Here is a 72,089-nt window from a genome sequence, read left to right as displayed (position 1 = left end):
TTAAGTCCTGAAATTGACATCCACAGGCTGAACATTCCAACTGTGCTCTATCTGGAAGCTCCAACTGTAGCTCAGCCATCTACTGTTAATTCTCCAATCTTCAGGCTGAGTTACCATCTACACCAATTCTTGATCTGGAACCTGAAGATCAGAATTTAGATAAAGCTGCTACAGCATCTCCTTCAGTTATACAAACTCTGGTGTTATCAGAAGATGAGGAGATGTTAGCAAGTTCTGGAGACAGTGCTCCAGTAAATGCTCCCATTCTTGGAAAGGAGGCATTGATTCAAAAGTTTGTTGAAAAAGAAGCTCATGTTCCTTGGGAAGAAACTCACAGAGGGGTTGAGTGGACCAAGAAGTGGAATGAATCTGATTTCATTCCAAGCTCAAAAGTTCTGACAGAGCATATTGCTAAAGCTGATGAGTTGATGATAAATTATGATTTCAAGCACCAACTTAAAGTCACTGCTTTAAGTACCAAATCTCTTCAAGGTCTACACTCTCAAACTCATGAAAAAGTTGACAAACTTCTGGAAAGAGCTGATAAGCTGGATATGGAGATCAAGATAGATAAAAAGAGGTTTATCAGACCTATTCATGAGAAAGTTGAAGCTATTGAGAAGGTTTAAGAAAAGCAACAGGCCCAAATTACTGAGGTCCTGCAGAATCAAGCCTCTCAACAAGCTCAACTGAATGAAATTCAATCTTCAGTAGAACTTCTTCTCTCTCTCTCCTACTACCAGATGATGCCAAAAAGGGGGAGAAGGTAGTTAAGTCCAAATGCTCAACGAGTCAAATTCTGAAGAAAAAGGATGACAATGAGGATGACCAGGAAAACCCTAGCAAGGGCAAGGGTCAAGGTCAAGGGAAAAGCAACAAAGTTTCTTCAAGGAAACTAATTTCTGATGCTAGCATATCTTCTGTACAGAAGAAGACAAGTTCTGAAGTTGTAGATGCTCAAAATCTGATATCAAGTTCTGATGTTCTAATTCAAGGAGGAATTAAAGACTCTCAGAAGTTTTTGCAAGGGAATGGAGACTACTGTCTACTATAAAGATCCTAAAATTTAGACACTTGATGAAGAAATTGCTAGAAGATTATTTCTCAAACATACTCCTGGAATGGATTTAGAGACTTTAAAGGAGGAAGAAGCTAGATTAGCAGCTGAGGAGACAAATCTTAAGTCTAAAGCTTCTAATGCAAAGAAATCTCCAAGGCCTAAGGCAAAAGGCATTGTGATCAAGGAAAAGTCAAATTCTGAAGCTTCAAAGCCCAAGACAAGATCACAAGTTGAAACTAATCCCAAAGATAAGGGAAAAGGAAAAATTGATGAACCAACAAAGCCACAGGAGATGAAGATTCCTCAAATCCTGATGAAACCTGTATACAAACTGGTTCAAGTTTTTGATGATGTTGCTGCAGTAGATGAAACTGTTCAAACTCTGAAGAGAAGGAAGATAAATGAAGAATCTAAAACAACCTCTGACACAGCTCAAGTTGTTCAGAATGAAGAACAGCAAGCTACAGAAGAAACAGCAAATCCTGATCAAGTCATCAAGACATCAACCTCTGACAGTGCTCAAGTTGATTTGAATAAATTGACATTTACTGATAAGAGAAAACTCATATGGAAGAATGTTAAACCATCAGATCTTAAGAAAAGCCCGCTGCTATCTGATTTCATGACTGTTGGATTGAAAGCCAGAGAAGCAAGAGACAGAGCTGGATTAGGTTCTAAAGAAGCCAAAATCAAGACAGGAGTTGAAGTGCTTACAAGAGATCCATTTTTATTGACTAACAAACCTCTTGAAGATGTTACACAGAAACACCTTGACAAGGTTATATCTGTTCAAGTGGTACTGGATGCTCATGATAAACATAATGTTAAAGAAAATCTGATTCTATTTCTTGAAGATGGAAGAACATATCAAATGTCAGAATCAGATGTGCTGAACAAATCTCTGAAAGAACTTCAATTCTTTCATTATCTTTTAAAGATAAAGTCTGAGATTACCAGGAGATTGTCAAATTTTATAATGAAGACCATAAGGGATAAAGCAAGAATTTCTGGTTCAAGGATTACAGAATTTATTCCTAATATAGTTGAAGATGATGAAAGTGAAATTCCAATGAAGAAGGATTCTGCTAAACTTGAAGTGATTCTGAAAGAGAAATGTCTGTGCTACAATGAAGACTCTTATCATCCAAGGGTGATCAGACTTGGTGATGGTTTGGAAAGAAATCACATCTCAGCACTTAGGACTACAATCTACCGGATTGGAAGTCAGGGTGAAGAATTGAAGCAAGTCAAAGCTACACTTTCTCAAGTCCTGAGGAATGTAGAAGAAAAGCTGATATCAAACTTTGTCAAGAATCACTTTGGATTCAGATTGACTTAGTAAATTTGGTAAAAGCTACAAGGACTGTAAGTTATAGTTAGTTGTCTAATTAAACTCTCATTGCATTTGTACTTAAATGTTTTTGACATCATCAAATCTATTAACTTGTATATTTTTCATAATTTACAAGTTGGGGGAGATTGTTAGATATATTTGAGATGTCATATCTAATCTGATTTGTGTTTAGTTTTCAGAACTTAACAACAGGACTTATCAGGACTTACTGAAATCAGAACTTACTGAAGTCAGAACTTAAGGCGTCAGAAGATATATATCAGGACTTAAGTGCGGGAAGACTTCATATAAGAAATGTGGCTAATTTACAGGAGAAGTTCTGGACTAAAACAAAAGAAGATATGCATGAAGAGTTAGAAGACTAGAAGACTTATAGAAGATAATATCTGATTGATATATTTTAGGAGACAGAATTATATTCCATATCAATTAGAAGATATCTTATAACTGTGTACTATATAAACACAGCTTAGGGTTTACACTATATGTGTTATCATTATCGAGAACATTATACATTGTAACCTAGCAGCTCTTAGTGATATTGTTCATCACTGAGAGAGAACAACACTTCTATTGTAACAGAGTTTATTTGAATATACTTGATCTTTGTTACATACTTGTGTTGAAATCAATTTGATTGTATAAATACTATATTCAACCCCCTTCTATAGTGTTGTGTGACCTAACAGTTCATGCACGAAGCAGGGGACGTGGCATACTCATTTGTGCCCTTCTTGAACTTCCAATGAGTCTCAGGCACACAGAGGGTAGTAACAATCAAATCCAAGTTAAATCCCTCCGGAGTCTTCTCATTCCAGTTATCCTGATTAGGCCTCCTCTCGGGCTGCTCAATTGCCCTACGAATAGCCTCAACACTATACTCCATCGTCATCCCCCTAACCATCGTAAAACCGTTCTTCTCCGCCTTAGCATTAGCATAAACTCATGGATCATACTCATGGGCACAACAGTGGGTGTCTCGCAAAAGGCAACCCAGCCCATCTCCAAGATCATCTCCAACAACTTACCATATTTCCCTGATGACAGAAAATCACGCTCCTTGGCTATAAGCTTCGAAAACATCCTCACATACTCCGCCTCAGCCTCGAGAGTTGAAATTTTATGCCTCACACCACCTGCACTCGAAGAATCAGTGGTGTTGCTGCTTACTTGAGTTCGCTGTCTTTTTGGTGCCATTGAGATTGAATAAGTTTGAGAGAATAGAAGTTGTAAGAGAGATTTGTGTGTTTGAGAGTTTGAGAAGTGATTGAGAAGTTTGTGTATAAGTGTATGTATATATAGTAGATTGGGAGAGAATTAATTAAGGAAAAAGTGTGGGAATTGATTATGGGAATAATGGGTTTGATTTGGAGAGGGAAATTTGGGATGTGGAAGAGTAAAATTCTGGTGAAAATTGATTTTGTATCAAAATACCCGAATTTGCACTCATCCTGGCTTATATTTTTTTCGAACACAGGGACCCAGCACGGCCGCGCGCAACCTTGGCGCGGGCGCGCTGTGCTTTTGACATTTCAGTGCGGCCGCCCCGCTAGGCAGCGGGGGCGCGCGCAGTTTCTGGAATTTCAGCGCGGCCACCCTGCTCCACAGCGTGGGTGCGCCGTGCTACTGTAGTTGGCCCCGTTTTTTCTGTTTTTCTGATTATTTTGTGTTTTTCTCTTTTTTTTCTGCTTCCTCTATCTACTAATATACAACAAACTTGGGTTGCCTCCCAAGAAGTGCTTGGTTTATGTCGTTAGCTTGACGTAGAATTTCGAGATCAAGTAGACAATAAAAAGGCACTAACCACCTCACAGTTTGTCGTATCCCCATAGTAGTGCTTCAACCTCTGATCATTTACTTTGAATGCTTGGCCTGAATCATTCTCAAAAATCTCCACAGCTCCATGCGAAAACACAGTTTTGATTATGAAAGGCCCAGACTATCTCGACTTCAATTTTCCAGGAAAAAGACGGAGACGGGAGTTGAATAACAAAACTAGTTGTACCGGCACAAATGACTTGAGCACTAGACCCCTATCGTGCCACCTCTTGACTTTCTTCTTGTACATTTTGTTGTTTTCATATACTTGAAGCCGAAATTTGCCGAGTTCATTTAATTGAAGCATTCTTTTCTTACCAGCTGCATCCAAATCAAGGTTCAACTTCTTCAAAGCCCAATACGCTGTATGTTCGAGCTCAATAGGAAAATGAAACCCCTTACCATAAACCAAGTGAAACGGCAACATTTCCAATGGAGTCTTGTACATTGTTCTATATGCCCAAACAGCTTCAACAAGCTTGAAAGAACAGTCTTTCCTTGATGGACACATAACTTTCTCTAGATTATGCTTGATCTCCCTGTTAGATACTTCAGCTTGACCATTAGTCTGAGGGTGGTAGGTTGTAGCAATGCGATAATTTACATTATACCTTTGCATCATGGCAGTGAACTTGCGATTGCAAAAATGCGATCTTTCGTCACTGATTATGACTCTTGGAGTCCCAAATCGTGTGAATATCTGCTTATGAAGAAAATTAAACACTACTTTCATATCATTTGTCGGCAAAGCCTTGACTTCAACCCATTTCAACACATAATCGACCGCCAACAAGATATACTGATTATTGCAAGATGAGACAAACGGCCCCATGAATTCGATTCCCCAAACATCGAAGACTTCAACCTCGAGAAGCACATTAAGAGGCGTCTCATCCCTCTTGGACATATTACCCATACGCTGGCAACGATCACACTTCAAAACAAAGTGATGTACATCCTTAAACAATGTTGGCCAGAAGAATCCCGCTTGAAGGACACGAGCTATTGTCTTCTCTCCATCATAGTGGCCTCCATAAATAATCAAATAACAGTCTCACAAGATCCCCCCTCGTTTCATTGTACGGAATACATCTCCTAATGATTTGATCAGCTCCTTGCCTAAATAGATATGGTTCATCCCACATGTACCACTTCACCTCATGAAGAAACTTCTTCCTTTGAGCGTACGCCAAGTCTGGAGGCATGATATTACTCACAAGGTAGTTCACAATGTCTGCAAATCACGGTTCTTCCTCTTGCACTCCAAACAGCTGCTCATCGAGAAAAGACTCATTTATCAATGTCTTATCCTGTGAAGTCGCACTTGGATCTTCCAAACGAGAGAGATGATCAGCGACTTGATTCTTAGTACCTTTTCTGTCCTTGATCTCTAATTCAAACTCCTAAAGTAAAAGAACCCATATAATCAATCTAGGATTCGAGTCCTTCTTCGAGACGAGATATCTAATTGCAGCGTGATCAGTGAAAACCGTCACCTTCGTCCCAAGCAAATAAGATCGAAACTTCTCAAAACCGTAGACAATGGCCAAAAGTTCTTTCTCAGTAGTAGTATAATTCAGTTAAGCACCATTTAGGGTCTTACTAGCATAGTAGACCACATGAAATATGTTATTATTTCTCTGCCCAAGAACTGCTCCAACTGCATAATCACTTGCATTGCACATCATCTCAAAAGGTTCATTCCAATCAGGTGCAGTTATAACATGTGTCGTGATTAAACTCTTCTTCAAGAACTCAAAAGTAGCTAGGCACTCGTCATCAAACTTGAACGGGACATCCTTCTCCAGAAGATTGCACAAAGGTTTAGAGATTTTTGAGAAGTCCTTGATGAACCGCCTATAGAAACCCGCATGACCAAGAAAGCTGCGAACTCCCTTAACAGAAATTGGTGAAGGCATATTTTCAATGACCCCCACCTTGGTTTTATCCACCTCAAGACCTTTACTAGAGACCTTGTGATCAAGAATAATGCCCTGTCGCACCATAAAGTGACATTTTTCCCAGTTGAGAACCAGATTGGTCTCAACACACCTTTTAAGAACGTCGCCAAGATTCTGCAAGCACTCATCAAATGAGTCGCCAAACATATAGAAGTCATCCATAAACACCTCCACATTCTGACCATTCATATAAGAGAAGATGTCCATCATGCATCTTTGAAATGTGGCAGGTGCACTACACAGACCAAAAGAAACTCTTCTAAAGGCGAAAGTACCAAATGGACAAGTGAAAGTAGTCTTTTCTTGATCTTCCGGAGCAATGAAAATCTGATTATAACCCGAATAGCCATCCAGAAGACAGTAGTACTCATGCCCAGCCAACCTGTCAAGCATTTGATCAATAAAAGGCAGAGGGAAGTGATCTTTTCTCATGGCCTTGTTCAGCTTCCTATAGTCCATGTAAACTCTCCACCACGTGACTGTTCGAGTAGGAATGAGCTCATTCTTCTCATTAGCAACAACGATGATACCTCATTTCTTCGGTACACACTGAACTGGACTCACCAAAAAAATGTCAGAAATGGGAAAGATGATCCCTGCATCTAGCCATTTGAGAATTTCCTTCTTCACAACTTCTTTCATGATTGGATTAAGCCTTCTTTGTTGCTTGTAATAACCCCAATTTTTGGAATTTTTGAAACACGGATGAATAGTAACTTTTGCTGATGATGTTGATTAAGGAAAATTATCAGATCACGCTATATAGGAGTACTGTTATGGAAATTCTAAGATCGTATTAGTATTCCATAAAGTAAATAAGTGTATGTAAAGATCGTCAGAATCCAAATTCGAACACTTTGATTTTTTCCGAAAATCCACCAGATACCGAAAGAATTGAGTATAAGGTAACATGATTAAAAGGATTTAATTCAAGGATTATAAGAGATGATCATAAAAGGAATATAAAATATTGAGAAAGGTTTAAGGGAACCCAAGTAATAAGATCCCGGGTATGATCCCTCAAACAATAAACGAGAACGAAAGTTAAGCGAACCGTATAACAGATCAGCGGTCATTAGCCAAGTAATTAGGGGTTAATCAAAGAGGTTAATGGACGATGATGTCATCACACCAACAAGAGGAAGACAAGTGTAACAAGATGACATAAGCAGATGACATAAGCATGACCAAAAAGGGAAGGAAGTGTTAGTTGATTATAAACCACACAAAATTTACCATGGTTAAAAGGTTAATTAATCAAAACAAAAACAAAACAACCAATCCAAGGCAAAACAAATCATAAAACACAAATTAGAAGTTGACTTTTGCTTTCCAAGAACAAAAGCTCTCGGCCAAAACCAGAGCAGCAACTTCAAACTACCATATCTCCTTTAATTCTCACTCAAATACTATGTTCTATAGCTCTTGGAAAAGATATTGAGATGGCCTACAACTCGTGCTTACAAGTCTCTTCCAAATAAGCATGGTAAGACCCTCGTTTTGACAGTTCTTTCAATCTGACTTTTAGAAACTTCAAAACCTAACTTTGTGTTCTTGATTTCTTTGGAAAGATCAAGCTTGTAGGAGGTTAGATTAAGGCTCCCTAAGGCTTCCTAGCAACTTAACACCTACCAAGGAAGGTATCAACTTCAAACCCAAGCTTTGATTTTATGATTCCATTAAGTTTTATTGAAGCATTGTTAGTATTAAGGCTTGATCTTTGATTATATGTAGTTTGGTGGATTTGTATTGATTTTGAATATTGGGTCTTTGATTGGTTGGATAAATTGATAAAATTTGGAGTTGGGGACTGAGTTTGTAGTATGATGGTTGAATATTGTTGTATTGGTGGTTGTGAGTGAATTGATGATAATTTAGAGTGTTAATTAAATTGGAAATCGCGTAAACATAAACGTCATAATGCCCGATTTTCCTTAACTGTTCTGTTCTTAACATCAGGACCCATGAACTCACTGTTAGGTTTTGACCATTGCCATTATTAGATATTTCATGTTACGAGCTTCCTTTTGATATGTGGTTCGCTTGAATCCGATGTACGGTTTAGGAGAAACGACTGTTTTAAGTAACGGCGTTTCGCGACCGAACCATTACCCCTCGCCTTACTTTGAAACCTTGGTTAAGGTCCTTAAATGACTAATTGGAGTATGAATAAATTATGTAAATTATATTAGGCAGTTGGTAGGGTACTCGCAAAAGAATTGCCTTAAAATTCTTAATGGTTATTTTATTAAAAATGGTGGAGCCAAGGGTACTCGAACGACTTATGTGATTCGTTAAGCGTAGAAGTGACCATAAGCGAACGTTAAGGTTCAATTGGTTAAAGTCTAGTTTCTTAAGCGACCGGGGTTTAATTCCGACTTATGTTGTTGTTCATAGGTTATCGGATCCACTCTAAGCTTAAGTCTATCCGGGAACACTCAGGCAAGTTTTCTACCCGTTATACTGTTGTTGTGATGTAAATATATGTATATGCATTATCTTGTGATAAGTGCATGATTGTTATTAGCAAATTTTGTGATATATTGGAGCATGCTGATATGGTATATATGCATGTCTGTTTCGTAATCTTGATATCTAATTGTTGATTCAAATGCTTATAAGTTGCATAATACTTATGCTAGAGATAAGCAGTAGTTGCGTATACCCTTAGTATAGGGGACCCAAAGGTGAACATTTTTCTAAACTGGGAGTCGATGTTCCCGAGTATAATATATATATATATATATTTATTTATATATATATATAGATATAGTTTTAAAAACTATTAATCGAATAAGGTTTATTCGATAACTTTATTTTATTCAATGAATATTATTTTGAATATTCATTCGAGGACTTATGACTCGGCTTATTTATTTAATGAATATTATTTTGAATATTCATTCGAGGACTTATGACTCGGCTTATTTATTTAATGAATATTATTTTGAATATTCATTCGAGGACTTATGACTCCTCTTATTTATTTAATGAATATTATCTTGAATATTCATTCGAGGACTTATGACTCCGCTTATTTATTTAATGAATATTATCTTAAATATTCATTCGAGGACTTATGACTCCACTTATTTTATTTAATGAATATTATTTTGAATATTCATTCGAGGACTTATGACTCCGTTTCTTTTATTAAATAATATTCTTTATTTTATTAAAGAATAATGTTTCGATAATGAAACTTATTTTCGATTATTCAAATAAAGATCGTACTTTCGTATAAGTATATCTTTGGTTATTTATTATTCATTTCAAGTATGAGTTTTAAAACTTTTACTTCAATTATTTTTATAAGGATTATCCTTATGGGAATATTATTTAAATAATAATATTCAGATATTTTCTAATATATCAGGACTGATTTATTTCATTAAATCAGCATTACTCCAAACTTTCTTAAAAATGTTTTCAAGTCTTCAAAATGATTTTAAAAGTTAGAGCGGATCCCAAAAACTCGTTTCCAGATTTAAGATCTTCCTTTCGAAGGAGACTTGAATATTCGCTCAAAAATCTTAGGAATCCGGCTCTGTGGTGTATTTTATATTCGCAACGAGGTTGCTGTTTTGAGAAAACAATTTGATTACTTGCCTAATATTCAGGAAGTAAGTCCATCTAATTGAGTCGGCATAAGCGACATGCCGGGGTACGGTCTATGAAGGTGTAAGAGGCTGGGTGACAGTCCATCCACGCGTGAGTGGCCGGGTAACGGTCTAGCGCGAGGTCCTAATGCGGCCTGGGTGATGACCGGCGAGGAATTCATCCATCTACAGTAGAAAAGGTTACTTATTGGTATCTTTGCCTGATCAGCAAAATATCGGGTTTATGCCAAAATTCTTTTCCTTTCCAAAATTCATTGGATGTTACAAACTCTGTTCATACTTTACATGACAGAGGTTTTCAGGAAATGTATGAGAGATATATATGGATATATATATCGTGACTTAATGAAGTATCTCGTAACTTCATTTCTTTTGAATGATATTATAAAGATTGAATCTATTCAAATCTTGTCTTGTAGTCTCATCTATGTGATGAACTTTTGAAACTAATTATAACTTGAACGGTGGTAGTTCAAGTAGTATTCGGAAAAGATATAAGTATATTGGGGTATCTTTTAACTTCATCTTTTAAAGTTATATCTAGTAAATGATTATCTTATGCATGTCAAAGATTTTCAGAAAAACGTTGAGACAAAGTTAGATATATGAGATCACCTTGCAACGATATTTTTATACAGTTATAAACTGGAACTCTGTGTTTATTATGCATGGAAGAGGACTTCCAAGATTTTGAAAAGTATATGTACATATATACTGAATATTTTGTGACTTGGTCGCGTTAAGAGATCAAACTTGGTTCATTTCTTCTTGACCAAGACTTTCATGAGTACTATGAGAATGCTCATATATTGTTAATTATTATACATATTATTTCGGTGGGCTTGTTGCTCACCCTTGCTTTCTTCTTTCATCACACAACAACAGATAGACAAGATGAACATGATCAATCTCCCAATTCGCGAGCGGATAGGAAACGTTCCGCAGTTTTCTGTAGGCGTTGATGTCGTTGTAGCTGAGGTAGGATCTACCAATAGGCTAGGCTTTCAACTTTTGATGTACCAGACTTATGTATATTTATGAATTGTAATAATGGCAAGGAAAATGTAAATTTATTCAGAAACCCTTTTAAGGTGTAATGGCAAATAATTATGGAATAAAATGACTCGTGTTATTTTTGGATATTCATCTCTGAGAGTATAACTTGTGGTGTGTGTGTTTATTATGGGGTCACAGTACAGAGTAGTTGATTGTTTATTAAGATTGAGTGTTATTAAGGGAAATGAAACTCGTGACAACCGGATCCCCGACCCCGGATTTGGGGGTGTTACAGAAATGGTATCAGAGCTAAGCGTTATAAACCTCAGAGATGATGTGACGTTAAAATAATAAGTTCACTAAGATAATAAGGACTCTTGCCAAGTTCATAGTCGGACTACCTAACGTAATACTGACAGTTAAAACCCTTATGGGAACCCTTATAAATATCGTGATAAAAGCGTAGTTCATTATCGTATATGGTAGCGGGACTCCGAACCCTGAGGTTGAGGAGCAACAGTGCGATGATATTTTATTACTAGTTGGAGATCAGATTGTGGATCCGATAGAGCTTCCTAACGCAGGACTGGATGATGTTCATATTGAGGATGTAGCGGTTGAGGATGTTATCCTAGAAGGGATTGTTGCTGAGGAGGATCCCGTGGAGGATCCTGACAAGAATGAATAAAGGACCACTGAGGAATTGATGACCATGGTTAGGGAAACTACCAGAGGTAGGATTGGCCGGTCAATATCGGAGGTTCGTTCAAGTTTGTAAAGATAGTAGCCCCTTTAACGCGGCTTACTCGTAAGACTGAGAAGTTTGAATGGACAGAGAAATGCGAGAACAACTTTCAAGAACTGAAGCAAAGATTGGTGACGACCCCTATGTTGGCATTGCCGGATGGAAAAAGGAGATTTTGTGAATTGTATTGACGCTTCGCATAAGGAATTAGGGTGCTCTTATACAGCACAACAAGGTAATCGCGTACGCGTCAAGACAATTAAGGGAATATAAAATTCGATATCCTCACCCATGAGCTTGGGCTCGTGGCAATAGTTTTGCCCTAAAGATTGGAGGCACTACTTGTATGGAGAGAAGTGCGAGATTTACACAAGCCATAAGTGCTCTAGTGCATTTTCACGCAGAAAGAGCTCAACATGCGCCAGAGGAGGTGGTTAGACCTAATCAAGAATTATGATTGGGAGATTTTTTATCATTCGTGGAAAGCCAATGTGGTGGCTGATGCCCTTAGTAAAAAGGAGAGACTCAAGATGATAATGTCTTTGGGAGAGTTTATAAGAGATTTTGAGAAAATGGAAATAAAAGTGAAGGTAACCGGAGCCGGTACCAAAAAGTTGTGTGAGATTGCAATACAACCCGAATTATTGGAAAAGAACATATTGTGCCAGAAAAAGTGATGAATGAAGGCAGAGAGCCAACAAATAGATAAGAGATTAATACCGAGAAAGATGATAAGGGAATAATGAGGTATTCCTACAGAATTTGGGTTCCAAATCTTCAAGAGCTTAAAGATGAGATCTTAGATGAAAGCTAGTTTGAGGAATAAGATTTATAGCAAACCCTGAACGTGATAGTCAGGGAGGTCGCCATCAAGATAGAAGGAACCCATAACATAATGAAGTGGAAAATGAGGATTTAAAACATGTAGGATGACCCCAATTATGGGAAGGAGGAGGAAACGTTCAGACTAAGGAAATAGAAGTCGAGTAAGGAAAGGAGACCCGAGACGGTACTCTTATATGACAATTTATGGACCTTTCTAGACAGAACTTAGACTATTATCCCCAACCACCACCCTGAGGAAACAGTGTGGTGGGAAATTCTTTCAGGACCTTTAAGTCGCTAAGCTCTCAGAGTTCCAAGGAACAGGTTGACCCAGTCAAGGCAAGATCCTGGCTAAAGGAAATATAGGAATCATTTGAGATTCTAAATGATGGACGAATCACAAAAGAATGTTTTTGTCACTTACCTTCCTAAGAGAGAGGCCATCCGCTGGTGAAAGACCAAGAAAGGCACAGAGCTAGAGGTTATGATAAACTGATTAAAGTTCAGTCAATTGTTTTCGAGAAAGTAATTCCCAAGATTATGGAGATACTGTAAAAGCTTTAGATCCAGAACAAAGGCGGACGAGTATGATGAATTATGAAGCTAAGTTGTAAAAGTTGTCAAGATTCATTCGGATGACAATAATCCCAGAACGACGTGATGTTTGAAGTCAATGAGTAGTGGGTTTATGAAATGATTGTAATAGAAAAGAAAATAAAAAGAAACTGAAGTGGAAAGGAATATAAAGGCAATAGAGTTGGAGGAATGATAAGGGATTTAGATATGAGGAAACCCTAAAGACTCGTAGCAATAGAAATAGAAAAGTATGTAATCGTCAGGATGAGAGTGATTCACCATGAGTTAAAGCTGATGGATAAAGGCATGAAAGATACATATATTTTATCCCCTTTAAGTTGGGAGGATTCGAGGAAACCTTGAGATAGTCCGAAGGATAAACAAGGAGACGCGGATAGACTGAGGAGGCAAGAAAGTAAGAAATTAGGAAAATTGGATGAAGGAAGTGACCTTCAAGAAAGTGAAGTGTAAGACCGGGGGAATGATACCCAAAAAGGGAGACGCCATGTATGAAAGATATCCCAACATTGAGATGACTGTTGAGATAAACAACAAAAGTAAATAAGGATTTATTAAGAAGAAGTTCACGTTGAACACGACCAATATCTTCTAGAACATCCCTGTTATCATTACCAAATCAGGCAAGAAAAGTGGATAACCGTTGTTATCTTTTGGAGGCCATATGGATTGAACTTATTTTGAAAAAGATGCTATCGTGAAATTGGTATAGACTATCGAGGTGGGAATGATTGAATAAGATAATCTATCAAGGATATATGACTTGATTTATCCATAAAAGGATGCAAGTACCTTTTTAAAGGTGGAATTAAGGATCTAACTTTGATAACTTGAGATGAACCCTAGGGGAATGCATAAAGGTTGGCATTTCACCCTTAATAGGGACATTATGAGTTTGGGTAGTATGGAATGAAGGACTAAAGTAACAACAACCTTTAAAGATCAGTAGAGAAATTTTTCAGAAGTAAATAGACAATGGTTCTAGTATTAGTAAATGTTATTTTGATATGCCATGTATCTAGGGAAAACAGGAGGAACGATTCAAGGATAACCTTAGAGGTTTTATAAGGAGAAAGGTATTATTCGAAGTTCTCAAGAATAGAAATTTGATAAAGGAAAAATGGCGTAATTATAATAATGCCAGGTGGGCACGTGTTAAACCATAAGAAGTATAGATCGACCCAATGAAGGTCGAGATTGATGAAAACGAGAAGGACCCAAGATAAGAGACGTCCTAAGTATGATCGAGAGTCAGTCGTGACAATGTTCACATCTAAAGACTAAGGCAATGACTTATGGAAAAATGGTGATTTTTTTTTCTTTTCTCACCAGGACTTAAGAAAAGCATTTTTACATAAGCAGTGATTGAAATGAGGTAGAAAATTTAGTTGGAGGTGGTTAAAATGCCATTGATTGTAAGGAAATTTTACTATCAGGAAAGGCCAAAGAGGTGGCCGACACTTTAAATGTAAGAGGATAATTATAGGCGCTCGTGCCAGAGGAATACAGTGATGATGGTTGAAGCCGTGAAGGTTGTATTATGGTTTGGAAGATTGACATTCCTTCTGATGACTTTGCAATACCCAACTGTAATAGTAGTTTGGTAAAGGTTTAATTCGTGTAATCGCCATGAGCGGGCTATCTATCTTAGAAGGTACTATCTTGAGATAAGCCAGGACCATGTTACGAAATGACTAAATGAACCTTTGAGATGCATGTCTCCCAATAAAGACATATGGTTAATAATGGTATTAACCTGCTATCATTGCTTTGATTGAAACTCTTCTGTAATTTTATCTGCTTCATATCATGAAAGTACATCAGGAGCTGGAGTGTTCTTCATGAATTATGAATGGTGATTATGTTAACTCCTTAGAAGAATTCGATATGACAGGTATGGAATCCGTATGGTTAGCTATTAAGATTCCAAGGAAAATGAATGACTACCGTAGGTCCGTGGTGGACTATAGTAATGCATCAACGATTCTTTGAATAATGAGCTGATTACAACCGCGAGAGTTGTATGGTAATGAATGTTGAGATTAAGTAACACTAATCGAGTCGTGGTGGTGTATAAGTTATCATTGATAGGCTAATTAAGTCGATTATCTACCTATTGAATACTTATTCCTTCTTATCAATAGAGAGTCGTATTACTATACGAGGAAGGTTGCGGTGCAAGCATAGAATTCTAATAATGATGACGTCTAGAATGATATCCCAGATTCGATTTCGATGTCGAGGGAGTTTCAAAGGTGATTGTGTATAAGCTCGTACAAGAGCATGGGTTCATAGAATGATGGACGGGATAGCAAAAATATTTAGGCATGTGAAATGCGATGCTATAATACTTGATGTTGATATATATACGTATATATTTTGTTCTCCTATGACAAACCTCTATAGTTCAGAGGTAGATTCCAAGCCAGATATTTTGTGGCAGTATTTTTATATATATACGATTCTCTTCAATTCGTTCTTTTCTCTCCTTTTCATTTCACGTAAGCTGAGAAGAGCAACCCTTCCAGAAGGGGAGGTATTGCTGAATGACTATCTATATATGTGATAGAAGCCTAGTAGGATACCACATGTTGTTTAATTACTTGTCAAGTACTAAAGGTTGGCCACCTTCTGTACTAACTATGCGATATAACAAGTGTTCATGATCATAGTGATCTCTCAATAAATTCTTTTACTTCTATACGATGGATCAAGCTTTCAAAGATAGAAGCAGCTAGGAAGGAGTAGTATCAGTGTGGTGGTATTCTGAATCTAACGCGTTCGTGATACTATGGTTGACGCGATTATTAAAAGGTTATAGAATGCTAACGAGCAAAAGTGTAACTAGTATAGTATTATGTACGGAAGATAGTAATGACTACGAACTGGAAAAGAATGGGTATTGAGAAGCAAAAGCTATAATGCTAGAAGCTATGATGAGAGTCTGTGCAATAGACTTGAGAGAAATTGGAATGATCACTTAACACGGATTGAGTTTTCTTACGATAATAGATCATATGTCAGTATTGAGATATCACCTTATGAGATCCTTGAGGGAAGACAATGTCGATCTCCCTTATGTTAAGATGAAGTTGTAGAGCGCAAGATGCTCGGACCCGCAGTAGTCCAAAGGACCAAGGATATAATAGATCTAATCAGAGGACGGCTGGTAATAGCCCAAGATGGATATAAGAAGTATATTGATTTGACACGAAATGAAAAAGAGTAGGAAGTAGGGGACCTAGTGCTGTTATAGGTATTCCCTTGGAAAGGAGGGATGTGGTCCGGAAAGAAAGGAAAGCTAGGCCCACGAATTGTTGGACCCTTAGACATATTAAGTCATATTGGGAAGTTAACATATGAGCGCATAGGCATGCAACCAAACGTAACCTATATGGAGCAACCGGGAAAGGTTATAGATTGAAAAGGAACAAGTGCTTAGAAGAAGGGTTATCAAACTAGTCAGAGTTTGATGGTAGAACCACAATGTGGGAAAATTGACTTGAGAGTTAGAAAGTGCAATGCTAAGAAAGTATCCCTATTCATTTTTATCTGATTCTGGGACGGAATCCTTTTAAGGAGGGGAGACTGTAATAACCCCAATTTTTGGAATTTTTGAAACACGGATGAATAGTAACTTTTGTTGATGATGCTGATTAAGGAAAATTATCAGACCACGCTATATAGGAGTACTGTTATGGAAATTCTAAGATCGTATTAGTATTCCATAAAGTAAATAAGTGTATGTAAAGATCGTCAGAATCCAAATTCGAACACTTTGAATCCACCAGATACCGAAAGAATTGAGTATAAGGTAACATGATTAAAAGGATTTAATTCAAGGATTATAAGAGAGGATCATAAAAGAAATATAAAATATTGAGAAAGGTTTAGGGGAACCCAAGTAATAAGATCCCGGGTATGATCCCTCAAACAATAAACGAGAACGAAAGTTAAGCAAACCGTATAACAGATCAGCGGTCATTAGCCAAGTAATTAGGGGTTAATCAAAGAGGTTAATGGACGATGATGTCATCACACCAACAAGAGGAAGACAAGTGTAACAAGATGACATAAGCAGATGACATAAGCATGACCAAAAAGGGAAGGAAGTGTTGGTTGATTATAAACAACACAAAATTTACCATGGTTAAAAGGTTAATTAATCAAAACATAAACAAAACAACCAATCTAAGGCAAAACAAATCACAAAACACAAATTAGAAGTTGACTTTTGCTTTCCAAGAATAAAAGCTCTCGGCCAAAACCAGAGCAGCAACTTCAGACTACCATATCTCCTTCAATACTCACTCAAATAGTATGTTCTATAGCTCTTGGGAAAGGTATTGAGATGGCCTACAACTCTTGTTCACAAGTCTCTTCCAAATAAGCATGGTAAGACCCTCTTTTTGACAGTTCTTTCAATCTGACTTTTAGAAACTTCAAAACCTAACTTTGTGTTCTTGATTTCTTTGGAAAGATCAAGCTTGTAGGAGGTTAGATTAAGGCTCCCTAAGGCTTCCTAGCAACTTAAAACCTACCAAGGAAGGTATCAACTTCAAACCCTAGCTTTGATTTTATGATTCCATTAAGTTTTATTGAAGCGTTGTTAGTATTAAGGCTTGATCTTTGATTATAAGTAGTTTGGTGGATTTGTATTGGTTTTGAATATTGTGTCTTTGATTGGTTGGATAAATTGATAAAATTTGGAGTTGGGGACTGAGTTTGTAGTATGATGGTTGAATATTGTTGTATTGGTGGTTGTGAGTGAATTGATGATAATTTAGAATGTTAATTAAATTGGAAATCGCGTAAACATAAACGTCATAATGCCCGATTTTCCTTAACTGTTCTGTTCTTAACATCAGGGCCCGTGAACTCACTGTTAGGTTTTTATCATTGCCATGATTAGATATTTCATGTTACGAGCTTCCTTTTGATATGTGGTTCGCTTGAATCCGATGTACGGTTTAGGAGAAACGACCGTTTTAAGTAACGGCGTTTCGCGACCGAACCATTACCCCTCGCCTTACTTTGAAACCTTGGTTAAGGTCCTTAAATGACTAATTGGAGTATGAATCAATTATGTAAAGTGGATTAGGCAGTTTGTAGGGTACTCGCAAAAGAATCGCCTTAAAATTCTTAATGGTTAATTTATTAAAAATGGTGGAGCCAAGGGTACTCGAACGACTTATGTGATTCGTTAAGCGTAGAAGTGACCATAAGCGAACGTTAAGGTTCAATTGGTTAAAGTCTAGTTTCTTAAGCGACCGGGGTTTAATTCCGACTTATGTTATTGTTCATAGGTTATCGGACCCACTCTAATCTTAAGTCTATCCGGGAACACTCAGGAAAGTTTTCTACCCGTTATACTGTTGTTGTGATGTAAATATATGTATATGCATTATCTTGTAATAAGGGCATGATTGTTATTAGCAAATTTTGCGATATATTGGAGCATGCTGATATGGTATATATGCATGTCTGTTTCGTAATCTTGATATCTAATTGTTGATTCAAATGCTTATAAGTTGCATAATACCTATGCTAGAGATAAGCAGTAGTTGCGTATACCCTTAGTATAGGGGACCCAAAGGTGAACATTTTTCTAAACTGGGAGTCGATGTTCCCGAGTATAATATATATATATATATATATTTATTTATATAAATATATAGATATAGTTTTAAAAACTATTAATCGAATAAGGTTTATTCGATAACTTTATTTTATTCAATGAATATTATTTTGAATATTCATTCGAGGACTTATGACTCGGCTTATTTATTTAATGAATATTATTTTGAATATTCATTTGAGGACTTATGACTCGGCTTATTTATTTAATGAATATTATTTTGAATATTCATTCGAGGACTTATGACTCCGCTTATTTATTTAATGAATATTATTTTGAATATTCATTCGAGGACTTATGACTCCGCTTATTTATTTAATGAATATTATCTTAAATATTCATTCGAGGACTTATGACTCCGCTTATTTTATTTAATGAATATTATTTTGAATATTCATTCGAGGACTTATGACTCCGCTTCTTTTATTAAATAATATTCTTTATTTTATTAAAGAATAATGTTTCGATAATCAAACTTATTTTCGATTATTCAAATAAAGATCATACTTTCGTATAAGTATATCTTTGGTTATTTATTATTCATTTCAAGTATGAGTTTTAAAACTTTTACTTCAATTATTTTTATAAGGATTATCCTTATGGGAATATTATTTAAATAATAATATTCAGATATTTTCTAATATATCGGGACTGATTTATTTCAATAAATCAGCATTACTCCAAATATTCTTAAAAATATTTTCGAGTCTTCAAAATAATTTTAAAAGTTAGAGCGGATCCCAAAAACTCGTTTCCAGATTTAAGATCTTCCTTTCGAAGGAGACTTGAATATTCGCTCAAAAATCTTAGGGATCCGGCTCTGTGGTGTATTTTATATTCGCAACGAGGTTGCTGTTTTGATAAAACAATTTGATTACTTGCCCAATGTTCGGGAAGTAAGTCCATCTAATTGAGTCGGCATAAGCGACATGACGGGGTATGGTCTATGAAGGTGTAAGAGGCTGGGTGACAGTCCATCCACGCGTGAGTGGTCGGGTAACGGTCTAGCGCGAGGTCCTAATGCGGCCTGGGTGATGACCGGTGAGGAATTCATCCATCTACAGTAGAAAAGGTTACTTATTGGTATCTTTGCCTGATCAGCAAGATATCGGGTTTATGCCAAAATTCTTTTCCTTTCCAAAATTCATTGGATGTTACAAACTCTGTTCATACTTTACATGATAAAGGTTTTCAGGAAATGTATGAGAGATATATATGGATATATATATCATGACTTAATGAAGTATCTCGTAACTTCATTTCTTTTGAATGATATTATAAAGATTGAATCTATTCAAATCTTGTCTTGTAGTCTCATCTATGTGATGAACTTTTGAAACTAATTATAACTTGAAAGGTGGTAGTTCAAGTAGTATTCGGAAAAGATATAAGTATATTGGAGTATCTTTTAACTTCATCTTTTAAAGTTATATCTAGTAAATGATTATCTTATACATGTCAAAGATTTTCAGAAAAACGTTGAGACAAGGTTAGATATATGAGATCACCTTGCAACGATATTTTTATACAGTTATAAACTGGAACATTGTGTTTATTATGCATGGAAGAGGACTTCCAAGATTTTTAAAAGTATATGTACATATATACTGAATATTTTGTGACTTGGTCGCGTTAAGAGATCAAACTTGGTTCATTTCTTCTTGACCAAGACTTTCATGAGTACTATGAGAATGCTCATATATTGTTAATTATTATACATATTATTTCGGTGGGCTTGTTGCTCACCCTTGCTTTGTTCTTTCATCACACAACAACAGATAGACAAGATGAACAGGATCAAGCTCCCAATTCGCGAGCGGATAGGAAATGTTCCGCAGTTTCCTGTAGGCGTTGATATCGTTGTAGCTGAGGTAGGATCTACCAATAGGCTAGGCTTTTAACTTTTGATGTACCAGACTTATGTATATTTATGAATTGTAATAATGGCAAGGAAAATCTAAATTTATTCAGAAACCCTTTTAAGGTGTAATGGTAAATAATTGTGGAATAAAATGACTCGTGTTATTTTTGGATATTCATCTCTGAGACTATAACTTGTGGTGTGTGTGTTTATTGTGGGGTCACAGTACAGAGTAGTTGATTGTTTATTAAGATTAGGTGTTATTAAGGGAAATGGAACTCGTGACAACCCGGATCCCCGACCCCGGATTTGGGGGTGTTACATTGCTCAACAGTAGGCTTGCTACCTTTCTCTAGCAGAATTTTATGCATGCAATAAGAAGGGTTGATTCCTTTAATATCTGCTATCGTCCATCCAATTGTCGATTTGAACTCTCTCAGAATTCTTAAGAGTTTTTCCCCATCACTACCTAAAAGGTCAGATGCAATAATCACAGGCAAAGTAGATGCATCACCTAAAAAAGCATACCTTAAATGTTCAGGCAATGGTTTAAGCTCAAGTGTAGGAGCTTCCTCAATAGATGGCTTGAGGCACTTTGGAGATTTGTTCAGCTCCTCCATTCTAAGAGATTCAAAAGGCATATCCATATTCCTCTTCCAGGGAGAAGCATTCAGATATTGCAACTGCTCATCATCTTCATCATCTTCACTTTCAGAATTCCCCAACAAGGCTTTTTCTAAGGCATCAAACCTTAGCAATTGATCAAGTTCTGAAGTAACCACAGATTCGACCAACTCCACCTTTAAGCACTCCTCATTTTCCGTAGGGAATTTCATGGCATTGAACACATTAAAAGTTACATCCAGATCCAGCACTCGCATGGTGTGCTCACCCTTCTGCACATCTATCAAGGTTCGGCCAGTAGCCAAGAACGGTCTTCCCAAGATGATGGGAATCTTCTTATCCTCCTCGAAATCAAGAATTACAAAATCAGCCGGAAAGATGAGTTTATCCACCTTGACCAAACCATCATCAATAATGCCTCGTGGATATGTAATAGAACGATTGGCCAACTACAAGGTCATATAAGTCGGCTTTGGATCAGGTAAGTCCAACTTTTTGAAGATTGACAAAGGCTCTCAAGTCAGATAAATATTTGTCAAATGACACTTTTCCAATGGTGCAAGGAATAGTGAAGTTTCCAGGATCTTTAAACTTCGGAGGCAACTTATGTTGCAGCACAACACTGCATTCCTCTGTGAGAGCAATTATCTCTAAGTCATCAAGCTTCACTTTTCGAGAAAGTATACCTTTCATAAACTTTGCATAACTAGGCATTTGTTCAAGAGCTTCAGCGAAAGGTATGTTGATATGAAGTTTCTTGAATACCTCCAAAAACTTTTCAAACTGCTTATCCAGCTTTTTCTTCTGCAGCCTCTTAGGAAAGGGAGGTGGAGGATAGATCTGTTTCTCCCCTGTATTACCCTCAGGAGGAGTGTGTTCAATAGTAGTCTTCCTTGGTTCCACTTCAGCTTCCTTCTGCATTTTTTCTTCTTCAGCCACAGCTTCTTCATTCGAAACTTGAGAGTGTTCGGGATTTGCAACCTTCCCAGACCTCAATGTAATTGCCTTTACCTGCTCCTTAGCTTCCCTCCTTCCTGGCACTTCAGTGTCACTAGGGAGTGTACCAGGTTGACGATTTAGCAAGGCATTTCCAATATGCCCAATTTGATTTTCCAAGGTCTTGATAGAAACCGCTTGGCTCTTGCACATGAGCCTCAACTCCTCCAATTCAGATTTTTCATTAGACTGTTGCAGCTGGTATTGTTGTCTTGGTGCATATTGCGGTTACTGAAAACCAGGAGGGTTGTACTGCTTTGCTGGATACTGCTGATAAGGCTGTTGAACCGCATTCTGAGTATTACTTCAGCTAAAGTTAGGATGATTGCGGTTGTTAGGATGATAGGTGGCTGGCACAAGTTACTGCGACCTCTGAAAGTTGCTCACGAACTGAGCTGATTCACTAGAAATAGCACACTGCTCCGTCTCATGGGCACCAGCATAAAGCTCACAAACACTAATGATCTGATTAACTCCATAATTAGCCAAAGAATCCACCTTCATTGTCAAAGCCTTAATCTGAGCAGCTATAGCAGTAGCGGTATCTAATTCCAGAATTCCTACTACCTTATCTTGAGATAGTCTATAAGTAGGATTCTGGTATTCATTAGCAGCCATCAGTTCAATCAATTCATAAGCTTTATCGTAGCTTTTAGCCCACAGGGCTCCTCCTGATTCTGCATCAAGCATGGGTCTAGAAGTAGCACCCAATCCATTATAGAAACAGTTAATGATCATCCAGTCAGGCATCCCATGATGAGGACACTTCCTAAACATCTCCTTATAGCGATCCCAAGCCTCACGTAAAGATTCTCCAGATTGCTGAGCAGATTGAGTAAGTGCATTTCTGATTACAACAGTCTTCGCCATAGGAAAGAATTTAGTTAAGAATTTTTTAGCAAGATCCTCTCATTTGGTAATAGACCCTGGTGGCAGAGAATGTAAACAACACTTAGCTTTATCCCGCAGAGAGAATGGGAAAAGCCTCAACTTAATAGCATCTTCAGAAACTCCATTGAACTTGAAAGTGTCGCAGATCTCGATGAAATCTCTGATGTGCATGTTGGGGTCTTCTATCGGAGAACTCCCAAACTGAACTGAGTTATGTATCATCTGAATCATGCTCGACTTGATCTCAAAGCTATTAGCCAAGATGGTTGGTCGAACAATGCTAGACTGAATATCATTGATCTTCGGTTGAGAGTAGTCCATTAAAGCTTTTGGATTTGCCTATGGTTCTCCCATTGCAATAAGAACCTCTTCTTCTCTCTCAACTAAGATCTCTTCTTCAACTTTCTCCTCGACTACAACTTCTTCCTTAGCTTGATCAAGTGTTCTCTTACGAGACCGAGAATGTGTATGCATACTCGCTCGCTAGAGTACCTGAAACACGACAAAGAATTTAGTAAGTAATAATGTCCAAGTCACTGAACTTTAACGGCCAATGATGACAAACATATAAACTAAAAATTAACACCGATATCCCCAGCAGCGGCACCAAAAACTTGTTAGAGCTGAAACACGCGCTAATATTCACGCAAGTATACGCGATCGCAAGTAATATAGAATAAATTCTAGTTCGTTCCCACAGGTATTAGTTTAGGTTAATTCCAATCAATGTATCTATGTAACACTGGTATGGTTATTATCCAATGCTAAGACAAATAACAAATTGAGGTTGTTTATAACTAAAATTACCTAAGGGATTATAGTAAAGAACATTAACTAAGAGAGTAAAAAGAGTTGAATACTATATGACACAAATATGGGATTCTAACTTCATTAAAGACTTCATTCAATAGCCTTTTCATTCTTAACCTTAGCATGTAATGGTGATGACACTAATCAGATAACACAAAACTGATAAACGCCAACTTTCGTTGTACGAAGACCATACTACCGGACATCCACAAAAGAGATAGAAGCTGAATAAACATCAATTATATTGAGACCCTATATGTCTATAAAATTTGACAACATAATGGTTTAATGCACAAGTTATCTATCGTGATTATATAGGGCATGTAAGATGGTTAAAATTACCTACGAATCATGCATAACAATTACATGAACATATGCTAGCATGCCAAAATCTAAATCCTTAAACTCACTTTCGCTTCATTAAAGATTAACACACCATCTTATAAGTTTGTGACACTCATAAGACGAATAAGCACAACCAATACTAGGTTATCATACAATCACCACACAGTAAGGCATCGTAACAAATTAACTAAAGAAATCCATAAATAAATCCGTTAGAACCCTACGATAATGATTAGCCCATAATCGGACTCATCATCAACGTGGGTTTCGATGAAAGCATGGTATAATAAACGTAGTTTTTATACTGAATAAATAATAAACCAAGTACGAAACAAGAGTATAGGTTCACGAATAAGAAAACTAGCATCCAAAGTTACAACTTAAAATAAAGACTCACAAGTATAAATTAGATCCTCTTCGCCTTGGTTGAATTCTGGTCTACGGTCTTCTTACGCCTTCTCCTTAAGCTCTAGACGTCTCGTTATGAAAAACGACCTTTAATTATGTATATAAAGCAGCCCATGCAGATTAGAAGTCCAACGGATCAAAATTCCAGAAGAAACAGGATTTAATTTTCCCGAACCTAGCGCGGTCGCGCGCTTCACCAGCGCGGGTGCGCTGACATTCTGCTCTTTGGGCGCGAGCGCGCGCTACTACAGCGCGGGCGTGCCGTCTCTCTGGAAAAATTTCTGACTTCTTCTTTTCTTGTTGGTTTGAGCTTGACTTTTAACGAGCAATCTCCCCGACACATTCCTAGCATCATATTAGCATCAAAATAATGCCAATTCACATGTATTCCTGATAAATACTTGAAATGCAAAACACTACAAAAACACGTTAAAACGCTAACAACTTGAGTACAAATCATCAATTCAAAGCTTTACGGAGTGTTATAAAGTGTCATAAATGCCACTCAACAAAAGGTTCTTTCAATAGGGAGATTTGGTTCTGAGGAAGATTGAGCAGGATTAGGGGAGAGAGGAAAGCTAGCCCCTAACTGGGAAGGACCTTATAAGGTCAGGAAGATATTAGGACGAGGATCCTACAAGTTAGAGACCATGAATGGTGATGAAGTGCCTCGCACTTGACATGCTTCAAACCTGAAGGTTTATTATGTTTAGGACATTCACTACATGTTCCTAGTACTTAGTATTAAGTTTATAAATAAGGTCGATGAAACCATCTTATATAAGGGTTGAACCCATTTCTTAGAGATATTATCTATTAGTGTAAGCTTATTTCTATCATCTTGTCTATCAGTTTATTTAAGTACGAGCATCTAAAGAATGCAAGTCCCGAAGGACCAAATGCCGAAAATAAAAGACAAGTATGAAATGGAACTAAATAAGTTGCATAGATAAGGATCCCGAAGGATCATAAGGATCCCGAAGGATCATAAGTATGAAAGGCCGGGTCCCTAAGGAATGATTCCTATAATGTTTTTCAAATTCCAAGGAAAAATGCACTTAAATGAAATTCATACACGAAGAAGTATACCTGGTACAAGGCATGAGCCCCCAACATCTCAGCCTCGAGGAGCTTCTCACCAGAAGAGACAAATAGGAGGTCAGGAGGAGTAATGCAATTCTTCAACCACTCAAGGGCGAAGCCCGGACTGCTGATCACGGAGTCATTGGTGGATATACCCCATCTTGGTTCAAAGGGGGTCCTCACATTCCCATCAAAGTCTTGAGTCCTCTTCTGACCAGATCTCGATGCCTCAAGGAATGCAGGAACCTTAGGAATATGGTTGGCCTTCTTAGCTGCATCTCTGGCCATCTTGCCCATAACAACATCGCTCATTTTGGCTTTAGCATCGAGAGCTTCAGTAGCTGAAACAAGAAGGAAAGAAAACAGATCCAAGAATAAACTTGCACAAAGGGGAAATAAGATAAATACCCTCTATAGAGAGGCAGCTAAGGCCAGCTTCAACAAACTTGACTTCTATTACGAACTCCCAATAAGGGGTCTCCCGTCGTCATCAATGAGGAGATCTCGGGCTAGAAGCTCGGCATCCGAAAGGTTAAGAATGAAATGAGAACTATCAATTGGGCTGCTAGAGTCACGTCTGAAGTATGCCCCCAATCTCCATCCTTCCACTCAACAACCACAAACTTCTTGTTCCACTTGTGGTGTGAGTCATTAAGAGAACTGGTGTTCATCATATGAGGATCATGAGCTCTGTGTTGTATCACGACCCAACTAGGTCGATTGAAAGGAGAAGCCTTTATCATGAAAATACTATGGAACATTGTCACACTCAAGGGGATGCCTAAGCCATGACATCTCACTATGAACTGAATAATGAAAGACCACCCGTTAGGGTAAAGCTGGCATGGATTAATCTTGAGTTCAGCTATGAGTCTACGAATGAAAGGGTGCAGGGGAAACCGTAGCCCGAATTTAAGGGTCGCCTTGAGCACAAATAGCCTTTGGTGGCAGAGGTTACAAGCCCACTCACTTGGCTTAGTTTTATAAATCTTTAAGCAGTTGAGCCAGGAGTAACTCGACTTAATCTCCTCGACATCCTTCTCACGGAGCATACTTCTGTGATGAAACGCATCGAAATGGACGGTATTAGGGTACTCGTCCACCCTCTCGTCTAACATACTCTTAAGGCTGTTTGAACAACGGTTAATTGAGAAGGGGGAGACAAGAGTTATACCTTGGAGGGAGCGAAGAGTGGCCCTCTTGTGCAGAGCTTCTTTATGGGGAAAAGAGGACTTGCTAGGACCTTATCTGCTAGACATTCTTGAAGAAATTGAAGAAAGATAAAAGCTTGAGGGAGTTTGAAAATTTGAGAAGTTGAGAAATGAAAGTATGAATGAAAATGAGTACTTCTCATCTTTTTTTATAGGAAAAAGGTCACATGCTACATCAGTTCGTAAGTCTTCCTGGTTCGCGCTAGCAGGTACCTTACTAAAAGAACACCGGAAATGGTGGAGGAGAACAATCAAAAGATAAAAAGGATGACATGATAAACGAATAAAGCGGTGCAGGACATCGCTTATCGTATTAGTCCTCCGAGAAAAGCCTGGCCAAAACTAAATACAAGTCATTAGTCTTAACTAAAGGACGATTATGTTAATCGCCATGATTAGCAAAACTAGTAAAGATTAAGACAAAATTAGCTTTTCAGTTGCACTCACGAATACGAGAACAACACGTTCTCCTCCTGACGGATCAGACTACCCTGCAGGAGACTCCCAAGGTCCATTAAGACCACTCCTGGCTGACCAGCCCACAAATAAAGGATATATGGCCGACCAGGAGCCCTTGTAGTAGAGCCTTGACGGCCACAACTTGTTTCCGTAGTAGCCCTGACCGACCAGCTCACAAATGGAGGGCATATGGCCAACCAGGAGCCCCTGTAGTAGAGCCTTAACAGCCACAACTTGCTTCCATAGTAGTCCTGGCCGACCAGCTCACAAATGGGGGGTATATGGCCGACCAGGAGCATCTGTAGTAGAGCCATGACGGCCACAACTTGCATCTAGAGTAGCCCTGGCCGACCAACCCATAAATGGGGGGCATATGACCGACCAGGAGCCTCCTTAGTAGAGCCATGACGGCCACAACTTGCATCCGAAGTAGCCCCGATCGACCAGCCCACAAATAGGGGCATATGGCCGACCAGGAGCCTCCGTAGTAGAGCCATGACTACCACAACTTGCATCTGGAGTAGCCCTGGCCGACCAGCCCACAAATGGGGGGCATATGGCCGACCAGGAGCCTCCGTAGTAGAGCCATGACGACCACAACTTGCATCCAGAGGAGCCCCGGCTGACCAGCCCACAAGTTGGGGCCTTTTGGCCAACCAGAAGCCTCCATAGCAGAGCCAAGACGACCACAATTTGCCTCCGTAGTGGCCTTGGCCTACCAGACAACAAATTGAGGCCTTTCGGCTTACCAGAAGCTCCTATAGGGGAGCCCTGAGACCTTCAAAAGTTGCTCCGGAGGCCCTCTTGAGAGGCCCTTTGGAAATTTCTCGAAAAGGATAAATCTCACCATAACCAAGTTTTGTGAAGACTAGAACGTCCACGGGAACGGGTTTGTTGAAGGGCATGACATCCTACAAAGGAGGTTTAGACAAATTCAGTGAAGCATAAAACTTCCTATAAGAACAAGTTCAATAGAACACAGAACGTTTAGCAAGAACGAGTACCGAACGTCCACTAGGATGAGTACAGAACGTTCACTGAAGCAGCCGTAGCAGAGTCATGAGAAACTCAAAGGCAACCATGAGATTAATTCCATGGACAACCAAAAGCAATAAGGGCATGACAAGGTATGTAGAAGACTTGAACTCTGAGTGAGAGATTCAAAAAAAAATTGGGGGCAGGCACCCCTGGACAGCACGGAGCAGGAGGACCTGCTCTAGGCCGACCAGGAGGCTCTCCTACAAGTGGCCGAGTAGCCCACAATTAAAGGCATGAGGCCGAGCAGAGCCTCCTACAGCACAAGGTTCTGCTCGACCCCGGTGACCCCCCTACGAAAATTTTGAAAAATTTCGAAAAAATGGAAAAAAATCAGAAAATTTTGATTTTTTTTTAAATTTTCAGGATTTTAATATTAAGCCCAGATTAGGACCGATTAGTGAAATTAAGCCCATATTAGGGTCGATTAGTGTATATTAAGCGTAATTAACCCAAATTAGGGGGAATTAGTGATTCGTATAATGAAATTAGCCCAGATTAGGGCCGTTTAACCCATTCACTCTTATAATTAGTATGAATTAGGGATGATTAGTGTCTCATGCATACTGATTAGTCTTGATTAGCCTCGATTAAGGCCAGTTAGTGATTTCTAGCTTAAATTAGGCTCTTTTAAGCCAAATTAGCAGCTTGTACATGGAAATTAGCCCCGATTAGGGCTGATTAGCCTCGATTAGGGTCAGTTAGCAGCTTTCACCCTATAATTAACCTTGAAGAAGGTTAAGGGGTGATAAACGCTCGCTTTAGCCCCGGATAGGGCCATTTAGTGTTTAACACTATCCAAATAGCCTGTGCAAAGGCCTTAAGTGTGTATACTCGCACTAGCAAGTCGTTGTAAATGTGTAGGTCGCTCCACACTTTATGATAAAAATGACGATACCCATGAAGGGCCGATATCCATGAAAGGCCGACACCTATGAAGGGCCGACACCTATGAAGGGCCGACACCCATGAGGGGCCGATACCCGAGAAGGGCCGAAAGTACCCCGAGTCGCGATTAGACCATTATAACTTCCACGAAAACTCGAGCAGTATTCAATAAAGTTGGGGGGCAAATGATATGGATAGAAAATACATCTTAAAAACACATTAAATGTCGCATTAATTACACTTGGGCTTCTTGTCTGAAGTTGAGTAGAGACATGTCTGGTCCGAGCTTATAGTAGACTCAAGATGGTCAAGTAGACAAGGCCCACCAGCTGAGGTCGTCAAGATCCATGAACACGAGTTGTTCACAGACTAGGCACAATACGGCTGGAAGAGCAGAGACATGTGTTCTAAACAGACTCAAAGTGTAATAACCCCAATTTTTGGAAATTTTTGAAACCCTTATGAATAGTGTTTTTACTGAATGAGAAAACTTTTCATGCCACACTATGTAGGGGTTCTGATATGGATATTCTGAGATTTTATTAGTACTTTATATGGGATATAAGTGTATGTAAAGATCGTCAGAATCCAAATCCGAACACTTTGATTTTTCCCGGAAATCCAATAGATACGGAAAGAATTGAGTATAAGGTAACAGGATAAAAGGATTTAAATTAAAGGATTATAATAGAGGATCATAAAAAGGAATATAATGTATTGAGAAAGGTTAAGGGAACCTAAGTAATAAGATCCCGGGTATGATCCCTCAAACGATAAACGAAAACGAAAGTTAAGCGAACAGTATAACAGATCAACGGTCATTAGGCAAATAATTAGGAAGTTAATCAAAGGGATTAGAGAGGATGATGTCACCCAACCAATGAGAAGAGGACAAGGAGGGGAGGATGACATCATGAGGATGACACAAGCATGATATGGGAAGGAAGGAGATGTGGTGGCTTTTTAACCACACAAAATCAAGGGCAACTAGGTAATTTACTAAAACAAACACAAAAATCAAACCAACCAAGCCAAGCAAATCATTTTTCATCAAAATCAAAAAGAAACCAAGGCATTGTTCTTCATGCTCTCGGCCAAAACAGAACCAGAACACTAAAACTGCTGTATCTCCTTCATTTCTCACTCAAATATTGTGTTCTATAGCTCATTGGAAAGGTATTGAGATGGCCTACAACTCTTGTTCACAAGTCTCGTCCAAATAATCATGGTAAGACCCTCATTTTTACAGTTCTTTAAATCGGACTTTTAGAAACTTCAAAGCCTAACTTTGTGTTCTTGATTTCTTTGGAAAGATCAAGCTTGTAGGAGGCTCCCTAAGGCTTCCTATCAACTTAACACCTCCCAAGGAAGGTATAAACTTCAAACCCTAGCCTTTACTTTATTTGTTAGTAAGTTTAATGGTTGGTGTTGTGAAATGAGAAGCATGGATTGTGATTATTAGTAGTTTGGTTTGATTTGGAAGTATTTTGGTAATTGAAGCTTGATTATAGTTCATAGGTCTTGATTGTGGTTGTTTGAGTTGAAAACCTTGGAGATTATGGACTGATGTGGTATGGTTTAGGTGAAGTTTTGTTGTATTGATGGTTATGAGTTGGTTGGTGGTTAATTGGAGTAGTTTAAACATTGGTAATCGCGTAAACATAGCCATCGTAACGTCCGATTTTCTTTGGACTGTTTTTGTGCATAACATTAGGACCCGAGTACCCCCTGCTAGATTATGACCACTTCCATGTTTAGATAGCTCATGTTACGAGCTTCGTTTTGATATGTAGTTCGTTCGATTCCGATGCACGGTTTAGGAGAAACGACCGTTTCAAGTAACGGCGTTTCGCGAACGAAACTTTTCCCCTCGCCTTACTTTGAAACATAGGTTAAAGACCAAAAAGGGTTAATTAATGTATGAAACATTTATGGTAAGTGTGTTAGGCAGTTGGTAAGACACTCGCGAAGGAATCGCCTTAAAACTCGTAAAGGTTAAATTATTAAAAATGGTGGAGCCGAGGGTACTCGAGTGACTTAAGAGAATCAGTAAGCGCAAAACAAGCGTTAGAGTCTAAGTTAGTTAAAGTATAGATTTACAAGTGACTTTGGTTTAATTCCAACTTACTTGTTGTTTATAGGTTACCAGACTCGTCCCGAGCCATTCGTAACCCCCAGTCGCTCAGGCAAGTTTTCTACCCGTTATACTGTTGTTGTGATGTAAATATATGTATATGCATTATCTTGTGATAAGTGCATGATTGTTATTAGCAAATTTTGCGATATATTGGAGCATGCTGATATGGTATATATGCATGTCTGTTTCGTAATCTTGATATATATCTGTTGATTCAATTGATTCAGTTGATAATACTTATGCTAGAGGATAGCGGTAATTTGCATATACCCTTAGTATAGGGACCCAAAGGTGAAAATATTTTCTAAAACCGGGAGTCGAGGATCCCGAGTAGGTTTTGTATATATGGATATATATATATACTTATATATATATATGGTCATAGTTTTCAAAACTATTAATCGAATAAGGCTTATTCGATAACTTTAGCTTTATTTTATTATTGAATATTATTTCGAATATTATTCGAAGGCGTATGACTCCTTTATATTAAATGAATATTATTTTGAATATTCATTCGAGGACTTATGACTCCTTTTATTTTATTATCTGAATATTATTTGAATATTCATTCGAGGGCTTATGACTCAGTTTATATTATTTAATGAATATTATTTGAATATTCATTTGAGGATCTATGACTCCGATTATTTGCTGAGATATATTCTATATTTTATTAAAGAATAAGGTGTCAATAATCAAACTTATTTTCGATTATTCAAATAAAGATAGTACTTTCATATAAGTATATCTTTGGTTATTTGATATCCATTTCAAGTATAAGTTGTAATACTTCTACTTCAATTATTTTTATAAAGATTATTCTTTATGGGAATATTATTTAAATAATAATATTCAGTCATTTTCTAAATATTCTGGGGACTGATTTACTTCATTAAATCAGCTTTACTCCAAACACTCTATAAAGTGTTTTCAAGTCTTCAAAATGATTTTTAAAAGTTAGAGCGGATCCCAAAACTCATTTTTATATTTAAGATCTTCCTTTTTAAGGGGATTTAAATACTCGCTCAAAACCTGAGGGATCCGGCTCTGTGGTGTGTTTTATATTCGCAACAAGGTTGCTGTTTTGATAAATGAATTGATTACTTACCCAACACTCGGGAAGTAAAATTCTTGGAACAAGTTAATCCATTAACAGGCATCGCCTGGGAAATATCGGTGAGTTCTCCTTTCCAAATAGATACGACTTCTTGGTGGAGCCGTATCAACAAGTTTCTACTTGGGGAAAGTGGGGACGAGCTTTACGTTTCAGAGTCATGGATTTCATCTGAACTAGGAGTGGCGTAAGTGGCCGAGTAGCGCCGGCCCAGCCTTATTATATTGGCCCAAATGGCCTGGAAGTTCCGCTAAGGCGGTCCATTCCTTAGGAGTTCAGTGTTCGGTTGACAAGTAAATCCGACAGGTTCTCCTCTACATGTAGAAAATGGTGGGGTTGTACTACTACGACTGATCATCGTGAGTGGTCTTCCTGGCGCGGCAAACTCCCGTAATGAGTTCATCATCCAATTGGATAATTTCTGTAACACTACCCAGAGCACTTCGATAGAAAGGCTACGGTTGGGCGATTGTTGAGTGTTGGCAGGGTCAAGTTTTCAAAATGATGTTTCCATCAAATGAAGTATCTCGTAACTTCATTTTATTTTGATGATATTTTAAAGATTTAATCTATTCAAATCTGGTCTTGTAGTCTCATCTACGTGATGAACTTTTGAAACTAATTATAACTTGAACGGTGGTAGTTCAAGTAGTATTTGGAAAAGATATAAGTATATTGGAGTATCTTGTAACTTCATCTTTTAAACTTATATCTAGTAAATGATTATCTTATGCATGACAAAGATTTTCAGAAAAAAACGTTGAGACAAGGTTAGATATATGAGATCACCTTGCAACAATATTTTTATACAGTTATAAACTGGAACTCTGTGTATATTATGTATGGAAGAGGACTTCCAAGATTTTGAAAAGTATATATGTATATATACTGAATATTTTGCGACTTCATCGCATTAAGATATCAACTTGGTTCATTTCTTTTGACCAAGACTTTCATGAGTACTATGAGAAGGCTCATATACTATTAATCATTATACATATTATTTTGGTGGGCTTGTTGCTCACCCTTGCTTTCTTCTTTCATCACACAACAACAGATAGAAAAGATGAACAGAACCAAGCTCCTGATTCACAAGCGATTAGGAGACGTTCCGCAGTTTTCTAGAAGCATTGATGTCGCCGTAGCTGAGGTAGGAACTACCAATAGGCTAGGCTTTCAACTTTTGATGTACCAGATTTATTTATATTTATGAATTGTAATAATGGCAAAGAAATGTAAATTTATTCAGAAAACCTTTTAAGGTGTATTGGCAGATAATTGTGGAATAAAATGACTTGTGGTTATTTTTGGATGTTCATCTCTGAGACTATAACGTGTGGTGTGTGTGTTTATTGTGGGGTCACAGTACAGAGTAGTTGAGTAATTATTAAGATTGGGTGTTATTAAGGGAAATGGAACTCGTGACGACCCGGATCCCCGACCCCGGATCTGGGGGTGTTACACAAAGTCCTACACAGAAGGTTTTGGAGTTCCTTCCTTTACAGGACTCCCAATTACCATCTAAGTTGGAGACTTGTCCATCAAGTCTCCGAACAAATGTCTAACCCTAGACTCACCTCTATATAAAGGGCTCTACCCCTCAACTTAGAACTAAATTTTTGGATTGATTCTCTACAACACAGAGATGCGTAGGCATCTTGCAAGGACCGAAAATCCCGAACGCAAGATCAACCATTAAAGCTCGAAACTCACAAATCCTAGAATTAAATGTTAACACACTCAGCTGTTTATTCCACAACACATGTGTTTCAAACATTGACAATATAATTTTTATTTGTGAGGTCACATGTATAAACGCTTAAACCGTATATTATTAGTATAAAACTATTAATTACAAATGGGAGAAGTTAAGATTTAGGAAAAATTTAACTTGTTTTGAATTTTTTTTCATTCTCTTAAGTACATAAATAATAATATAATAAAGTGGAAAGAGAATTTAAATTAGTTTTTTAATAGTGCACGTCAAAATCATAATTTTAAAATATTCAATTAAAAATTCAAGGGTGTAAATATTACATAGAACCTTTATGCTATGATTGAGTCGACAAAAAGTATTATTATAAAGAAGTTATTCTTTAGTATATGTTGACATATAAATTTTGAGTTTAAAAATTAATTAAAAAAATATTATATATCTTGAATACATGAATTTAAAAGATATCATAATTTTTTAAGACAAATTATGTAATATAATATAAAATACATGAATTATTTGAACAAATTGAGAATAAGCTGATCATATGACGCTCAAACTAATGATGCAGTGTTAATCAAAACGATATATCATTCAATAAATATTTTAAATCATCTTTCATATTTATTTATGTAAGAATATATATATATATATAATTTTAAGTATTTTTATTTTTATATAGAATAAAATTAAGTAAGGATGTACCTATAAAAAATATTGAATATTAAAATATAGAGGTTATTTTTAATTATAACTAGCCCAACTCGGACAGTAATTTTTTATTATAATAAAGTGATTTTTACTATATAATATTTTTATTATAATAAAGAGATTATTACTATATAGTATTTTTAAAATAGAGGTTCTACTGTCTATAAAAGTAAGCAAGTATAAAAAAAATTCAAATAATTTTATTAGTTGAATCGACTATTTTATAATAAAAAGTAATCATTTAATCACATTATATTAAAAAATTATAAATATTACATAAAAAATTTCTACAATTAAATTTTAACTTAAAGTGACTTTTCGTCGCAGTTATTTACGGTAGGAAAGAAGTAAAGAACGAAAAAGTGAACCGAAACAAGGTGGATGACCTTACGTCACTACAAACGTCACTAGAAATATTAAAATTAAAATAATACTATATATTAAAAAAGAATGAAAAAGGATGCGAGTCCATTGAAATCACATCTCTTGCATTTCTTCGAAGTTTCGTTATTTGTTTGTTAAATGTGTGTAATTCGACCGCCTAGCACCACCGTACAATCATCGCCAAGCCAAACAACAAATTGAAAGGGTGTTGGATAAAAGTTAATAGTAAAGTGAAACAAATCGTATGAAACTTGGGCCAAGGCTTATTAGGAATAATCGTACTAGTAGTAGTTATCAATTCAAATCATCATCGGCCGCGGCTGCTATGGCGGAAGAAATTAGCTCCCCCTCTACAGTAACAACCACGACGACCAAGAAATCGTCCAAGTGGCCTTCGCTTCTACGCTGGATCCCTACCTCCACCGATCACATCATCGCCGCTGAGAAACGCCTTCTTTCTCTTATTAAGTATAATTCTCTCTCTCTCTCTCTCTCCCTCCCTCCCTCTCCCCCTCTCTCCCCCTCTCTACACATATTGTATTTTGCCTTTTGTGTATTGTATCATTTTATGTTTATGAATTTACAATTACGGTTTTTCTATGGTAATTTCATAAATTTAACCCAATCAACTATTTAATGATGATGGACCCCTACATATATAAAATCTCCGCCAATCAAAATGAGACAATTTTATACTCCCTCCGGCCCCTCATTTCTTTACATTTTTCTTCACATGCTCGACACGTATTTTAATGCAATTATAAAGTATAATTCTATAAATTATTTTTAAAATTTTCTTTTTTTATAAAAATTTGAACATTAAATTATTATTTAGAAGAAAAAAAAATTAAATTTTTTTTATACAACTACATTTAATAAGAGCATTAAAGTGCGTATCGAGTCTTCGTAAAGAATTGAGGCAGACGAAGGTAGTAATTTTTAGTACTTAGTGGGCACACAAAAGAAAATTCCTTGCAATTATAGTCAATACTCAATATGCACTGCAGATGTCTACTTTGGCAAACATGCTTTTCAAACCTCTCGAAATCGATAATCAAGTATACATAGATGTCTAATAGGATCATGATATAGTTTGAACAGAGAGCTTTAGTAACTTATAATTATGTGCATAAGATCATGAAGTTACACACAAATTCCACTACTAATACATTTATGAAATTAAATTTAATTGAGATTAGAGTTTGGGGACTAATGCATTCCTTCTGGATCCATCTACTTTGTTTCAACCACCAAGTTTCCTCCTTTTTCTACTTCGGCTGCATCCTAACAACGGATAAAGAGTGAAATATTAGTTTTATGTGTTTTATTAAAATTTTGAGGACCTCATAGTTGGAGATGTAGTTTCATTGCCAGCATTGCATATTAAATTAGGAAGCATTGAATTGTGATGAAATACACTTTGTTTGACATCCTGCTTCGTAAAATAAAACTCTGAATTCTAATATATGTTTGAATAAATATCAGGACTCCATACACTCAGGAAAACGTTAATATAGGGTCTGGACCACCTGGATCTAAAGTCAGATGGTTTCGCTCCACAAGCAATGAATCTAGATTCATCAATACAGTCACTTTTGATAGCAAAGAGGATTCTCCCACACTTGTGATGGTACATGGATATGGTGCTTCTCAGGGTTTTTTCTTTAGAAACTTTGATTTTCTTGCCAAGCATTTCAAAGTTATCGCTATTGATCAGCTCGGGTGAGTCTGTTGACAAATGCCAACTTAGTTCATGCTACATTACTTGTTAAATCAGTTGTATTACAATATTTCTTGTGCCTTGTGTCACTAGTCATGCTATTATGATATCCTTAGTGAGACAAATTCTAGATTTCAAAGCCAAACATGTTTTCCCTATCCGTGAACCAGTATTTAACAATAGGGCGAGGTTAAGAAAAGGGTTGAAAAAAATGGATGATGGAACCATTTAGAGGTAACACACAAAATTCTTTTACGAACTCAGGATACTGTCAACAAGAAGAATGCAATGCTAAATAATTCATGGCTAATTACCAAGATTGTTAAACACGATCAATTTGTAGGCGAACCCCACCAATCTCTAAGGAACAATCCTGAGAGTAGTTCTCCAACAAAGAAGCAGCGTAGATAGATACTTCTGAACAATTGTTGTGTCTATAACGAACAAGACCAATTTGGTCAACCAACAATCTCAGTGTCCCAATATTATCCTGTACAAGGCAAGAAGTAAATATTAACTGAACAACTGAGTAGAAAAACATATTACAATGTGCACCTTGTGTCTGGCTCATGATTCTCGGTAAAAGTCAACGAGTTACAAGCAAGGACACGGGTGCGGGAGTGCGATTGCGTAGTGCGGGAATACTGGAATTCGACAAATATGTAGGGGGGCACAGCATATATAAATAAAAAATTCATATATATTTCATGTTAATCATATTAAAACCTATTAAGAAAACCAAAAATTGCATGAAAAATGAAACAAATGTATAATCTTTAAGCTAAGACACAAAAATACCAGTACAATCTTTTAGTTTATGAAAAATGAATATGAGAATTGACACTTCTGTGATAACTAAAAGATATGGATATGTAATTTGGGGAAAGTAGTTTGATGACATAGATTTGGACTACAATTTCTGAAAATAAAATTTCAAATTAGTATACCGGAAGAGTCCGCGTGTCCAATACGGGGATACGTATGTCCGAGTATCCGACACGGACTCGGCAGGTAATCCAAGTGTCCCTGCTTCTTATTGAGCAATGGATAATGACATTCATTATAGACCTTTTTGACTACTCTGGATTACTGCAATTTTGAAGTCTCAATGCCCTTCGACATCCCATTTTCTTTTTAAGTATTGGAATAATAAACCGAATTGAAACTTTCGATTTTACTTCTTGTTGCTTCAGCATTTTATCCCAGTATAAGGGGTTGTTTGTGTGTGTATTTTGGCACTAGTTGTATGAATTGTTAACTTGAGTGAAATAGTTTTAAGATCGATAAATGTTCTCATGTGACCAATACTATAGCTTTACAATCTAGCTTTCATCCATTTAAGTGGTTGTGCCTCGTTGAAATGCTATATGAGTATATTTGTAGAAATTGTTCCTCTGGAAAGACCTGTTCAGGGCCAAAGGTGTTTGTATCTGAATGCAATAGTTATCTCACCTTGTTTTTATTGGTGCAGTTGGGGCGGATCGAGCAGGCCTGACTTTACATGCAAAAGCACTGAAGGTTGGTCATGTTACAGTAAACTGAATTTTGTATCATTGTAGAGACGCAACCTAATTTCTTGTGCAAATATTATTAACATACTCTAGTTGAGACCTTTGTTAGACTTAAAAAACAGATTTTTTGGAAGCATGTTATTTATAACTATTATCTGTTGTAAAATACAGAAACTGAGGCATGGTTCATTGATTCTCTTGAGGAATGGCGGAAGTCCAAGAATCTTAGCAACTTTATATTACTAGGACATTCGTTTGGAGGGTATGTTGCTGCGAAATATGCTCTCAAGGTAATAGCATTTTGCTTGGTTGAATTTTTAATTTTTTGTAATGTCATATCTGAGGTCCCACGTGATTTCTGATTATTTCCTTCTTCTTTTATACTTATAGCATCCTGAGCACGTAAAACATTTGGTTTTAGTGGGATCTGCGGGGTTTTCACAAGAGTCAGAACAGTCTGAGCGGCTTACCCGCTTCAGGGCAACGTGGAAAGGGGCCATTATAAATCATTTATGGGAGTCTAACTTTACTCCCCAGAAAATAATCAGGTATTTTTATTATTTTTCTTGGTGTAAATATTATTAGCCTCTTTCTATAATTTTGTATACTGATATATCTGTTGGACTTCAAAATGAACAGAGGTTTAGGTCCCTGGGGTCCTGATTTGGTTCGCAAGTATACGACAGCTAGATTTGGTTCATATTCAACTGGAGATGTTTTGACTGAAGACGAGTCCAAATTGTTGACAGGTACACTATATTGAAACTTTTGTGCTGGATTCACTCTAACTATTGGGTTCTAACATTTTTATTTTTATTGAAGATTACGTGTACCATACTCTTGCGGCCAAAGCTAGTGGAGAGCTATGCTTAAAGTATATATTCTCCTTTGGAGCATTTGCCAGGAGTCCTCTCTTGCAGAGGTAACCTCTTATTTAAACAGAATGAAATAGTTATAGTAAGGTGCTTTTTTGTGTCCATTTAACGCTAGCCTGACTCTTGCACATTATATTGGAATAAGAAAATAAATGAGATTTTGAAAGATAAGATAAACCATTGAAAAAACTTTTGTCATAAATATCTGGTTAAAGATTTGCAGGTTTTTTATTATGCCCATTCGTGGTTTGATTTTTTTTTTTTATCTGCATCACCTTACGTGAGTGTTTGGTGAATCTGTTCTAAGATCTGTCAGACTTCCGAAACAAATATGCCTACAGCAGTGCATGATGTATGTGTTTAAAAATATCTGCACATTACATGTTCAACTTGGTCCGAAAACAATCTTTTAGGTGGATATCTTAAACATTATATAGAAGATTCTGCAGACTTGGCCTTAGAAAAATTTTCTAGATCTGTATTATTTTGGCCGTCATATCTAATATTTACGACTCGTACAGATACTTGAAGTTAAAAGATGCCTATTGTGGATATGGTTAGAAAATCAAAGCTAACCTGTTGGCAAATTTACCATATTATATATAGGCAATAAAAATTGCATCATAATTTCTTTGTGCTCTGTGTGATTTTGTTCCAAATATAATTGATTAAGAAAAAAATTAAAGCTCACTGTGAAAGTGGTTTTTGTTGAATTTAAAGAGAGCCATGCAGGATACTGTTAATATTTATAGTAATGTATACAAATTTTCCCACCTCTTCTGTGCAGTGCCTCGGAATGGAAGGTGCCGACCAGCTTTATATATGGTTTTGATGATTGGATGAGTTACCAAGGGGCACAAGAAGCTCGCAAGAATATGAATGTTCCATGCGATATTATTAGAGTCCCTCAGGTCTCTATTCATTTCGCTTCACTTCTTTTGTAGTTTGGTATTATTTATTTACTTATTTATTTTTTGCCAAGATGTAGTTTGGTATTTACCAGTGTATTACCTGTTTTAAAAACTAGCATTGATATTGAAGCTCACGTATAAATAATAAAATTACTGAAAGCATCTTGTTATAATTTCAGGGTGGCCATTTTGTATTCATAGACAATCCAAGTGGTTTCCATTCGGCTGTCTTATATGCTTGTCGCAGGTTCATCTCTTCTGATCCAGATAATTACCAATTCCCTGAAGGTTTGACATCAGCATGAAGGAAATGAGATTCTGGAGAGTCGGGAAATAATGGGTATAGTTAGTAGTATATCATTAGATAGTATCAATTTAAACTATCCAAGAATGTATCTGTTCTGTCTGAAATTTGAAGTTTTACACTGTATATTATCACGGCGACGTTGGCTTTGTACTGTGGTTTGGCTATTAATACTGTGTGTATAGTGAATATTTATTTGGTGTTACAGTAATTAATAAGACATTTCTTCTTACATCCTTGGAAGATGGTTGGCTAAGAGAGTGTCTGGTATATGGTTAATGTGCTGAAATCAAAACCTTAAATTCAATCAATGTAATAGTGTGTAGATAAACAAACATTAAATTCGATCTAGTTAATACTCTTTTATTTATATGATGTTTGACTTTCGTGCACAAATTTCTAAGTGCTTTGACCGGATAGATAAAATAATATTTTTCAAAATTTTTTTTTTTAAATTAAAGTTTTAGTTTTATATTTTTATTCATAAAAAAAGAAAATTAAAAATAATTATTCGAACTATGCGGTCAAAACCCTTAGAAGTGTGTGCATAAAAGTCAAACGTCATATTAAAGGAACATTTCAACTCTTTTCCGTGCCTTAATGTAATATTTTTGGAGAATATATTCTCCACAAGTTTATTTCTGATGTTTATTTTTAATTTTTCGTTTTGATAGGGTGTAAAATGGACTTGGATTACGAGTTTAAGGTTAATTTAAGATTTTTCAAAATAAAAAATAATTTATTTGTATTTTAAAAAAATACTTATTTTTCTATTTTTTTGGAAGATAAATATTTAAGAAAAATACGCCTGTATTTAGGAAATTATATGAGTAAGGATTGTATTTTTAATTATAAAATTTTAAATTTAATTAATAATTACAATTAAATCCACGTATTCACGTTAAAAATCTCTTTATACTCACCGGAGTACGTAGTTAGAAGCACTAAACTTTAAATATTTTTCTTAGAAATCTAAAATCAAATCTTATTGTTAAAATAAATATTAAACAATATATTTGAAATATGTACTATTAATGTGAATTTGTTAATTTAAATAAAAGATTAATGCAGGGATATTTTGTGAGGATTCCATCACTCGCATCATCATCATTTCTCCCTTTGTTTTCTTCCCACTCTTCACTCTTTCCCTAAATGGAAGCTCTAAGCCGCTTAAGCATATCAATATGCTCTCCATCTCTCTTCTCTCCTCTCCTAAACCCCAAAAAACCCACCAAACTCTCCGCCATTAACGGCGGCCACAACCCCAACACCACCAGCTTCTCCGCCAGCAAATGGGCCGACCGTCTCATCTCCGATTTCCAGTTCTTCCCTTCTAATTCAGACCTTCTAGAACCTTCTACACCTTCTCTTTCTTACCCACCTGCTCCCACTTCTCCTGAACGCAATGTGTCTATGCCCATTGATTTTTATAGAGTTTTGGGTGTGGAAACACACTTTTTAGGTGATGGGATTAAAAGGGCTTATGAAGAAAGAGTTAATCAACAACCCCAGTTTGGGTTTAGTGATGATGCTTTGATTAGTAGAAGACAGATTCTTGATGCTGCTTGTCAGACTCTTGTTAATCCTCGGTCTAAAAGAGAGTATAATCAGAGTCTTGCTAATGATGAGTATGATACTATTGTTACTCAAGTCCCTTTTCATAATGTAAGTCTATTCTCTACTTCCTTTTATAGAGAGAGGGAGTGAAGGGGGAGAGAGAGAGAGAGAGAGAGAGATTTAAGTATAGTTTTATGTTAAAATATTGTGCCTTTTGATTATGTAAGATAGGTTTATGTGGTTGGGGAATGTTTAAGGATTAGTAAAGTTTGAATCTTTTTGCAGGTTCCTGGAGCATTATGCTTGTTGCAAGAATCAGGAGAGACTGAAGTTGTTTTACAAGTGGGGGAGAGTTTGTTAAGGGAGAGGCTGCCCAAATCTTTTAAGCAAGATGTTGTCTTGGCTATGGCACTTGCTTATGTTGACTTTTCAAGGACTGCTATGGCCTTATCTCCCCCGGATTTTGTTAGGGGCTGTGAATGTCTTGAGAGGGCATTAAAGTTGTTGCAGGTTAGGTTTTTGAAAGCTCTTTGATTTAAGAGGTTGTCGATCTTTTTTGGTTTAACTAATTTATGAATGAATGAACTTTATGTATGAAACTACTGTTTGACAGTTGGTACTAAGAAATCCTGAGTTACCACTTCCTACTTTGATGAATTGTGTTTACTTTTGTTGTTCAATGTTGCCATGAACACTATTAATAGTATGAAAAAGTCAATATAGTTCTTTAGAGTTCATGATGCATTTGTCAGTCAGTGACATTCAGTTGTTCCAACCAGTATAATGTCAAACACTTGCGTACAGTGCTGATACTGATTTTCTTGTGGCAGTTACGCATTTGTACCCTTACTTCATGCTCATTGTCTTGAGAAAATAGGGTTCTGTCAGTATATGTTAAACACTTAAACTATCTGCTGTCGTAATTGTATTGGATGTGTGGAGCTCTGGATTTTCGTACCCCGAAATTTCATTTACTTCTCTTATTCTTAAGAGATAAGGTGGTGGGAGCATTGAACTGAACTAGTTTATTATTGATTCAGTGATATGATTTAATATCCATTTGGGCATGCATTAGCTTACTCGTCTACCAAACTGAAGCAATAAGATAGATATATCATATCATCATAGCACCTGATATTTCTTGTTTTAGGGTGATATATTGTATACCATTTTATGTAAGATTACTGAGCTTGCATCTCCATGCAGGAAGAAGGTGCAAGTAGTCTTGCACCGGATTTACAAGCACAAATTGATGAGACACTGGAGGAGATCAAACCACGTTATGTTTTGGAACTTTTAGCTTTGCCACTTGGTGATGAGTATTTGTCAAAGAGGGCAGAGGGTCTTCAAGGTGTGCGCAATATTTTGTGGGCTGTCGGAGGTGGTGGTGCAACTGCTGTTTCTGGAGGATTTACCCGTGAAGATTTTATGAATGAAGCCTTTTTATATATGACTGCAGCTGAGCAGGTGACACCATTGTTAGTTTTATGTTGAATTAGAAGTTTCCTTCTATGTTGTAAATTCACCTGTTATACATTTAATCATTTTTCATTTCATTTTTTTTAATTATATACATGTACGTTCTCTGTTGATATTTCCCTTTACCCCTTCTTTTGTAACTGTTCAAGGTTGATCTCTTTGTTGCTACACCAAGCAACATACCAGCACAGAGCTTTGAAGTTTATGGAGTTGCACTTGCACTTGTTGCTCAAGCCTTTTTAGGTAAAAAACCTCACCTCATACGAGATGCTGATAACCTGTTTCAACAACTCCAGCAAACCAAGGTAACAGCTTTAGGGAACTCTATATCTTTCTATACCGATAAACAAAATTGCGAGATTGATTTTGCACTGGAGAGAGGTCTCTGCTCACTTCTTGTGGGAGAAGTTGACGAGTGTTGCTCGTGGTTGGGATTAGACAGTGAGAACTCACCTTATAGAGATCCGTCAATAGTTACCTTTGTGACTGAAAATTCTATTGTGGACAGTGAAATTGATCTCCTTCCTGGACTTTGTAAGCTATTGGAAACGTGGTTGATGGAAGTGGTCTTTCCTAGATTTAGAGAAACCGATAATATTGTGTTCAAACTGCGGGATTATTACGATGAACCCACCGTCCTTAGATATTTAGAAAGGCTAGAAAGAGTGGGTGGTTCACCGTTAGCTGCTGCGGCAGCCATAGCAAGAATTGGAGCCGAAGCTACTGCAGTGCTTGACAGTGTAAAGGTTAGTGTTATCCAAGCATTGCAGAAGGTTTTTCCTCTTGGTCCTGGGGAAGCAACTGTGAGACGTCAAGGTAATGGGGCGGTAAGCAGTTCTGAGTATACACTTGAGTCGGAAGAGTATGGAGGTCAGCGTGATCCAGATAATTCTGCCTATATAATCAGCAATTTAGAGGAAGATAGGCCTGATGATTTACTCGAACAGGAAATGATGACTTACAGAATAAAAGATGCAAGTGTGAAGATCATGGTTGCTGGCGTAGTAGTTGGAATTTTGACTTTAGCTGGCTTGAAGTTTTTACCATCGAGGAACAAATCTATTGTTTCACATATAGATAAAGGTTCAGCAATGGCTTCTGATGTCAACAATGTTGGTACGATCTGTTTATAATCATTGTTTAATTTGGTTTACACATTCCAGCTTTGGGCATACTTTATAATCATCCCTAGAATATATTCTGCATTAAATCATCATTCAAGTTAAATGCACATTCTGTTCTGTAGGTTCTTCCATAGGCGAAAATTTGGAAGTAATGCCTAGAATGGATGTAAGATTAGCAGAAGGTCTAGTCCGCAAGTGGCAGAATATCAAGTCTCAGGCCCTTGGATGTAACCATTGCTTTGGAAGTTTGTCTGAGGTTAGCAATTCTCTCAAATGATATTGCGGAAAGGCTTTATGTGAATGTTTTTCTATTCAAATATATCATGCGTCCTTGACCATAGAAAAAATGAAATATCGCCTTAATTGTAATTAAGTAATGCGATTAACTTGAATTTTTAATTTATTCTTTGTAAGTTGCTAGCTGGTCTGACAATGAGAATTGAAATATCAGGTGTTGGATGGCCAAATGCTAAAGATTTGGGAAGATCGTGCAATGGAGATTGCACATCATGGTTGGTCCTGGGACTACTCTCTATCAAACCTTAACATTGATAGTGTAACAATTTCATTGGATGGGCGACGTGCCATCGTAGAAGCGACTCTTGAAGAGTCTGCACAACTAACTGATGCAGGCCATCCAGAAAACAATGACTCTTACAATACAACTTACACGACGAGGTACGAGATGGCCTATTCTGCGTCAGGATGGAAAATAACTGAAGGAGCTGTCCTGAAATCATAATTTTCATTAGACAAGTGTAGCTTTCCATGTGTATATGGTTATAACTTTTATAATGCAGTAGTTAGTCATGCAGTTCTTGACGCTCTCTTTTAAACCTGCAACTTGTGAAGTATATTGGGATTACATTCATGATTTTTCGTCAATTATGAAGTTCATAATTTTCATTTTTATCTCTGTATTTGAAGTAATAATTATGTCAACCGAATTAAAATACATAGGATATATCTAGCAAAAAAATAATACATAGGATACAATTGTGCAGAGGAGCTTATGGGACAAATCCTATTCAATACAAATTTAAACTAGAGATCTCTTCGTGTATAATTACAATTTTTTTTTGTTTTTCCATTGTTCTCTCTTACATCGGATGTTTCACCTTTGATTTTTTTATTCCATCCTCTATTCCGCTCATTCTAACCAAGCGTCCCTTGGATCTTTTAATAAAATGTTTTTCATGTTGAAAAACAAAACCTGCAGCATAACAATTTTGTGCCAGCTTTTAGTTTCGAAATTGAATATTCATTATGATATGAACGTTCCAGAACAAGCAATTCTATCAGCGGTTCTTTGGATCAGATGAAATTCAAATAATTAAAGAATTAACATAAAACCTACAGAGATTGCCAAGTTTTTACTACTATGCTTCATCGGTTCATCTTGTCGACTCGTAACTTTCATCAGTATTCAGCGTTCTTGGGCTATGAATTCAGAGTTTAATTTTTGATCCCCCCCACCTCCCCCCAAAGTTTGCAAAGAGCTCTCCCCCAAGGTCTACATTGAAGAATTCATCTCAACTCTTTACCAGCCAACTTCTGGCCGTTGTGTTTATGAATATAACATAATTTACATCTAAAGCCTTGGATGATTGTAGCAATTGCCTTCTTTCACCAGTAATTGCCACAAGAACACTCGCCCTCTTTGAAATGGTGAAACCTCTTACCATCTCTCACAACAATCTCTCTTCCAACTACCATGGACATGAACTTGAATGCATTGTGACAGTCCCCACAGATTCTCAAGTTCTTGAAGACTCTAACTGTAGCTCCAGCGGGGAGTTTTAGAAGCCCAAACACAACTGCGAGCTTCTCACTGTGTGTCGATAGATTATTCCCCTGCTGTTCAGATTCTATATCATGCAACGCAAACTTAGTGTCCGGAACATATCCTAATTTCTTCATTTTTGGTACCAGTTCCTTCAAATACTCATATACTCCTTGGACCTCAGGGTGATCAATTTCATTAACCAAGAACACGTGAACACTGTTTTCCACCTCAATCCAGCTGCAACCAGGCTCCTTCTTCACCCCTTTGTCTCTCATCAACTTTCGCACCTTGGCCATCTCATCCCACCTCCCCGCAGTGGCATACATGTTTGCCAAAAGCACATAAGTTCCATCATGTTGAGGAACCAGCTCGAACAATCGTTCTGCTGCTTCAACCCCTAGATCAATGTTTCCATGAAGCCGGCAACCAGAAAGAAGAGCCTCCAAAATCGGAGCACCTGGCTCAAAAGGCATCTTAGCAATCACATCTTTTGCTTCAGAAAACATTGCAGCCCGGCACAATAAATCAATTAGACGGGCATAGTGATCTTCACCGGGCGTTATACCATATAAGTTGTACATGGAATCAAAATAGTGTCTTCCTTCTCTAACAAGCCCTGCATGGCTGCAAGCTGAAAGAATTGTAAGGAAGGTTATACGATCAGGTAATATCTCTTCCTTCAACATCTGGCTAAAAAGCTCCAGTGCTTGAGCCCCCTTCCCATGCTGTCCTAAAGCTGCAATCATAGCATTCCAAGACACTGAATCCACACAAGGCATGGTACGAAAAACACAGTCTGCATCCTCAATAACGCTGCATCTTGCATACATGGTTATCAGCGCATTTGAAGCTGAAAGACTTGAATCAAAACCAGACTGAATAAGTTGAGCATGGAGCTGACGCCCATGCTCCAATGCTGCCAGGACAGCACAAGATGTAATAGCTCCTGCATATGCATAGTCACACGGTCCTAAGCCATCCGACCTCATTTGGTTGAATAGTTTTATACCTTCCTCACCATATCCATTTTGTGAAAAACCTGATATCATAACAGTCCATGTCAAAAGGTTCCTCTCAGACATATTACTGAAGAAGGATCTAGCCTCTTCAATTCTCCCTGCATTAACATATGCCGACAAAACTGCATTCCCTGATACGAGGTCTCTCACTTCCATCTTATCAAAAATCTTCTTTGCATCATTAACCATACCACATTTTGAATAGAATGAAATCAATGAATTATTAACAGATATTAAAAAGTCCCGTGAAGGACATTTCTCGGTTCTTATAATATAGGCATGCAATTGCTTCCCAAGACGGAATAATCCCCCATCAGAACAAGCGCTAAACATACTAGTATACGTAAACTCATCTTGCTTAATTCCTAACAAATGCATCTCCCTAAACATTCTTAACGCCTCATGCACAAAACCTCTATGCACATAACCAGATATAATCGAATTCCAAGCTACCGCCAATTTTACATCCATCCCATCGAAAACCTCTTTTGCACCATCAAGATCATCATTCCTCACATACCCCGTAATAATTGTTGTCCACGATAATTCATCCCTAAAAGGCATCTCATCAAACAACCTCCTAGCCGCACTCATCAACGACGATGCCAACACTAACGGTGAAGACGCACACTTAACATAAACAGATATAAGCGCATTCACAACAGAAGTAACAAACCCCGTCCCCGACTTAACAACAACACAATGTAGCTGCTGACAATGCGTTTCCCTATCAGCAATAAGCGCCAAAGCACTCAACACACTCGTAAAAGTAAAATTATCCGGCTCAAAACCCAACAACTTCATTTCGCGAAACACCTCAATAGCAGCATTCCCATCAGAATTATGCGAGTAGGCAGTAATCATAGCATTATAACAAACAGTATCGCGCATACTTAACGGGGTTCTATAGAAAATCTCTTTCGCAACCTTTATATTCCCAGCAGCAGAATGTGCAGTGATCATTGTAGTTCTTGCAATAATATCTGGTTGGGGAATATTATCAAACAGATGGAGGGCGTAATATAAATTAGAAGATTTACAATAAATGTCAATGAGACGATTAAGAATATGGCCACGTGGGTTGAAGCCGGAAGTGAGCATGTGAGCGTGGACGGTGCGAGTGAGGGAGTACGAGGAGGGGAGTTGTTGGAAACATTGTTGAAGTGCGGCTGCGTAAAAGTTGGCAACTGCACGAGTGTCTGTTTGGAGGATGTTTAAGGTAAGTGCTGTTGGGGATGTCAGAGCACTTCTTCTCATATTTGTTAAGATTAAGGAATCTCATTGTTTGATTTGAGTGTATGTAAACTCAGTCACCTTGGTTTTCATCAGATTTAGTCGAGCTGCCTTTCGTGGTGTGTAATATCTAAACTATTTCAGTTATATCTGATTCGACAGCCCAGCCCAGCCCAGCTGATTAAGGTTGTCTCATGTTCTGTTTTTCGCCCGAGAATTTCCTCTTTTTTCAAGGGTACGATAATTTTTTAGAATAGATATCGACTAATTTGTCGCATAGCCCAAGTGATTAAGATTGGTTTATATTCTTTTTGTTACCCGAAAATTCTTCATAACAGATTAATTTGTCAAATTTTTTTTGGATATATCACGATAATTTAAGAGGTCGTTTATTTCAAAATGTGGTATCAGATTTTAATTAAGAATCAGGTTAAAATGACATATAGATCCGGTATTATATCTAATATAATATTATGTGTTTGGTTGAGTGTTGTAATAAATATTTTTAATTTAAAATATTTTAAGTCAATAATTTTAATTTAATTATAAATATTAATTTCATTATTATTTTAATATATTTTTAATTCATAGATTTATTTTAATATTAAATATTTACATTTAATTGGTAAAATAAAAATTATAATAATAAAATTAAAGTTGATACTCATACCATTCAGTATATCCACCTCGCTACCGGGGTACAAAAAACACATAACTTGGTGGTTTAAGCAATGAGTATCAAATTCAACCAAACACTAAATATGGGGTTAAAATAGCCTAAACTTATACTCGATTCTAGAATTTGGCAAATCAAACTGGCTCCTAAATGTTTAATGTTGTTTTACCTTAGTTGGGTGTCGCTAAGGACTGTTTAGACAAATATGTCAAACAACAAATCCGTTGTAGTCTAGTTGGTTAGGATACTCGGCTCTCACCCGAGAGACCCGGGTTCAAGTCCCGGCAACGGAAATTTTTTATTTTTGTTTCTCGACAGAAATGGAACTCTAGAAGGCTACGCAATGCGAATAAAATATTGCTGAATGCAATTTCATTTTTAAATTTAAGTTGAAAAGGGTGATACTAGTATCACACGGTATATCAGCTTTGTGGGTGTACATTGTCTGCGTCTATGCTACAAGCCTACAACTCGGTCTCAGGTACATGATACTCTGAGACGTTCACGGTTCATCAATGCAGCTTCTTGAAAATAATACACGACTATATTAATCTAACAATTTTATTTGCAGTGGAACTTCTATGCTACAGAGCTACGATGCACCAAAATTCAACTGCTTCGTAACTATTGCTTTTCAAGTTAAGAAGCTAATGCCAGCAATTGTCTTCTACTTCCTGTCTAAACTCCGAAAACAGGGAAGAGGGTGGCATCTCTACTATAGCACATGTCAAAATATCATCAAAGACAGCTAATTCGCTGAAATAATTAGCGTACTCATGCAGATTTTGGCATGGTAAGGAAAAGAACAATATAATTGAAATTATAAATAAGAAAGGCTTTCATTGTGGGGTACATCCAAGTCCAAAAGAGATGTAGCAAATTACAAAACAAAAAAAAATTGCCCAACATTCAACAAAAGATCAACTATACCTCAGGTTCATAGATTGTATGCTCCCAACTATGTCACTAATTTCACTCAAATTACTAATACCATCTTTGCAGACAATAATATACTGGTAGATATTGGTCTTCATATAGCTTTCCTCATGCCAATGCAATAGTGCAATTTATAGCTGTCAAAATGATCTCTGGATTTTAGCAGCCGGTTCAAGCAAATCAGGGAAAGAAAACCCAGCACTAAACAAAAATATCACCTGTGAAGAGAAGCAAGTGAAAGCTCAATAGTTAGGCGTGCCACATGCCAGCAGAAAAAACATAAACAAACTAGGTGGACATGCATGTCCATCAATATGACATTATGACCTATTGTACAATACAATTGCTGAATGAGTTAGGGATCCACTATATTGTAAGTTGTAATATTATGTTACTATCCACATCACCGCGAAACACTGTAATCGAGGAGTCTACCACACATAATGCGACTCAATTTCTGATCAGACACTTACATGAGATGAATGGAAGATGGACCAGTAAATGCAGCAACTTTCTGAGCATGCTGAGCTTCGCCCTTAAATAGCCCCTTCAATTCCTTCTTTGCCCGGCGTGCTTCTCGTCGTTCTTCCTTAACAGCAGCCTGCAGGATAGAAATCAAACACTAATATCAATGCATTAAAGAACAGAGTATTAAAACTACATAGCTGACTGTAAGAACAAGTACTAAGAATAATGCTGATATCTATATATAAAGAAAACTTGTAATAGAAGAGTTGGATGAGTTATGGTAAGTTTAGTCTTTCGCAAATATGAAATAATAGCGTACTGACTCATTATAGTAAAGCAAAGTCATGTTGACAAGTATGCCGACTCATTAGCAATAGAAAGTACAGAGGGCCAACCCATATTTTTTACGCATGCCAACCAACTAACATGAACTACTCAGATTGGCCCAGAAGGGGAAGGGGGAAAGAAAGGCAAAGACACCAAACAGCTTCATATAATGGCAAACACACTTCAAGCAACAATTATAAAAAATGCTGCCACATTACCTTCCGCTCTTTCTTTTCCTCTTTTGACTCTTGACCATGTTGCTTCCTCTTATAGAGCTCAGTTTCAGTTTTCACATTACCATCATCCTTTACCTTTTCTTTGGCAGGTTTTTTACTGCCTGGCAAAAATTCAACAGGAAGCATTTGTTTTCCTTTCAAAGATATTATATTGCTAGGTGCACTAAGAGCTCCAGCAAAAGTTTCGGCCAACTTCTTCTTTCTTCTAAATTCTGGAACCCCAATTTTCCCAGGGTGGTTATCAAGGTTGGAATATGTTGTGACAATAGTTTCACAATCCCAGATTTCTGACTCATCGCTACTTTCTTCTAGAACAACCACTTCTTCGTCTGTTAATTCATTTTCATACTTCTCAGCATATTCCATGCATCTCCTAATCACTTTAGCTGCACCTTCGGGCGACTCCGCATCATTTACTGTCTTGTCACCTTGCAAAAGATCAGAAGGAGCTGTATATTTCTCTTCAAGTCCCAGATCATCCTTCACAGGGTACTTAATAGAATGATTGAGCTTCTCTGCAAGGGGTTCATGATATTCCTCTTCATCATCCATGAACCCACCATATTCATCTGTACCATCTGAACCATATTCCTGAATTTCAAGCTGCAAATACAAGGTAAAAGTTATAAAAAAAGTCTTATAAATGCATATTAGCATAAAAATATGAATGCAATAGATCCAGTAATTGGGGAAGGTTGGGGGAGGGGGGTCCTGTGGCCTAAAAACATACTAAAATGCAAGAGTAAGAAGTTCACTTGTTCAGGTAAATCTTAAAATCAGGTACCACAAACACTAGTAACATACAGATTCATGTACAATTTTAAACACTGCCGAGAACAGTATACATGATACCAGGCTTGTAGTAAGATACTCAGACACAATGTTGTAGAGGGAATCATACTTAATGAATAAGTGCATTAGGGTTTGTTGAGAGAAAGACTTCACTTTATAAGTAATATTGGCGCCATGAGACAGTAGATCCAAAGTTTGAAATGTTTTTCCTCAAGACATCTATCTGATTGACCTCTTTGACTTATTGGGATCGAGAATTAGGCATAAGATAAACATGGACTAATAGACATTGGTTTCAACTTAAAGAAGCTTCATAAAATGAATTCAGAAACTACTTGCCTCGTTCAAAACTCATTCTGAATCAAACAAGGTAATGACAATGCAGCAAAATAACTAGCATATACTAAAAGATGAAGAATATTCACCATATCAAACTGCTCATCTAAAAGGCGACGAACTCGCGGTTTCTCACTAATCTTGTCCCCACCACCCTGGATGAATTTTTTGCCTTCTCCCACAAAAGACTGGGTCATGATGTTTTCTTGTAAATCGGAAGCTTTCAACTCAGAAGTTTCTATTCTGTTCACCACAAGTCCATCTACAACATTTTGCTGCTTGTAAAACTCAGCCTCGGTTTCCTCTTCAGGAAGATTGGCACTGAAAACAAAATCCTCTTCCAAATCCTCAACATCAGAACCAAATCTTGAATCACTGTCATCCAGCAAGGCAGCAACTTCAGGATCAACCACCTTCTGTATCCTCGCTCCAGCAGTCATTGATGCAACACTGTAAATAGATTTTTCATAGGGTTCACTACTCACTTTAGATATCTCGATTCTTGAAGCATCATATGCCTAAAATTATAGAGCAGATAAAATTAACTTAGCATAACAAAAACTTAAGAAATTACAATTGTATGCAGTTCAAGTATATTAGATAAAATTTTATTGCATTAATATATCCAAGAAAACTTTATGAACTTCAATAGCAAATAATGCAATGTTGTCAGCTTTTAAATTATTGACTTGCAGAAAGTACAAGTATCCTGAACATAGAGTTGGAGCCCATTATCTGCAGGATCAACTTGCTAAGGAGGATGAACTACAATGATGTATGCTTCAAATATTTAAAAGACTTGTCTATGGCATACTTTGGGAATATAGAACGACAGAAAACAAATTTTTAGCTTCTGCACTTTTTGATTAATCCACCATTCCTCACCATAGAAGCGCTATTTCTTGGAACAAAACACCCTCTCTGAAGAAGATACTTGATTCTCATAATAATTGGATTAGCCAATAACATTTTACAAATATTATTTCCACTTTTAGGCTACAAAGTACTCCCTCCGTCCCCCTCAATTCTTTACATTGGGGGACGGGGACTTGGCACACACTTTAATGCTCTTATTAAATGTAGTTGCATAATTATTTTTTAATTTTTTTTTCTTCTAAATAAAAATATAATGTTCAAATTTTTATACAAAAAAAGAAAATTTTAAAAATAAATTACGGAAGTATACTTTATAGTTGCCTTAAAATGCGTGTCAAGCATGTGAAAAAAACTGTAAAGAAATGAGAGGGACGGAGGTAGTACATATTACTGATCAATTGCACAATCTTGTATAACAACTCTCAGTTGCTTAGGTGCCTGGAAGGTAAACTTTAACTCAAGATTAATAAGCTATTTTAATTATATTCATTGCAATTAAATTTTGACAATATTTGAAGAAACATATCTTCAACATTTTTGTATCTAAATTGTAAGAATAATATAGTGCAATTCTGAGTAGGAAATAAATAACAATTAGCATTTATATAAGCATAGAGTCACCAAGGCACGCATAGCTAAGTCATATCATCCTTTATTTTACTTTCTACATTTTGTATATGAAAAATAAAAATGAGCATGTACTTGTCCTAGATATGTTCTAGAAAATAGTCAACCAACCTTCACATCATTTTGCATCTGGTCGAGCTTCGCCTTGGGGTTTTCATAGTACACCGAACCAGCACCGGTGTTCTTGATCTCCCTCATATGCGCCAAATAATTATATCCATCATCAGGAAACCCCAATTCAATTATTTCCTTCCTTATATTATCTGGCACAGCTGGTGTTCCATTCGGCATAAAAGAGGGCTGCACTTGCCTCCCGGAGCCTCCACTCTCATCTTCATCTTCATTATCATCAGGAGCATCGCCAAAAATCGAGTCAGAATCAGGAGCAGCATCTTCATTGAAACTCTCAAATGAGCAAGGATTCTCATCGATCCTAACAAAAACCGTGTCGCCTGATGGGCCTTGATTGTAATTAGGATCAGAAGTGTCACGAGCTATCAATTGGTAAGTTGCTGATTTTTTCTTGTCAATAAACTTCTTCTTGCCCATTATATCAAACAAGACCAAGGCTCACTGTTCAGACAAAAGATACATTCATTACAAAAAATTGAAAAATCACCATACGCACCAATAATACCACAATTCCTATCCACTCTTCCAACAGTCTTAATTCATTTTAAATGCTGATATTTGTAATCTTCCTATTCATGTTCTTCATGTATGTTTTTCGAATAAATGTAAAATGTTATAGGATTACAAAAGGACCTAACTTTATTATTTGTGGAGGCTCTGTGGTAGGTCACAACACACACACAGACAGATACACACATACAATAGCAGGTAGTATCATTAAATTGCTTGTATGATGAAGATAAACATTTGAATAAGTATTAAACGAATTGTTTTACAAATTCATGTCATGTAGAATAGTGTAATTGTGTAGTACATACACTCTATCTCTTTACAAATGGTGATTACACACTAACTATCGTTTTATTAAGCTTGAAGAACGATAATCCACATATATTAACTAATAAGCAGGCGACAGAGAGAGAGGGAGAGGGAGAGAGAGAGAGAGAGAGAGAGAGAGAGAGAGAGAGAGGGAGGGAGAGGGAGAGGGAGAGGGAGAGGGAGAGGGACTTACAAATTATTGAGATGTATGTCTTACAAATTATTGAGATGTATGTGCTGAAGTTAGACGATATAGCCCAGGTTCTGCTGCTGTGTTGCCGCGCCGTCGCGTGAGTTGTGCAAGTGAGAAGGAGTTTCCAACCTTATGTAAAACCCTCGTTTTCTTTCCAAAATATGCCCTCGTACTTTTACCCAATTTCAATTCGACCCTTGGCAATTTTCATGTTACCTCCTATCGGAAATCGGATATAATTGGTTCCACTAACAATTTATAATCAATCAGAAATTGGTGGTTAATTAATGTAATTTATATTAGATTATTTCCCCCGGTCTCATTTTACTAGTTCATTTTGTAAAATAAAAAAAATTTAAAATATTTGTCATCTTTTTTAACCCATACAAATTTTATAATTTTAATATTGATTAACAGACCCTACTCATAATGTGTTTGTATAGAAATTGAAAATACACATTATTTTTATACTTTTTGTGTGTGTATATATACATGTATATTTACTTATTTGTTAGAGTATGTATAATTAATGTAATGTGTAAAAATTAAGTTGTATTATTGTGTGAAAACGATAAACTGGATATTACATTTTTTATAATTCGTAATATGTGTGAAATTTACAAAGTGGATTATTGAAATGTGATGGAGATAGTATTTAAAATCTCCTTGATCATATTACTTATTTATTAACAAATATATATATTATTTATATTATAAGTTTTATGATTACTCGTATTTAAATTAATATAGTATTTTAATTTTAATTAATTATTATATACTCCAGTAAATAAACATTTATAGGTGAAATTCAATGGCTCGATAGATAATATTATATTCTAACTGTTAAGGCAAATGGGATAGTCTGTTATGCAAATGGGACATCAGAAACCATGAAATTAACAATAGGAACTAATCTGGTTTCAAAAATGAAGTCGATCGAACATCTTATAAAAGATTAATCAGGAATTAATTGGTTAAATCGAGGACTTTAAAAACACTTCTTTTGATGTAAAATGACTGTTAAAACTTAAATGTAAGAAATAATAAATATTTAGGACCTTTTAATTTCGTTTCACTAATTATGTATATTATAAATACAACAGTTTAAATCATAAACTTAAACTTAAAAGTAAAATACATATTTATATTATAAATTCTATAATTACTCGTATTTAAATTAATATAGTATTTTAAAGTTACAAATTTAAGCACAATACATCAGGTTCAAATAGTAATATATAGAACCCGTGCGTGAAAAACGAATAACAAATACATAAGAGCATTACAGAACATAATACATATGTGATAAAATACAGATCTTGCCATATAAGAAAGCCCAAAGAAGCGAAATGGACAATATATATTTAATCTATGCATTTCACTTGTTTAGTTTTCATAATCTAACATTACTACATTAGACCAAATTTCACGGTTACATTTGTCTATACTAAATTCAGAAACTCCGAATGAAACTCTTTCAATCTTCAATGTAATGCCACTGTCAATCTTGGTTAATGATCTAATAAAAATCTCTCAATTTTTTCTGTAGGTTTTTCATGTGTACATTGTAAAAAAGGACAAATTACAAGTACATATGTTCTTGATCTTTGTTAATTCGAATCCCAAAATTTTGTCTGTTGTACCATCTAAAACATGTCCGAGTCCAAAAATTAGTAACTCATATAAAATATATAGACTTTGTGATACAATTCATTTATTCAATCTTGAGATCTTGCGATATAGTTGGCAAATAACCCTACTCAATCTTATCTAAGAGAAAGCCTACTGTGAAGCATCATCATGTATTTGGAAGCAAGTGCTATGTGTTAAAGGACAACTCTGAATATGTGGAAAAATTTGACTCTAAAGTTTTTAAGGCAATTTTTCTGGGATATTGGAAAGAACTGCATATAAAGTCTATATGACTGAACAAAAGAAAATCATGGAAAATACATGTGTTACTTTTGATGATGATAAGTGCCCAAATTTGGAATGCCTTGATAAAAATGAAGCTGAAGTCCTAAAGTTTGAAAACTTCAACATTGATAGTGATTCTGATGATGAAGTTGAAGTCAATGCAAATCACATAATAAATGAAGAGTCAACTGAACAAGTGGACCATGAGAATGGAAACTCATCTTAGAAACCTGAATTTGATAGCACAAACTCAGGGGGAGAAAGAGAGGAAGGTTCTGCAAGTCATGCCAATGGTGACAAAAATACAGAAAATTCTAGTCAACAAACTCGCACCAGAATGTGGGATAGAAGTCACACTAGAGAAGTAATTATTGGTGATCCAAATGTTGGAGTAAGGATCAGAAGTGCAACTGCAAATGAATGTCTATATGCATATTTTCTGTCACAAATTGAGCCAAAGAAAACTGAAGAAGCTCTACTTGATCCTAATTGGATATCTGTTATGCAAGAAGGGCTAAATCAGTTTGAGATAAATAAAGTATGGAAATTGGTTCCTGCACCAAAGGACAAAAGCATTATTGGAACAAATGGGTGTACAGGAACAAGATGGATGAAAATGGAATTGTCACCAGGAACAAGGCAAGGTTGGTTGCAAAAGGCTACTCACAAGAGGAAGGAATTGACTATGATGAAACTTTTACTCCAGTTGCAAGACTTGAAGCAATAAGGATCTTTCTTGCATTTGCTGCACATTCAAATTTCAAATTTTATCAAATGGATGTCAAAAATGTCTTTCTGAATGGTGAGTTGGAAGAAGAAGTTTATGTGCAACGGCCACCTGGCTTTGAAGATCCATAATTTCCAAACTTTGAATACAAATTGCTCAAGGCTCTCTATGGACTAAAACAAACACCTAGAGCCTGGTATGACTCACCGTCAGATTTTCTACTTAAACATGAATTCACTAGAGGAATAACAGACAAGACACTCTTCTACAAGCTGCATGGTGGTGATATGATTCTAATTCAGACTTATGTGGATGATATCATCTTTGGTTCTACTAATGAGAAGCTTTGTCAAAGATTCTCTAAGTTTATGCAGAGTGAATATGAAATGAGTATGATGGGGGAACTAAGTTATTTTCTTAGACTCCAAGTTAGTCAAAGAAGTGATGAAATCTTCATCAGCCAAACTAAGTATGCCAAAGATTTATTGAAAAAGTTTGGTATGGTTGATTGTTCACCTGCATTTACACTTATGTCTACAGCTACAAAGTTGGATGAAGACAAAAATGGCAAGAGTGTAGACATTTCAAGCTATAGAGGAATGATGGGATCATTGCTTTACTTAACTGCAAGTAGACCCGACATCATGTTTGCAACATGTCTGTGTGCAAGATTTCAGGCCAATCCAAAAGAATCACATTTGATGGCTATTAAGAGGATTTTTAGATACTTGAAAGGGACTTCAAACTTGGGATTATGGTATCCTGAGGGAACTGGTTTTGAAGTTGTTGGTTACACAGATGCAGATTTTGCTGGATGCAGGGTTGACAGGAAAAGTACTAGTGGAAGTTGTCAGTTTCTTAGACAAAAACTTGTATCATGGTATAACAAGAAATAACAATCTGTGTCAACTTCCACATCTGAAGCTGAATACATAGCTGCTAGAAGTTGTTGTGCTCAAGTGCTTGGGATTAGAAATCAGCTAATGGACTATGGCCTAGTGTTACACAAAATTTCAATTATGTGTGACAATACTAGTGTTATATATATTGTGGTTAATCCAGTTAATCATTCTAGAACAAAGCACATTGATGTAAGGTACCATTTTATTAGAGAACATGCTGCAAATGGTACCATTGAGCTCATTTTTGTTCCAACAGAAAAATAATTAGCTAATATTTTTACTAAACCTTTGGGTGAAGCAACTTTCACTAGACTTGTAGGTGAAATTGGAATGTTATATTCTTCATCCTAAGGCAAGAACTCAGCTAATGTGTTGCAGCAGATTAATTTCTAGTAAATCAAAATTAATTTGACTTAATTAGAAATCAACTGGAATATGAATTATAAATATTTCAGAAGTCTTTGCATATTTATTTTTTAAAATATTAGGTCACACACACACTGTAGAGGGGGTGAATACAGTGTAATGTACAATCAAATCGAACTTTAATAACTCAAGTAACAGAAAACAAACTTTATTGAAACAATAAACTCTGTTACAGTATGGAACTGTTACCTCTCAGTGATGAACAAATATCACGAGAGCTGCTAGGGTTACAATAAATAATCTTCTCTAATATATCAACACTTATAGTGTAAACCCTATGTCTGTGTTTATATACTACACAGTTACAAGATAATCGCTAATTGATATGGAATATAATTCTGCTTCCTAAAATATATCAATCAGATATCTTTTTTTCCAAGTATTATATTCTTCATAGAATTCCTTCTTCATGCATATCTCTTCTTATGTTTGTCTCGATCTTCTTTCCTTTAATCAGCTGATATCCTTATCTGAAAGTCCTTCAGTACTTAAGTTCTGATATCCATCTTCTGATGATTATCTCCTGATAATATAAATACTGATATCCTTAAGTCCTGACTTCCAGTAAGTACTGATTTATCCTGTTTAAGTAAGATCTGAAAACTAAACATAAATCATATTAGCCATGACATTATCAAATATATCTAACAATCTCCCCCAACTTGTAAATTAGCATAATATACAAGTTTAACAGATATTTGATGATGTCAAAAACATTAAGTACAAATGCATGAGAATTAGACTAGATAACTACAACTTACAGTCCTTAAAGTTTTACCAATCTTTAACTTCTGATAACAACTTCAGTCTGTACAAATATCAGAATTTAAGCAGTTGTAGATCTTGACTTGGATTCATCTTCTGATATCTCTGATGTCAGGAGTTGTTTAGAGATAGTTCTTCAACAAACATTTCTCAGCATAGCTAAGTTCATCAATCATCCTCCTTTTAGCATCTTTAAGCTCTGCAGTATCTTCACCAATTTGAAAGATTGCAGCCCTGAGATCATTAATCATAGTTTTTCTTATATCCTGATCCAGTCTGATCAAATATGCTTTATCAGACTCAAGATTGAATTCCACAGCCCTGTAACCCTGAAAGGTAGTTATAATCTTAGCAGTGTTGGGCTTCATTTCAACTATATCACCCTTGTGATGTCTGTACTTTGGAAGATATGTGCTGTCAGACTTAACAGAATAAAGCCTTTTATGTCTCTGAATCTGACCCTTCAAATAGTTTGCAGCACTTTCTGTTAATCTGTCATTCACTTGAAGTAAGAATAGTACATGCTCCAGTTCTTCAAAATACTTTAATGGAATGGCATTTTGCCTTATATGATAAACCCTACCATCTGTCATGAAGTACAACAAGATGTGTTCTTTCAAGTAGGTATGGTAAATCATTTGTACAGATTATAGTTGATTCAATCTCTTAGGAGGTGCTCCAATACCTGGTTCACTCAAGGAAGTTGGATCATTGATAGTGTTCTGTATTTTTATTTCATCAGCACTTCCCAATCCAGTTTTATCTCTTGCTTCCTTTCCGGTAACTACTCTTGCTTCAAAACCACTTGTAGCAGTCTTCAAAGGTTGAGTTTGTTTTGCTTTAGTGAATCCTGGTAGGATTTTCTTTGATTTATCTTCTGATATCAAGTTAACTTGAGCTATGTCAGAGGTTACTTGCTTCTTCGGAATATCAGAACTTACTGTCTCTTGACTCTGAACAACTTGAGCCATGTCAGAGGTTGTCTTAAAAACTTTTCTTGAAGTCAGAGCAAGATCATCCTTATCATCAGTGATTTCTTCATTCTCATGAGGCACATAAACCTTGATAGGTTCACCAACTTTTTATTTACCCTTGGATCTTGGTTCTATCTGCGGTTGTGATTTAGCCAATGTTGCTTCAGTATTTGTCCTTTCTTTCATCACAATGCCTTTGAGTTTTGGAAGTGTCTTTTTACCAGAAGCTTCAGATTTAGATGTGACTTTCTCTGATTTAAGTATGGCTTCTTCTTCCATTAAACTCTCCAAGTCCATTCCTGGATTTTCCTGAAGAAATAACTGTCTTGACATTTCTTCATCAAGATCTAAAAGTTCATCAGAACTTATCCTTTTACCAGTAGCAGAACTAATTCTTTTTCCAGTATCAGAACTTGTCCTGTGACTTGTGATTTCAGCTTTTCTTGATGATAAACCTCTACCTTGACTATGACCTCTAACCATTCCAGAGTTTCCTTGGTCATCCTTTTCATCATCCTTCCCCTTCAGTGTCTTATCAGTTTTGCATTTGGACTTAATTACTTTCTCCCCCTTTTTGGCATCAGCAGGGGTGACGCCCTCAATCTCGGGGTTAGGAAATGAGGACTCACACTCCTCTATTCTAATAATAAAATATGCATAAACCCCGATTAGCAACTAACAGGATCAACAGGATAAAGTATGAGACAAGATTACAACTACCAATCACAGAATATAACTTACAAACCCAAATTATTATTAAATGATCAATATCGATTCCGGCTGGGAACCGACAGATAACCCATGGTATCTTTAAACACCACTTTCTAGGCGCGAGCTCACTCATAACCTGTACTACCTGCTCTGGCAACTGGAAGCCCTCAACACGATAGGGACCACCAGGTACGCTTTTACGAGCAGTGCGCCTAAGTCTGGCCATCTTCTTGCTTAACTGCCATGGTTAGATTAAGACAAAACAATGAGTATAAAACTCAGCAAATAACTATATAGCAGTTCTACAATAACAATTCTCAATATACTTTGAATAAACTAGGGCATTCTATTTTAGCTAATCTAGGTGGCAGATTTTCATATATTCATTTTTGATTTCTTTGGGATAAGGAAAGGTATCCGAAGAATAGTTGGGCTTTCAAGAATCAAGGCTCGAAACAGGATGAAAGCCGACATTCAACACAAATCATTATAGGATCAAAATAGATCTTACGGTAGAGGAAAGCAACAGTATTTCAAGATATAGAATCATTCATATGATCAACAATTTCAGGAATCAGGGTTCTGAGCCTTAAGCTCCACAATAACATAATCAGCTCTTTTCAAAACAGTATAAAACATTTTCATTTCCAAAAATCAATTTACTGAATAAAAGTTTCAGTTCCCTTTTTAAATAGTCATTTAGAACCGTTGATTGGATCACTTATCTTTCCATTTCATTATATACGGGTGATCAGCCCGTATCGACCTCCATTCCGGTCTTTAAGGTACCATTCGGCATAATTTCAGCCTTAAATTGGACTAGTCCCACTAGCCTCTTACCATGACTGGACTAGTCCCACTAGCCTCTTACGTCTCAATCCAATTCATCAGAAATTCATTTGAAAAACCTTGAGTTGGAAAACAATAGGTTTTCTAAAATTCATTCTATCATTACCAAGCCTTTGAAATCATTCGGACTCTTTCAAGTCGAAACTCATTCTTAATTCAGATTTTTAAAGAAACAAAGTTCAGGGAGTGAATCAAAGATACGCAAGGAACAATTCTCAAGAATTCTGTATCAAGGATAATAAGGCATTAAATTTGAAGAATCAGTAATAACTTAGGGATCATTAGTGCGATCAAGAGAAACAGGGTATCATTAACAGAGTTATCCAAGATAATTAAAGGTTCAATATGACCATGGCATTATAGGAAACTTGAACAGAAAGGCAGATTATCAAAGGGTGAAATCAATAGGATTATCAATAACAGGTTATCAAGAACAAAAGGTACTTCAAATCAATATCAGGGTTTCATAAAGCAAGGGTTTTAGACTTTAACAGTTCAATACTCTACATGGTATGAACAACATTTCCTTTATAATCATTTACACAAGTAATCAGAGTTACTTGCCTGAAATTGCTTTCCTGAGGGTTGAACTACTGCCACCTAGTATACTTTTCCCTTTCCTAGCCCGAATGCCCTCACGCTCCGAATCTACAATAAAAAACCAAAACCTTAATTAGATTCCCAACTCTCGTTCCCGGAACGATCTCTCTATACGATAACTCGATTATATCTTTAACTCGAGCATATGAATATAGCTTATACAGATAAGCACACATCACATAGCACATAACACATAGCACAATTCTTTATCGTAGTTTTCATATCCTTATATACCTAGCAATCAAAGCGTACTCGCTTGACCTAGGCTATTTCTCAAATCACACTAACACCACTCTTTTACGAGTACCAGACCCATTCACAACCAAACATTTACGTGCATACTATCACTTATATCAATCGACTTAATTCTCTTTTCTCTTATTCCTTAATTCGAATCAAAACAACAATCCAATCAAGCAAAATCAAAGATTTTCACATATAACACTCAATCATTCTTTCAATTACCAAAAATCAAGTTTTGACCTTTATTTCTTATGGCCTATTCGGATTTATTGCAAATACCTACCATAGAACCAATCAAATATTCACTTTAATTCATATAAACAAGTATCTCGTTTAACAACCTTTAAAGAACCACTCTTATTTCTTGTATTCATAAAATTTCGAACCATAATACTACATACATGCTCACATGCAATTCAATTTCAACTTAGCACGATATCAAACACTTTATCTTTACCACGTAAGCCAACTCAGTTCCTTAACACAATTGATTTTTTTCTCTAAATTACAACATACATCCATTCATTCATCAAATTAATCTATTTTAATTCAATTTCATTCGGCAATAACTCAAATTCACATCTCAAGGACAAACCATTGACATGCACATCTTGATCCTTTGTAAAACTAACATGCAATCACTTTTAGGCTATTCATACTTAGCATTTACCAAGATCATCTCACAAAAATCAATTCCCTTTCTTATTAACATAAAAATTCGAACCTAACTTAGCATGCATCAATAATTTCATTCCTTTTTAAGCTAATAACAATCCATTATTACTTTAATCAAGTTTACTTAAATCAAACAACTTTAAAGATTAAGTACACTCGGCCTTTTTCAAAAACAAGACATGCAACTTGATATTCTTACTCCTTGAATCACAAATCATCCTATTTCTTAACATCAAATCATTATATCATGCAATCAACCACAATCAACTTGATTTCTTTAAAATTATAATGGCCATTCGGCCTTTTTCAACAAAATGCCATGCAACTAGCAAAAACCAACATGCAAGTTCAAAAATCAAGAATTGAGTTTAATCTAAACCAAAAGTACTTGATCAATAATAATTTGAACACTCATTCTTTAAAACCGAAACTTTATAACAAATTCTCGAACCACAACTCAACATGCAATCATATTTAACATACACACCTTCAAATCACAATCAAATCCTAATTCAAATCGATACTATAAACATTCATCAAATCATTTGAGTTTAACAACATTTTTAAACCAAGATCAACATTCAGATTCTCTAAAAAAAATAACAAACATGCAACACTCGAAACCAAGTTTTTGAATTATTAGAGCTCAGTCAAAGCATCATAGCTCACCACCGGTTCACCGGAGTTCATCACCGGTGGCGGTGGCATCTCGGTGGTGCCCCCATTCGGGGGTTTCCAACCATCAACCACCAATTACTCAAGTAATCACACATGCAACACAATCCTCATTCAAAACACAAGACCCCTTTTTATTTTCATGAAAGCCGGACTCAAAAATCACCAAACTCAACTTTGATCTTTCCCAAAAACTTTAAAATGGCAACATGCATGAATGAATACAAGTGGATATCTCTATTTCTCACACAATTAGGGTTCTATACCCGAAAATGAGTGAAGAACAAGTGAAAGAGAGTGAAGAAAGAGAGAGTACTGAGAGGGAGAGAAAAACCCGAGAGAGAGAAAAGAAATGAGAGAAAGAGAGAATGAAGAGGAGGGCTCGGGAAGAAAAGAAAAGAGAAGGAGGTGGGATGATTTTATATTACCAAGGGAGGGTAATATGGTAATTTGGTTATTGCTTAATTTGACTCTCTTTTTATCCTTGAAAGAAATTAGAATTAATCTGCAAAGGCTTCTCTCGGAATGATGAAATTGCTTTGAATAAAAATCTTTATCACGTAGATCTCGAAATTAGCTTTCCAACCATTACTCATAATGAATTTTTGAGCGAATGGTTGATTTTATATGAATTTTGCAAACTCGCTTTAATAAATACATTTTCCACATAAAATTAATTTAAAAAATGCAAAGATCCACAATTAAATTCACTTATCATTTTTAAAAAGTCTTTAAGACCTCTACGAAGATAACAGAACAAATCTCATGTTTTTATCCATCTCAGATAATTTTATAAAAATGCACAAAGGTTAAATAAACCCATATTTAAATCAAGTAATTCCTTTTAATCCAAAAAAATGTCACAGAGCACACAGTCATGCACACAGGCAAGCAATCACACATATACGATCATATAACGACTCAGGTCTGATTATAAAATATATCACTCTTAAATCTTTATCCTCTTTTACGCGTACCGGGTCACGTTCAGCCTGACGGCCCGACGCTCAGCGTTTCGAATACGCTTCTCATTACTTTGCCAATTAACACGTCTCTTAAGACGAAATACTTTATTCATTCACTTCACATATAATACACATTTTATATTATTTAATTTCCATATTAGGACGGGTTCCGTTCTACCTGACGGCCCGACACCACAGCTCGACTTCTAAGCTGACTCTTTAAATTGGAACATTTTTATCCACGCTCCTCAGATATGACAAATAATTACCACTTAATCACGTAATTATAATCTCATCACATAACACGCACTTTACTTTCTTAATTACGACGTAAAATTCTCGGTCGTTACAATCTACCCTCCTTAAAAGGATTCTGTCCCCAGAATCTAATCTAAGCAAACAGATGGGGATACTTTACTTTCATTTCGCTTTCTAATTCCCAAGTCGATTCCTCGACTAGTGGATTTCTCCACAATACTCTAACTAGAGGTACAACTTTATTTCTAAGCGTCCTTTCTTTTCGATCCAAAATTCGCACTGGTTGTTCCACATAGGACAAATCTGGTTGGATTTCTACTGGTTCCAACTCGATCACATGGCTCGCATCGGCTTCATACTTCTTCAGGAGAGATACATGAAATACATTGTGCAGATGTTGCATTTACGGCGGCAGCGCCAATTCATACGCCACTTTCCCAACTTGTCACAATACTTCAAATGGTCCAATGTACCTTGGACTTAACTTTCCTTTCTTTCCAAATCGAGTTAAACCTTTCCAAGGAGATATCTTCAATAAGACTTTGTCTCCAGTTTCGAATTGCACATCTTTCCGCTCTCGATTCACGTACTTTGCCTGTCGGTCTTGAGCTGCAATTAATCTCTTTCGTATCAGTTCAACCTTTTCCTTTGTTTGCTGCACTAGCTCGGGGCCAATTAACTTGCGCTCACCAACTTCGTCCCAATAAGTAGGGGATCTACACTTCCTTCCATACAACGCTTCATAAGGCGGCATTCCAATACTTGCGTGATAACTGTTGTTGTAGGAAAATTCAATTAAGGGCAAATGATCGTCCCAATTTCCTTTGAAATCTATTGCGCAGGTTCGCAACATATCCTCAATTGTCTGGATTGTCCTTTCACTTTGTCCGTCTGTCTGCGGATGATATGCCGTACTCATTTTCAATTTCGTTCCCAATTGATCATGGAATTGTCGCCAAAATCTCGAATTAAACCTTGGATCTCTATCAGACACGATAGATACAGGAACTCCATGACGCATCACGATTTCATCCAGATACATTTTGATCAGCTTCTCTAATGAAAACCTTTCGTTTATCGGCAAGAAATGTGCTGACTTTGTCAGTCGATCAATTACCACCCAAATCGCATCATGATTAGACTTGGTTTTAGGTAATCTCACCACGAAATCCATTGCGATATGTTCCCATTTCCATTCGGGTATGTCCAGTGGCTGAAGCAATCCACTTGGCCTTTGATGTTCCGCTTTAACTCTTTCGCACGTGTAACATTTGCTTATCCATTCCGCAATTTCCTTTTTCATGTTTGGCCACCAAAAATTTTCTTTCAAATCCTGGTACATCTTCGTACTCCCAGGGTGAATTGAAAATCTCGAGTTATGCGCTTCTTGCAAAATCTCGTGCTTTAGCTCCACAACATCAGGTATCCAAATACGTGAGTTAACACGATATATCCCTTTTCCATCCTTTTGAGCTTTAATTTCCTCTCCCGTCAACTTATTCCATTCGCGATTCATCACTTGCTCTTGACAGCATCTAATCTTTTCCAAAATTTCAGGTTGAAACCGTATTGCATAAATGGCTTCACCTCCACATTCTGGAGTCTGCACCACTATCTCCATCTTTTCAAAGTCCTTGATTAATTCTTCTGATGACGTTAACATATTCAACTTTTCCTTTCGACTTAAAGCATCAGCTACCACATTTGCCTTTCCAGGATGATAGTTTATCGCACAATCATAATCTTTGATTAATTCCAACCACCTTCTTTGTCGCATATTTAGTTCTTTCTGAGTAAAGATATACTTTAAGCTCTTATGATCTGTATAAATCTCGCACTTTTCTCCGTACAAATAATGCCTCCAAATCTTAAGGGCAAATACAATTGCTGCCAATTCCAAATCGTGCGTTGGATACTTTTGCTAATGCGGTTTGAGTTGCCTTGACGTGTATGCTATTACCTTCCCGTGTTGCATTAACACGCAACCAAGTCCTTTATAGGAAGCATCACTGAATATCACAAATTCTACTTTATCATCTGGTAATACCAACACAGGGGCGGTTACCAACCTCTTCTTTAATTCTTGAAAACTTTCCTCACACTTTTCTGTCCAAACAAACTTCTCATTCTTTCTCGTCAACTTTGTCAATGGAACGACAATCTTTGAGAAATCTTGCACAAATCTTCTATAGTATCCGGCTAATCCCAGAAAACTTCTGACTTCCGTTGGAGTCTTGGGTCTTTCCCAATTCATTACAGCTTCTATCTTGGCTGGATCCACTTTAATTCCTTCTTTATTAACTACATGACCAAGAAATTGCACTTCTTTTAGCCAAAATTTACACTTTGAAAACTCTGCATACAGCTTCTCTTTTCGCAGAATTTCCAAGGAAATCCTCAAATGCTCCTTATGGTCTTCCTCTGATTCGGAATAAATTAGTATATCGTCAATAAACACAATCACGAACTTGTCCAAATACTGCTTGAACACTCTGTTCATAAGATCCATAAATGCAGCTGGCGCATTCGTCAAGCCAAATGCCATCACCAAAAACTCATAGTGTCCGTATCTCGTTCGGAACGCTGTCTTGGGTATATCTTCCGCTTTGATCTTTAATTGATGATACCAGATCTTAAATCAATCTTTGAGAAACACGAAGCTCCTTTCAATTGGTCAAACAAGTCATCGATCCGCGGTAGAGGGTACTTATTCTTGATTGTCAACTTATTTAGTTCACGGTAATCGATACATAATCGCATATTTCCATCCTTCTTCTTTACAAACAACACTGGTGCGCCCCACGGGGATACACTCGGTCGGCTTACTCCTTTGTCCAACAACTCTTGCAACTGAGCTGCCAATTCCTTCATTTCAACCGGCGCCATGCGATAGGGAGCTTTCGACACTGGTTCCGTACCAGGAGCCAATTCAATCGTAAACTCGATCTCTCTGTCTGGAGGTAGTCCAGGCAATTCATCAGGAAACACGTCCGGAAAATCTCTTACAACCGGAATATCGTCGATCCTTACAGATTCTTTCTCCACGTCCACGACATGAGCCAAATAAACTTCGCATCCTTGACGCATTAATCTTCTTGCCTCAACAATCGTTATAAATTTCTTCTCTTGCGTCTTTCCTTTAAATATCACTTCCTCGCCATCCTTGCTTTTTAACTTCACTTTCTTACTTTTACCCTCTATTTGCGCCTCGTGGTTCAACCAATCCATTCCTATAATAACTTCAAATTCTCCTAACTTAAAAGGGATTAAGTCAGTAGAAAAGTGTTGACCTTCTATAGACACATCACAGTCGGGACAAATCTTATTAACAACAACTTTCTCTTGATTAGCTACCTCTATAATCAAATTAGGCTCTAGAGGGTACGCAACACAATTTAACTTATCAAAAATGCTTTCAGAAATAAAAGATCTGGTTGCTCCAGAATCCATCAAAACTTTTACTTCTACTGAGTTTATAACAAGCATACCTGCTACCACATCCACATCTTGCACCGCATCTTTCATTGACATGTTAAAGGTCCTAGCTCTGGGTTGAGCTAATGGTGCTGGGAGAGACGGAGGTCCAGCAATTCTGAGAACATTAGCCTTCTGCACAGGCTCCTTGCAATTTCTAGCCATATGGCCTACCTTGCCACACTTGAAACAAGCCAAATCAGGCTTCCTTACTTCATTTGAACATTCTGAAGAATAATGCCCCTTCTGGTTGCACTTAAAACATGTTATATCCAGTTTATTACACCTCCCCGGGTGTCTCTTTCTACAGTTTCTGCATTCTTGCATCTGGGGTCTGCTTTCCTTTCCCGATTGTCCAGCTTTCTGGAAACGGTTCTTCTGAGCTCCATTCCCGGGTCTAAACTTCTGGAATTTTTTGTTCTGACCTCCACCATTCTTCCCAAACTTTCCTCTAAACTTTGAACTTCCTTGCTCTTGCTCAGAGCTTTCAAACTTCCTCTTTCTTCCTTCATTTTCTCTTCGAGCAGCTTCCCGCTCACCTTCCACTATCATTGCCTTCTGAACCAAAGTAGCATAGCTCTTGATCTCCAACATTGTTATTTGACTCCTAATCCACGGCTTAAGTCCCTGCTGGAACCTTTTAGCCTTCTTCGCTTCAGTATTCACGTACTCTGGCACGAACCTTGCCAACTCCGAAAACTTCACCTCATATTCTGCTACCGACATTTCCTCCTGTCTAAGATCCAAAAATTTCATCTCCAACTGAACTTGCATATAACTTGGCAAATATTTTTCCAGAAACATCTCAGTGAACTTCTCCCAAGATAAGTCTTTGCCTTCCAACAACGCCTTAGAAGACTCCCACCAGAAACTTGCTTCATCCCTCAAATAATAACTTGCGTACTGAGCTTTCTTATCGTCCTTAACTTCGGCTAACTCAAAAGCTTTTTCCATCTCTCTCAACCACGACTATTCTTTAATCGGATCTGGCAAACCTAAGAACTCTAGAGGATGAACAGATTGAAAGTGCTTGAAATTTCCAACTTTTGGGGCCACAGGTTGTTGCAAAAGCTGAGCAAGTCTGCTCATCAAAGTGGTTTATGGGTTTATTTCTGGGTCTTTGGTGGGAATTTCTTCTTCTTGGTGATCTGGTGAGTTGGCCATTTCTTACAAACCTGATTGAGCAATTATTTAGCAATACGATAGCATGGCATACATATAACAACAATTTTTATGAAATCTCTTTTGTGGGTTTTAAGTTTTACCCAATTTGCACATACAATCCTATTACTACATAATTCTCATATCGGTGTTGTTTTATCATGGCACGGAATAGGGTTTTACGATCTTTGGACATGGTTGTACGAAAACATGGTTGTATTTAAAACATGGCATTGAGAACAGTTCTTGAAATAATCAAGGTGCACAAAGGAAAACAAGATAATAGATTTATTTATTCAGAGGTTACATAGGAAATATTCTGGATTTTAGGGTTCTGAAACAAGATACAATAAATAGCAGGGTTAAACAGAGGAAAAATTGGAAAACATTCCCCTATCTACCCCTAACTCCCAACTACTACTACTACTGCACTAGTCTGAAATACAACAAGATAAATAAAAAAGGGATCCTGGCATCTGACCAAGTATCCCAAAGCCTACCGGCGCTGAAAACAACAACAACAATATATGGGCTCAACCAACAGTCCCGTCTAATCATCTAGGATCTCTCTCAACACAACCAACATCCAGCGAATGATCTTATGCAGCCTCCGGGCCTCAATATCAGCATCACTAGTGGATGGTCCCTCATCCAATCTCCTCCTGGAAACCTGCTCCACCTACTGAATCCTAGCTCTCCACTCCTGTACCACCACTGAAGTCCTCTGCCTAGAGTCTCGAATCAACCTATCTACCAGAGCTCCCAGCTCAGGAATGCTGGAGTACACAAAGCTAACTTGCCACCAATACTGACAGGAACAGTCTTAGACATTTCCGACTCTGGCTCAGAGGCAGGGATCTCTGAATCAGGCCTCAAGGGTAAAATCTGCATGGGGATCTCACTACTCTCAGAAGGGTCCTCCTCTGGGTCTGAACTAACATATACAGGCTCCTCTGGAGAGGGTGGAATAGGGTCCACAGGGGTACCAATTAAGCTAATCTCTGAGTCTGAGTCACTACCACTACTAGGATCCTGAGAGAAAACATAGAACATCAACCAAGAAACAATGTTAGGGTCAAATAAAGCTTCCAGCTAACTCACACCCTAACTCTAGTTTCTACTTTACCAATCAAACACTTTCCTTAGACTATACCTAATAGTCTAACTCAACTCTACATGAGTCGAACTCTCTCGCGATATAGATATATTCCCAAAATACCCCCTTTTTATTTTTTTATTTTTTTTTTAAAACCTAACTTGTCTCAGGGACTAGATCCTGTAGCTCTAATACCAACTGGTGACACCCTCAATCTCGGGGTTAGGAAATGAGGACTCACACTCCTCTATTCTAATAATAAAATATGCATAAACCCCGATTAGCAACTAACAGGATCAACAGGATAAAGTATGAGACAAGATTACAACTACCAATCACAGAATATAACTTACAAACCCAAATTATTATTAAATGATCAATATCGATTCCGGCTGGGAACCGACAGATAACCCATGGTATCTTTAAACACCACTTTCTAGGCGCGAGCT

At 36.8% G+C, this 72,089-nt stretch overlaps 4 protein-coding genes and 2 non-coding genes across 8 annotated transcripts; 4 read left to right on the top strand and 2 right to left on the bottom strand.

Annotated features, from left to right (window-relative positions):
- The first annotated feature begins 22,840 nt into the window (after positions 1-22,840).
- On the top strand, positions 22,841-22,947 carry LOC141716512 (small nucleolar RNA R71). Its single transcript, XR_012573219.1, has one exon. It is a non-coding gene; the product is annotated as a small nucleolar RNA R71 (small nucleolar RNA).
- A 12,418-nt stretch (positions 22,948-35,365) lies between these two features.
- On the top strand, positions 35,366-40,840 carry LOC141713429 (1-acylglycerol-3-phosphate O-acyltransferase-like). The gene is made up of 9 exons (XM_074516852.1): positions 35,366-35,753; positions 36,771-37,007; positions 38,477-38,523; positions 38,688-38,806; positions 38,907-39,064; positions 39,156-39,265; positions 39,339-39,438; positions 40,179-40,302; positions 40,482-40,840. Exons 1-9 carry the CDS (start codon positions 35,530-35,532, stop codon positions 40,605-40,607), a joined length of 1,245 nt encoding a protein of 414 aa, XP_074372953.1. The 5' UTR covers positions 35,366-35,529; the 3' UTR covers positions 40,608-40,840.
- Positions 40,841-41,687: 847 nt separating this feature from the next.
- Positions 41,688-45,678, top strand: LOC141713428 (protein ACCUMULATION AND REPLICATION OF CHLOROPLASTS 6, chloroplastic). The gene is made up of 6 exons (XM_074516851.1): positions 41,688-42,271; positions 42,449-42,673; positions 43,370-43,630; positions 43,792-44,758; positions 44,889-45,022; positions 45,218-45,678. Exons 1-6 carry the CDS (start codon positions 41,759-41,761, stop codon positions 45,506-45,508), a joined length of 2,391 nt encoding a protein of 796 aa, XP_074372952.1. The 5' UTR covers positions 41,688-41,758; the 3' UTR covers positions 45,509-45,678.
- A 108-nt stretch (positions 45,679-45,786) lies between these two features.
- LOC141713427 (pentatricopeptide repeat-containing protein At1g25360) lies at positions 45,787-49,023 on the bottom strand. 2 transcript variants are annotated; one of them, XR_012571955.1, is made up of 2 exons: positions 46,124-49,023; positions 45,787-45,979 (listed from the first exon to the last, which is right to left on the bottom strand). XR_012571955.1 is itself a non-coding variant. In XM_074516850.1 (1 exon), exon 1 carries the CDS (start codon positions 48,826-48,828, stop codon positions 46,393-46,395), a length of 2,436 nt encoding a protein of 811 aa, XP_074372951.1. In that variant the 5' UTR covers positions 48,829-49,023; the 3' UTR covers positions 46,050-46,392. The 2 variants fall into 2 exon arrangements, 1 of the variants encoding a protein (XP_074372951.1); XM_074516850.1 differs by lacking the exon at positions 45,787-45,979 and having other exon boundaries at positions 46,050-49,023.
- A 677-nt stretch (positions 49,024-49,700) lies between these two features.
- Positions 49,701-49,773, top strand: TRNAE-CUC (transfer RNA glutamic acid (anticodon CUC)). Its single transcript has one exon. It is a non-coding gene; the product is annotated as a tRNA-Glu (tRNA).
- Positions 49,774-50,278: 505 nt separating this feature from the next.
- LOC141713426 (uncharacterized) lies at positions 50,279-55,439 on the bottom strand. Of its 2 annotated transcripts, none has more exons than XM_074516848.1 (6): positions 55,223-55,439; positions 54,190-54,651; positions 52,665-53,093; positions 51,430-52,050; positions 50,890-51,017; positions 50,279-50,634 (listed from the first exon to the last, which is right to left on the bottom strand). In XM_074516848.1, exons 2-6 carry the CDS (start codon positions 54,625-54,627, stop codon positions 50,631-50,633), a joined length of 1,620 nt encoding a protein of 539 aa, XP_074372949.1. In that variant the 5' UTR covers positions 54,628-54,651; positions 55,223-55,439; the 3' UTR covers positions 50,279-50,630. The 2 variants fall into 2 exon arrangements, with proteins under 2 accessions (XP_074372949.1, XP_074372950.1); XM_074516849.1 differs by having other exon boundaries at positions 55,247-55,439.
- Positions 55,440-72,089: the final 16,650 nt, after the last annotated feature.

Source organism: Apium graveolens, chromosome 3 (genome assembly GCF_009905375.1).
Source record: "Apium graveolens cultivar Ventura chromosome 3, ASM990537v1, whole genome shotgun sequence".
Classification (NCBI taxonomy): domain Eukaryota; kingdom Viridiplantae; phylum Streptophyta; class Magnoliopsida; order Apiales; family Apiaceae; genus Apium; species Apium graveolens.
Note: the sequence above shows the minus strand (reverse complement) of the source record. Positions and strands in the feature narration are given on the sequence as shown.

What these genes read in the sequence shown, in the direction of transcription:
- LOC141713429 (XM_074516852.1), top strand. Translation starts at nt 35,530, where the DNA reads ATGAAACTTGGGCCAAGGCTTATTAGGAATAATCGTACTAGTAGTAGT. An exon ending in CGAGTCCAAATTGTTGACAG is followed by an intron (nt 39,266 to 39,338) that starts GTACACTATATT and finishes TTTTTATTGAAG; the next exon opens with ATTACGTGTACCATACTCTT. An exon ending in ATATTATTAGAGTCCCTCAG is followed by an intron (nt 40,303 to 40,481) that starts GTCTCTATTCAT and finishes TTATAATTTCAG; the next exon opens with GGTGGCCATTTTGTATTCAT.
- LOC141713428 (XM_074516851.1), top strand. Translation starts at nt 41,759, where the DNA reads ATGGAAGCTCTAAGCCGCTTAAGCATATCAATATGCTCTCCATCTCTC. An exon ending in ATATGACTGCAGCTGAGCAG is followed by an intron (nt 43,631 to 43,791) that starts GTGACACCATTG and finishes TAACTGTTCAAG; the next exon opens with GTTGATCTCTTTGTTGCTAC. An exon ending in TTCTGATGTCAACAATGTTG is followed by an intron (nt 44,759 to 44,888) that starts GTACGATCTGTT and finishes TCTGTTCTGTAG; the next exon opens with GTTCTTCCATAGGCGAAAAT.
- LOC141713427 (XM_074516850.1), bottom strand. Translation starts at nt 48,828, where the DNA reads ATGAGAAGAAGTGCTCTGACATCCCCAACAGCACTTACCTTAAACATC.
- LOC141713426 (XM_074516848.1), bottom strand. Translation starts at nt 54,627, where the DNA reads ATGGGCAAGAAGAAGTTTATTGACAAGAAAAAATCAGCAACTTACCAA. An exon ending in TAGATGAGCAGTTTGATATG is followed by an intron (nt 52,051 to 52,664) that starts GTGAATATTCTT and finishes TTGTATTTGCAG; the next exon opens with CTTGAAATTCAGGAATATGG. An exon ending in AGGAAAAGAAAGAGCGGAAG is followed by an intron (nt 51,018 to 51,429) that starts GTAATGTGGCAG and finishes TCTATCCTGCAG; the next exon opens with GCTGCTGTTAAGGAAGAACG.